Here is a 60975-nt window from a genome sequence, read left to right as displayed (position 1 = left end):
TCGCATGCTATCCAATTTATACAGTCAAAGGTCCGACCACAACAACGGGTAGTCCTATACATGCCATTTCGAAGTTCAACCAAAATTGTACCAAAAGGGGGCTTTGATAGTGTGGGCGACTTTGACATCAAGATCCCGAGTCGATAGCTGGAGAACCAAATCTATAAAACAGAGGAGCAATGAAACGGAGTAAGCAATTTATGCTTAGTAAGTTTTGAGCAAGGAATTCCAGCACAACAAAAGTATAGCATTCATATAGCTAAACGGATAATTTCATATGCACAAATTTACGATATCGTACTTGCTTCACATTATCAACCCTTATGTACATACACAAAAGATAACTCAGCCAAAGCCGGTAGCTCGTTTATCAACTGAGCTAATACTTATTTGTAAGGGCTCAACTAAATTCAAGCACATACGAAACATACCTCAATGTTGGATGTTTCGAGAGTATTAACTGGAATTTTACAGCAAGTTCATTCATTCCCAAATCACGTACCTTCGAATTTAACTGGATATAGCTCTCGTTCAAATGCCTTCGGGACATAGCCCGGTTATAGTAATTCGCACAAATGCCTTCGGGACTTAACCCGGATTTAGTAACTCGCACAAATGCCTTCGGGCTTAGCCCGGAATTAGTATCTCGCACAAATGCCTTCGGGCTTAGCCCGAAATTAGTATCTCGCACAATGCCTTCGGGCTTAGCCCGGAATTAGTATCTCGCACAAATGCCTTCGGATCTTAGTCCGGATATTGTCACTTAGCACAAGCCTTCGGGACTTAGCACGGACATCATTCAAATAACCATGCACATTTAACAATAAATCATGGCCCATTCGTATTTCATTTTCGTTAGCAAAACTCAAACACGAGAATTTATCATTCTTGCAATTCGGCTCAATAGCCACACAAAGAGCATGATTTTAATTTGCTCAAAACATGATCTAATCACATCATAATTTAAGCTCTTTTACTCAAGAACTTACCTCGGGTGTTGTCGAACGATTCCGATAGCTATTCGACCACTTTTTCCTTCCCTTTATCGGATTTAGTTCCCCTTTGCTCTTGAGCTTAATTAAACAAATAAATTGATTTAATCATTTGAGCATCGAAAAGAGGAACACAAGGCACTTAGCCCATATTTATACATTAGACATTAAAGTCACATATGTACGGAATCATGAATCAAACTCAACATTTTAGCTAATTTTTCCCCCTTGGCCGAATATGCATGTATATTTTGGGGCCGATTTCAACACTTAATACATTCTACAAGTATGGTCACTTGTATTGACTAAACACCCTTTTGTTTCAAGTTCAAAACTTGGCTAATACACACATATACACACTAGTAAAGCATCCTCTCCCTTTCCATCAATTTAACACATGCATTGCTCATTAACATGCAAAAGTTATATTCGGCCTTAGCACACAACTTGCTAGCCGATTCTTCTCCATTTAGCAACCAATGCACATACGTGCTCACTCAAAATGCTAAAAAGGAGGTTCAAGAATCATCAAGCCACCATCACATGCATCATTAACAAGCTTCATATTTAGCATGCAATGGCATTAACACAAACTCCACCTAGGCCGAATCTTAACTCATCCTCATGCCTCATCACCACAACATCAAACATCAACCAAGAATGATGCATCCATGGCCGAGTGTCATTTCCATCACATAGCAAGATTTAGACCATGGGCTAGGTAGAACTCAAGCTAACAACTAAAACATGCATGCATCTCATGGAACATCATCAAACATACCTTAGCCTAGCTACATGCATGGCCGAACCTCTTCAACCTTTCTTCTTCCTTCCTCCTTAAATTTTTGGCCAAGGATGAACCAAAGGATGAGCATTTTTTTCTTTGTTTTTTTTTCTAGTTTCGGCTAAATGAAGATGAGAAAGGATGAACAAAATTTTCTCCTTTCTTTTCTTTAGCTCACGGCAATGGGGGGGGAAACAACTACACACATTTTTTTTTGTATTCATCATACTCCTTTTCATTATTTTATGCCCATGCCCCTTATTTTATTTTTTTCCTACATACCTCACTAGGCCAACATGTTCCCAACATGTTTCCACCCATAGCATGGCCAACCACTAGCTCAAATTTTGGGTAATTTGACATGCAAACCCATCATTTTCACAACATGCATTAATAGACCATTTTAATTAGCCTATCATATTTTCACCATGTCTCATATCAATCCCTATTTAATAATTTCTCATGCAATTAGCAAAATTGGAGAATGAAACTTCCACATACTCATGTACACACATAATAAGCATAGAATATAGAAATCAATTATTTTTATGACTCGGTTTTGTGGTCCCGAAACCACTTCCCGACTAGGGTCAATTTTGGGCTGTCACAACTCTCCCCCACTTAAGAAATTTTCGTCCCCGAAAATCTTACCGGTAAATAGGTTTGGGTATCGTTCTTTCATCGAGCTCTCGGTTTCCCAAGTAGCTTCCTCGATCCCGTGTTTGAGCCATAACACCTTCACTAACGGAACCCTTTTGTTTCGCAACTCCTTCACTTCACGAGCTAGGATACGCATCGGCTCTTCTTCATAACTCATATCGGCTTGAATTTCAACCTCTGATGGGCTAATTATGTGCGATGGATCAGATCGATAGCGTCGAAGCATCGAAACATGAAAGACGTCGTGAATCTTTTCAAGCTCAGGGGGCAAATCAATCTATACGCAACCGGACCAACTCGTTCGGAGATTTCGTACGGCCCAATGAATCTCGGGCTCAACTTGCCCTTACGGCCAAACCTGAGTACCTTTTTCCAAGGCGAAACTTTAAGGAACACTTTATCTCCCACCTGATATTCAATGTCCTTTCGTTTCAAATTCGCATACGATTTTTGACGATCTGTGGCTGCTTTCAGACTTTCACGGATTACCTTTACTTTTTGTTCGACATCTTTAATCAAATCAACTCTGAAATTTTACTTTCACCGAGCTCGGTCCAAAACAATGGTGTACGGCATTTACGACCGTACAAAGCCTCGTAAGGTGCCATCTTAATACTTGATTGAAAACTATTATTGTAAGCGAATTCAATCAAAGGTAATACCGTTCCCATGAACCACTGAACTCGAGGATGCAACATCTCAACATATCCTCAAGTATCTGAATTATCCGCTCAGATTGACCATCGGTTTGGGGATGAAAAGCAGTGCTAAAATGCAGCTTGGTACCCAAAGCTTCTTGCAATTTCCTCCAAAATCGCGAGGTGAATCTCGGATCTCTATCCGACACGATAGAAATAGGTACCCCGTGTAATCTCACAATCTGAGAAACGTACAATTCAACTAGTCTATCCAATGAAAAATCCATACACACGGGGATAAAGTGAGCCGACTTAGTCAGTCTATCGACAACAACCCAAATCGCATCCTTCTTACTTGTTGACAATGGCAGTCCGGACACAAAGTCCATTGTGACTCGATCCCATTCCCACTCGGGTATCATGATCGGCTGAAGTAATCCTGAAGGCACTTGATGTTCCGCTTTCACTTGTTGACATATTAAACATCTCGAAACAAGGTCGGAGATGTCTCGTTTCATACCATGCCACCAAAACCAACGTTTCAAATCGTTGTACATTTTCGTACTCCCTGGGTGACTTGACATTCGGCTACAATGGGCTTCGTTCAGAATCATCGAAATGAGTTCCGAACTCCTTGGAACACACAAACGACTCCTGAACCTCAAACAATCATCATCAACTTTCTGGGCTTCACGAATTTGATGAATCAATAATGGTTTGGCTTTTAATTCAGCAACTAACACATTGTCAGGTAGAACAGACAAATGCACAGTCATTGCTCGTAAAGCAACCAATGACTTCCGGCTTAAGGCGTCCGCAACCACATTAGCCTTTCCCGGGTGGTAATCAATGACAAGCTCGTAATCTTTCAACAACTCAAGCCAACGTCTTTGTCGCGGATTTAAGTCTCTTTGAGTCATCAAATATTTGAGACTTTTGTGATCCGAAAATACATGGCACTTTTCACCAAATAAGTAATGTCGCCATATTTTTAAAGCAAATACGATGGCAGCTAGTTCAAGATCATGGGTCGGATAATTTTTCTCATGTGGCTTTAATTGTCTCGACGCATAGGCCACAACTCGACCTTCTTGCATCAATACGCAACCCAACCCAAGTAAGGATGCGTCACTATAAATGACAAACTCTTTGCCTGATTCGGGTTGCACTAAAATTGGAGCTTCAGTCAAATAAGTTTTTAGTTGATCAAAACTTTTCTGACATTTCTCCGTCCATTCGAACTTAACATCCTTTTGAAGTAGCTTCGTCATTGGTGTGGCTATCATCGAGAAACCTTTGACAAATCGTCGGTAATAACCGGCGAGTCCCAGGAAGCTCCGAACTTCGGTAATATTTCTTGGAGGCTTCCAGTTAAGTATGGCTGAAATTTTGCTCGGGTCAGCTCGAATACCCGATGCGGATACCACATGACCCAAGAAGCTAACCTCTCTTAACCAGAACTCACACTTACTAAACTTAGCATATAACTGCTTATCCCGCAAAATTTGCAACACTAGCCTCAGATGCTCAGCATGTTCGGTCTCATCTCTTGAATAGACCAAGATGTCATCAATGAACACAACTACGAACCGATCCAAATATGGTCTGAAGATCCGATTCATCAAATCCATAAATACCGCAGGGGCATTTGTGAGCCCAAACAGCATCACTAAGAACTCGTAGTGACCATATCTCGTCCTGAAGGCAGTTTTGGGTATGTCTGATTCTCGAATTCGCAACTGATAATAGCCCGATCTCAAATCTATTTTTGAGAACACTGTGGCTCCCTTCAGTTGGTCGAACAAATCATCGATGCGCGGCAACGGATATTTGTTCTTTATCGTCACTTTATTCAGTTGACGATAGTCAATGCACAACCTCATGGTTCCGTCCTTCTTTTTCACGAACAATACTGGTGCACCCCAAGGTGAGAAACTTGGTCGAGCAAAACCTCTATTCGTCAATTCTTGCAACTGAGCTTTCAACTCTTTTAACTCGGTTGGTGCCATACGATACGGAGCTATCGAAATCGGCGTAGTCCCAGGTACAAGCTCAATACCAAACTCTACCTCCCGAACAGGTGGTAAACCCAGTAATTCTTCAGGAAAAACATCCGGGTATTCACAAACCACCGGCACAGATTCGGGTTTCTTTTCTAATTCTTTGTCATCAAGTACATACGCAAGGTATGCTTTGCACCCTTTTCTTACATATTTCTGGGCCAACATTGCTGATATTACAGCTGGCATCCCCTCTAAGTCCGTAGACTCAACTCAGATTACTTCGTTATTTGCGCACCTCAAATCAATAGTCTTGCTTTTGCAATTCACAATCGCATCATGCGCGGTCAACCAATCCAAACCAAGAATAACATCAAATTCATCAAACGGCAAAAGCATCAAGTCTGCCGGGAAACAGGAACCTCGAATTTCTAGGGGACATTTCTTACACACTTTGTCGACAAGCACGTAACGACCCAAGGGGTTTGACACCCGAATTACGAACTCAGTAGACTCAATAGGTAAAGTCTTACTGGATGCTAAGGTTTCACATATGTAAGAATGAGTAGAACCGGGGTCAATCAAAGCAATTACATTAGTATCAAAGAGTGTAAAAGTACCGGTTATAACATCAGGCGAAGAAGCATCCTCGCGGGCACGTATAGCATAAGCTCTAGCAGGCGCACGAGCCTCGGATCTGGTCGTAGCATCTCTAGATCCTCTCTGACCACCACCAGCATTGCCCGTATTTCCAAATGGTCTACCTCGAGCAGTGGTAGCACCCGATTTCCCACTCTGATTTACATTCTGTTCAGACAACCTCGGGCAATCTTTAATGAAGTGGTCAACTGATCCGCACTTGTAACAGGAGTGGTCAGGGAATCTACAACTCCCCGAATGCCATTTACCGCAATATCGACATTTCGTTCTGTCTCGACGTTCATTCCCAACACTGGCGACCGAAGTGCCTCGTGTACCCACAGGGGGTCGATCACGATCTCGTCTAAAAAGGCCCGAAGTGCCTCTAAACTGGCCCGCATCATCTCGAAATTTCTTCGATGCCTGTTGAATAGACTTTCCCGAAGATCTTTTACGAAACTCTCCAGTTCCCACATCAACTTTTTGTTTTTCTTTTCTAAGCTCTTCGGCTTTACAAGCTCGCTCGACCAGTACTACGAACTCTCGTATTTCAAGAACGCCAACGAACATTTTTATATCTTCATTCAGCCCATCCTCGAAGCGTTTACACATGATAGCCTCGGACGAAACACATTCCCGAGCGTATCTACTAAGTCTAACAAATTTTCGCTCGTAATCAGTAACTGACATGGAACCTTGCTTAAGCTCAAGAAATTCCTTCCGTTTTTTATCAACAAATCTCTGACTGATATACTTTTTCCGAAACTCAGTTTGGAAAAACTCCCAAGTTACTTGCTCTCGGGGCACAACAGAAGTCAGAGTACTCCACCAATAGTAGGCAGAATCGCGTAGCAAGGAGATAGTACACTTTAGGCATTCATCGAGTGTACAAGATAGCTCATCGAGTACCCGGATAGTGTTGTCCAACCAAAATTCAGCTTGCTCGGCATCGTCGCTATCCGTAGCCTTAAATTCAGTAGCCCTATGTTTTCGGATTCTGTCAACTGGGGGCTTATTTGACCTTATTTGGTCAGTTACCAGAGGTATTGTAGGTGCGGGGGTGGTATTAGTTGGGAATGGAGGTTGTGGGACAGCCGTATTAGTTCAAATGTATTGGTTGAACCAATCATTCATCACGCTATAGAAAGCTTGTCTAGCTTCATCATTCGGGTTACTAGCATTAGGTTGAGAGTCCGCCGGCGCTGTCCCTTGTGCGGGAGCAGGCGCTACACTCACAAGATCATCAGCTACCTCTCGGTCGGGATCGGGATCCATTACTATAAATAAACACATTTACAATTGTCAGAAATCACCACACTATCAAGTAATCACATAAAATGGCATGTATAGCTAGACCCAACGCATTACGGTAGTCCTAGAATCGACTAAACCGTAGCTCTGATACAAATCAAATCTAACACTCCGAACCCGAGACCGACACCGGAGTCGAACACGAGGTGTTAACAGACTTTAAACCCCTTATAAAAAATTTCCCAGACACTGCCAATCTGCGTACTAGTTGCTTTAAAAATCATATCTTGAGTTTCACGACTCGAAAATCAGTTTCGTGATTTTTCCCTGAAACTAGACTCATATGCCCATCTACATATTTTTTATAGAATTTTTGGTCGGGCCAATTAGTACAGTTTATTAGTAAAAGTCTCCTATGTTACAGGGATCAACTACACTGACCTTTGCGCATTACGACCTGGATATCTCCCTTCACAGAGCTTCAATACTGATTCCGTTTGTTTCTATAGAAACTAGACTCAGAGAGGAATCTATACATATATGGTATGACTCCTAATTATCTCTGGTTAATTTATAATGAATTTCCAAAGTCGGAACAGGGAATCCAGAAACCGTTCTGGCCCTGTCTCACGAGAACCTGAATATCTCTTAACATACTTTCTGTATGATTATTTCGTTACCTTCCTATGAAAGTAGATTCATCAAGGTTTGTTTACATAATTTATTCACTATTTAATTCCATTCCTACTATTTTTAGTGATTTTCCAAATCTACATCACTGCTGTTGTTAGCATCTGCCTTTAAGGTAGACTTTACCTATTTCATGGTTTCCATGATTCAACTAGCCCTTTTTGCATAAATAGCACAATTTATGAAAGTGATTAACCATCCCCGTGGCCAATCCTTGTCAAGCATATCCACACCAAATGATTATAACATTATACTCAAACACATATAAGCCATTTTCGCATGGCTATCCAAAATTTATACAAGTCCAAAGGGTCCACGACCCACAACAAACGGGTAGTCCTATACATGCCATTTCGAAGTTCAACCAAAATTGTACCAAAAGGGGGCTTTGATAGTGTGGGCGACTTTGACCTCAAGATCCCGAGTCCGATAGCTGGAGAACCAAATCTATAAAACAGAGGAGCAATGAAACGGAGTAAGCAATTTATGCTTAGTAAGTTTTGAGCAAGGAATTCCAGCACAACAAAAGTATAGCATTCATATAGCTAAACGGATAATTTCATATGCACAAATTTACGATATCGTACTTGCTTCACATTATCAACCCTTATGTACATACACAAAAGATCAACTCAGCCAAAGGCCGGTAGCTCGTTTATCAACTGAGCGAATACTTATTTGTAAGGGCTCAACTAAATTCAAGTACATATGAAACATACCTCAATGTTGGGATGTTTCGAGAGTATTAACTGGAATTTTACAGCAAGTTCATTCATTCCCAAATCACGTACCTTCGAAATTTAACTGGATATAGCTCCTCGTTCAAATGCCTTCGGGACATAGCCCGGTTATAGTAATTCGCACAAATGCCTTCGGGACTTAACCCGGGTTTAGTAACTCGCACAAATGCCTTCGGGCTTAGCCCGAAATTAGTATCTCGCACAAATGCCTTCGGGCTTAGCCCGAAATTAGTTTCTCGCACAAATGCCTTCGGGCTTAGCCTGGAATTAGTATCTCGTACAAATGCCTTCGGATCTTAGTCTGGATATTGTCACTTAGCACAAGCCTTCGGGACTTAGCCCGGACATCATTCAAATAACCATGCACATTTAACAATAAATCATGGCCCATTCGTATTTCATTTTCGTTAGCAAAACTCAAACACAAGACATTTATCATTCTTGCAAATTCGGCTCAATAGCCACACAAAGAGCATGATTTTAATTTGCTCAAAACATGATCTAATCACATCATAATTTAAGCTCTTTTACTCAAGAACTTACCTCGGGTGTTGTCGAACGATTCCGATAGCTATTCGACCACTTTTTCCTTCCCTTTATCGGATTTAGTTCCCCTTTGCTCTTGAGCTTAATTAAACAAATAAATTGATTTAATCATTTGAGCATCGAAAAGAGGAACACAAGGCACTTAGCCCATATTTATACATTAGACATTAAAGTCACATATGTACGGAATCATGAATCAAACTCAACATTTTAGCTAATTTTTCCCCCTTGGCCGAATATGCATGTCTATTTTGGGGCCGATTTCAACACTTAATACATTCTACAAGTATGGTCACTTGTATTGACTAAACACCCTTTTGTTTCAAGTTCAAAACTTGGCTAATACACACATATACACACTAGTAAAGCATTCTCTCCCTTTCCATCAATTTAACACATGCATTGCTCATTAACATGCAAAAGTTATATTCGGCCTTTCCATCAAGCCACCATCACATGCATCATTAACAAGCTTCATATTTAGCATGCAATGGCATTAACACAAACTCCACCTAGGCCGAATCTTAACTCATCCTCATGCCTCATCACCACAACATCAAACATCAACCAAGAATGATGCATCCATGGCCGAGTGTCATTTCCATCACATAGCAAGATTTAGACCATGGGCTAGGTAGAACTCAAGCTAACAACTAAAACATGCATGCATCTCATGGAACATCATCAAACATACCTTAGCCTAGCTACATGCATGGCCGAACCTCTTCAACCTTTCTTCTTCCTTCCTCCTTAAAATTTTTGGCCAAGGATGAACCAAAGGATGAGCATTTTTTTTTCTTTGTTTTTTTTTTCTAGTTTCGGCTAAATGAAGATGAGAAAGGATGAACAAAAATTTTCTCCTTTCTTTTCTTTAGCTCACGGCAATGGGGGGGGAAACAACTACACACATTTTTTTTTGTATTCATCATACTCCTTTTCATTATTTTATGCCCATGCCCCTTGTTTTATTTTTTTCCTACATACCTCACTAGGCCAACATGTTCCCAACATGTTTCCACCCATAGCATGGCCAACCACTAGCTCAAATTTTGGGTAATTTGACATGCAAACCCATCATTTTCACAACATGCATTAATAGACCATTTTAAATTAGCCTATCATATTTTCACCATGTCTCATATCAATCCCTATTTAATAATTTCTCATGCAATTGGCAAAATTGGAGAATGAAACTTCCACATACTCATGTACACACATAATAAGCATAGAATATGGAAATCAATTATTTTTATGACTCGGTTTTGTGGTCCCGAAACCACTTCCCGACTAGGGTCAATTTTGGGCTGTCACAGAGAGGAGGAGGAGAAAAAATAAATATATTGATATAATGAAATAAATGATATGTGTTTATAAGAAAACAGAAAGAGAATGTTATGTATCATGACATGTATATATATATGACTAGTCTTAATGTAATGCTTGTTGGGTATGGAATTGAATTGAAATGTTTCAGGCAAACATGTTATTCTGCGCATCTGAATTGTCGTATTTTACAAAGATATGATCTAGCTTTAAATATGAATGCTTGATGATTAAGCTGAAGATATTTGATAAGATGGTATAAATGTATAAGTGGTACTATAATAAACAAGGTAAAATGAGTATGAGAGACACATGTATGATGACATACAAATGCTATGTTTGTGGTTTAATTGAGGATGTTTAATCATTAAATGAATACCATGTCTCTGTGCGTGTGCTCAATTCTGGGCATACTATTACTAAAAATTAAAGTGTAGGGGACACAAGGCCGGAACACATGCCCATGGGATAGGCCGTGTGTCACACACGGTCTAGACACACACCTGTATGTCTACCCGTGTGGACAAAATAGAGGCTATTTACCAAGCCATTTGCCACCCTCATTTACACTTACACTTACACAAATTCAATGGCACAATTCATGGCATACTTAGCAACCAAAACATTCACAATTATAGCTAAAACATGTTAATTCGATACCATCATCTACAATATACATGACATTTATTATGCCAAATCAAACATACCAATTTCACATTCAAAGGCATCCACACACACTCTTTCATCATATATAATTCTACTTAGATTTTTCTAACATACTAATGAGTCATACTTAACCATTCATCAACAACCTATTCAGCCACACTTAACCATTTTCCAAGCATTAATAAACTACATCACCAACAAGGCATTGACACATGCATGCATATATATAATATATAAGCTTACAACCAATTCAACCAAAATGAGCCAAGTTACATGGCTAAAGGCCACATTAAACCTTTGACAATTACAAGCCAATACATTTGGCCAAATTCATAATGACACATATAACAAAATGACCAAGTCCCTATCCATGCCATATACTCAAAATGCTAAATTTTATCAATACCCAAAATGATAGTTTTGATAGTGTGAGGCGAATCCCCACGATCCCCAATCCAAGCTAGCTTGGCGATACTATAAAATATGGAAAAAAAATGGAGTAAACTATATAGCTTAGTAAGCCCGTATGCAAGAAATAAGCAAGCCATACCATACAATCAACATTCTAGGAATAAAATATAAGATGATATAATTTACCATAAGTTTCACAATCATAATTCATTCCTTCACAACCTTACCTTGAATTCATCATTTCTTGAGATTCAATAAACATAAGCTTCATGTACATACTTGTACCATCTCGAAATGAACTTACACGTATTCTCATCTTTGACATACCCATGAACCACTCGGAATAATAATGTCAGATACTCAGGAATTTTGCACACTAAGTGCCACATATGTAGCCAATGCTACCTAAGTCTCATATCTCATAATTGCTCGTTCTCGAGCTATCGACGGGCCTACTCACACAAGCTGTCTGTCCAGACATAGCTATACGGTGCTGCTCACACAAGCTGTTGAGTAACCGCAACATATGCCAGTATACTCAGCCACCAGTAGGACATACAGGACCAGCACCCGGATCACATAATCACATAACACATGGTAACCCTAGTGACATGTCACTTGTATCCTAATCTATTCCTAAGGTTCAAACAGGATTTCTTTCTTGTCAAATTGTCATCGAACTCGTTTGTAGAATTAAAATCTTCCACATAGTCAATCATATAGTTCATGCAATATTAAAGCATTTAAATAAAATATATTAAGGCTTATTTAACATACGAACTTACCTCGATTACAAAAACGACTATCAGTTCGATTTAGTCCACAACATTATTCTTTCCCCAGTCTAAACTCAAACTTCATTTTTCTTAATCTATAATATCAATTTTAACTTATTTAATCATCACATTATTCAATTAGCCCAAAAACACACTATGGAAAAAATACATTTTTGCCCCTAAACTTTTGACATTTTACATTTTAACCCCTAGGCTCGTAAAATGGTTTTCATCCAATTTCTTTGTTACCCAAGCCTAACCGAACCTTTTTCAAGCTCATGACAGCCCACATTTTCCATTTATTCACATTGTACCACACATTTTACAACCTTTTACAATTAGGTCCCTTTTTGAATTTTCATAAAAAATCACTTTGTAAATGTTGTTTAACTAACAACAAACATGCATTTTCTAACATTAAACATCAAAATACTAGCTTATTCAACATGGGTAAAATTCTAGACTTTGATTTTCTTTCAAATTAGTCCTTAGAATAGCTAGATTAGGTTGAGACAACTTTAAAAACATAAAAATCATGATCGAGCTTGAAAGTGGCCAAAACCCTAGCTATGGACTCCTTTGAAATTTCGGCATAGGAGGATGAAGATGAATAAAACTTTTGACTTATTCTTAGCTTATTAAATCATTTAATTACTAGTTTTCCAAAATGCCCTTAATGCAAAACTTTGGAATTTTATCTAACCATGTCCATTTTTGTTCATTATGAAGTATAATGGTATAATTACCATTTAAGGACCTCTAATTTGGAATTTCGTAATAATTAGAAACCTTTAACTTATAGAATTCAAGTTTTGCACCTATTGCAATTTAATCTTTCTAGACAAATTGAGCACTCAATCGATAAAATTTCTTAATGAAATTTTCACACAATTATTCTATCATGTTGTAGACCTTAAAGAAATAATAGAATAAATATTTATACTTTAGATTTGTGGTCTCAAAACCACTGTTCTGATTTGACCTAAAAAAGAAGGGCTATTACAGATTTCTACATATAAATAGGCTTAAGTTACTCTAGGTGTTACACAACAAAAAATTATTTAGATTGAGAGAATTTTGTTCATTTTTCAAAAGGTTTTTCTTGTGGGGCATTGAGTTTTTCTTTTAATTCTCTCCATATTTTTTCTCCCCCTTATTATAGTTAAATCTCCTTTGGCCCGTAAAATTTACGTGTTCGATCTTTTTTATTCTCATTTTAATTACTTTGTTTGTTGCTTAAGCGGGTTTATCCCCTATAAACTGGTATACAGGCTAGTTTAGTTTTCGTAATCAACCCGTTCAAACACTACAGCAAAATAGACTTTTAACAGCATTTTTTAGGTCTATAGCGGCGTTTATAAGCGCCGTTAAAACAATATGCAGGGCTTTATAAGTGTCACAAAAAACGTCGTTAAAATTTGTGGCGTTTATGTGAAAAAACGCCGCTATAGAACATGGCCTTTAGCAACGCTTTTCCCACAAAGGCTGCTAAAGAACATGACCTTTAGTGGCGCTTTTCCCACAAAGGCCGTTAAAGAACATGACCTTTAGCGGCGCTTTTACCACAAACGCCCCTAAAGAACATGACCTTTAACGGCGCTTTTTCCATAAACGCTGCTAAAATTAAAAAAATTATTTTAATTAAATAAATATTTATTTCTATGATAAATATTATATTATGTTTTATTTTTGAAATTTGAACTTCAAACTATATATTTTTAAGGATAAATAAAAAAATACTATTTAAATTAAATTTTCTATGAAAATTTTAACTTTAAAACTAAATATAAAAATTGATGAATTTAAATTTAGAATTTAAAATAATAAATTAATAACACAACTAAAATCCAAAAGTTAGAACTCAAGCTATCTTAAATATTAAAATAAAAATAAAAATATAGAATCAAAACTAAAGTAAATAATAAAAATTAGATTAAATATAAAGATATAAATAAAATATAGCAAGTCCTTTACTAACAACAAGTCCAAATACAGCATCTTGTTTGCGAACCTAAACAACATTGAAAATTGGAAATTTGGTCTTTTATAAAAGACAAATTGCTATGTTTTGAACTAGGAATTCTAATACCTCGGAGGACAATGCAAAGTTTAAAGCTTCATAAACTACACTCTCATCAGGACAAGATGCCAATGAACCTACAAACACGAGGGAAAAATATTATAGATTTGAATAGTCTGCAAGTGTCTAAAAGATTTTTGTACACTACTCCAGTCTGTTAATGTAGAAGTCATTGAAAAGGCTATGCATAATATGTACCTACAACATACAAAATAATGTAACGTGAAACCCAAATCTGTTAACTACAAAATTGCAAGAAAAGAGAGAACAACTTAATATTTCGGTTAATTTGGTTCATTTTCGGTAACGAAACAAAATAAACCTTCAACATTTTTTCAATGGATAATTCTACATATCCAACCAAAATATCAAAACAAATCAAAATCTAGAAGCACAATACAATGAAGATATTAATCACCATCAGATGTTAAATTAACACATACTAAAAGTTCAAAACAAATAAAATGAAGGTATAAAAACTTAACAGGACTAATCGTAACTAATAACCAAAATAACATTCAAATATCAATTTTTCTTAAAATCTCTTCTGTTTACCAAATTCAATTTTTTATGGTTAACCAACAAACTGAATTTGGTCAATTAATTCAGCAAATTCAGCTAAAAATAAAAGAATATTAGCAACAAATTATGTAGCGACAAATTATAAATTGAATTTCAGGACCATGTCAAATTTTCCTAGAAAACTTCTAGTTAATAAAAATTTTGAGAAAGCAGTCCAAAAACTCCAACACTCAAATAAACTACATATGAAAACTACATACCAAATTGTTTAAGATAAGGATTAATGTATCAGTATCTTAACCTCAGTTTTCTTCAAGTAACCAAGTTACATACACTCAACATCTCAAACAGATTATGAAGGTATAACCTTGTAATGACTTACCTTGATTGCAGCACCAAAACATGACTTAGCAGTTGTACTACTCTGAAACATTGTTGGGATGTTTTCAAGCAATGTATCTAAATGCTGGCGGCACTGAATCCTCGGAGCAAAAAAAACCAAGTCAGTACAAAATACTCGAGAGCCTTTAAATATGAAATCATAGTAAATTAATAATTAAGAAACTCCAACTGGTATAAGAAAAAAATTCCCATATATTAATTAATATATTTAAAATAATTACAGCAACATAATTAGAGAGCAGAAACAGAGAAGAAGGATGTAACAGACTGGTATGAATATTTAAAGTTAAAATTTAGGTATAATACTTTGAGATGGCTAATCCTTTGAGTGTTAATGTTCGCCCCAGATATAAATTAAGCCTATCACACCAGTCTGTACTGAAATTCTTTACAAATTAATTAATAGTAGCGAATTGGGAGGGAGGATCTCAATCAATCTATACAAGACATCACTAAAGAGGTTAGAACTAAGAGTCAGACTATATGTTTGCTTTGTACATATAGGTCATTTCCATAATAAAATTAATTTAGAAAAAAAGACAGCATTCACAGTCATCTTCATTATTGACTGAAACTCTCAACAAATATGTTTATATCAAATTAAATACTTATATTTAAATTAATACTTACATTTAAATTAATATTTCATATATCATACTATTAACCATTTTGAATATCATTTAAATTATCTTACTTTTTAAAAACAAAATTAACTTGCTTTTACTTTATACCATCATGTATAAAATAAATATTTTAAATTTTCAGAACATTTTTTAATAACAATACTAAAATCATCAAATTTATAAATAATACTTTTTAAAAGCCTTAATCTTTTAACCCCTAAAATCAAAGTCAAAACTTGCCGCTGCTCCCATATCTGAAGTAAATTAACAAAAATCAGCAATAAATTATAGAACTCAATAATTTCTCTTAAGTGAGAAATTGTTGCACTATTCATAAAGAATTCTTAACGTTATCAATCATTAGTGCCATTAAACAGTAGCTTCAATTTTTTTTCCTTAATTTCCTTTTCAAAATATCACTTTCGCCCATACTTGAAAAAGAAAATCTAAGTTCTTTCAAGAAAAAAAAAAGAAGAATAAATTTTAAGATTTGAATAGAAAAAGAAAATTAATATTTTAAAAAATAACCCCCTTGCTTTTCTATATTTTCCCCCCAAACTTCAACGATACAATTAAAACTATAAAAATGATGGAGAGCTGCTTTCCCTTTTCTGTACAAGTGTCTAAGGAAAGAAGCTGTAAATTAGGTAGCGGTAATTAATCAGTAATCATCTTTTGCTATTCATGGGATTACTTTCCAACAGACAACTTGTGGATAAGCAGCCTAAGTTTCGTTAAAAGAAGCACATTTCTTAACTAATACTATGGGCCCCTCTGCTGATAATCCAAATAATGTTCCAACTTTTTAGGAAAGAAGATGAACATAGAATTCGACATTTTTATTCCCCTTCTTCACACGATGGTGAAGGAGATGCCTTTCTTATTTTTTTATCCAAAAGGAAATAAGAAAATTACAATTTCTGGCTACAAAATCTATAATTTAAGTATCACTAATCCTTATAATTGCAACAGACTGGTATGAATATAAGAATAAGTTAAAATACACAAGATACTGCAAAATATACGAGATGAGGACATAAAACTGATTAATACTGACCACATAAATTGTAGATAAACTTCCTTTCCTGATCAATGAACTTCATGAAAGGATTTATGTAACCTTTGCAATGGGAACATCGAACAGGACCACTTTCATCAAAATCCACAACCTCTAGTAAGAAATATTCAAAATATGATAAGCAGATCAAATTACAAAATCCATTTAAGAACCCAATAGATTACTGGTGTTGAAACTGCAGTGTAAACTTAATGAAAGCATATAAAAAAGTACCAAAAAAAACCATAATTATCTATATAGCTTGTTATGACCTGATTGGTGGTGCATCTCATATAACGAGGAGTGGAATTCCCAATGTCTCTGACAATGTAATCGCTAGTAGTAGGCTTCAAAAGATTACAAGTGATCAAGAGAAGAAACAAAATTCAAAATTCAGTTATATGTCAAAGCTATGATTGCATTATGTATACATATAATGACAACATAGCAAAGAGAGTTTAAATTTTATTATATTTACTACTAATATATAATAAAAGAGTTTTAAATGAATAGTTTGGATCAACAGAAAAGAAAAGCTATGATAATTTTGAGGACTTTCATGCCTAGATAAATTAAGTTGAGAAAATATAATTTCAAGGCAAAGTATTTCAAAGATTACTATAAAGCATATCCTGCAACAACAAATGCTTCATCCAAAACAGTAAATCAAAAGAATAAAACACCAAACTTATATACTGCCCACCATTATAAGTCACTAAAAGCAAGAAAAACAAAATGACTTAATTCATGGAATTCACGAATATTAAAATTAGACATGAGTTTAAAACTTTGCCTTCGGAAGGATTTTCAAAACCAGAATCCACAATAGATCGAAGCAGCCCTGGTTTCAGTAGAAAGTCTCTAAATCTTGAACTGTGAATTCTAACATACACCCTACACCACATAAAAAAGAAATGAAGCAAATTAAAATCAAATTACTTTACACTAAAACTAGTAGATTATATTAGAACATCGTTTTCCTTAAAAATATGTATAAATTAAAATGACTAACTTCTTAGCAGAATCAGCAGCCTTAGTGGAGGCAGAGTCAGGGGTTTCTTATCTTCTTCTTCATAGTCAAAAAGCTCTTCCTCGTAGGCGTCGTTGTCCTTTATCTCCCCCATTCTAATCAACCAATAAAATGAAACACAAAAAGAATCAAGATTTATTTCAAAAACTAAAATAATAACGAATTCATAGTTGGGTTTTTGAAATATTGTAGGAGAAAGAAACATAAATGTAGAAAAATCCGTACCTCTGAGATTCAAGAAAAAATGAGATTTTCTTTTTTTGCACTTGTGATTTTGATAAGTCGAAAAACACTAAAACATGGCAAAAAATGAAAATTTTGAAAAGAGAAGGGGGAAAATAGAGAGGGAGAAGATAAAATAAAACCCCAAATCTAGGGTTTGAAGAGGAAATAATTTGTTGAAGGACGAAATCGGGGGAGAGAAATAGAAGAACATGATGAGAATGGCTGAGAAAGAAAAGAAAATCAAGAAAGAAGAGGAAATTGGAGGGGGCGAGGAGAGAAATAAAACGGTGTCGTCTCAATCAAAACTAAAAATTAGCAGCGTTTATACCAAAGCGGTGCCGTTTACTTTAAAATAAATTGATTTTTGTGTCGTTTTTATCATAAACGCAGCTAATGATTGACTTTTTTAAATTTTTATATTGAATTATTATATTTTTCATATCAATTTTAAATAAATATTTTTTAAAAATTTAAGTAATACTTAAAAGAATTAGATAAATTTTGAAATTTTTATATAATTTTTTATTTAAGAAAACAAAAACAAACAAAAAATTTCAAAATATGAAAAAAAGAAGAAGATTTTTTAAAAAAATTCTCTTTTGTAATTATATATTCTTTCAATATTTTAGGAAATTTAAATAACTTTTTCAATTTATTAATTAATTTTGTATCTCTGAAGATGCATGGGTTAGCAATTTTTTAAATTTTAATATATATAAAATTTATCTATTATCTCTTAAATAATTTAATCTATATTGATAATTTTAATATATTAAAATTAATATTATCTCTTTTACAATTATATAAGAAATTATTTAATATGTAAAATTCAAAACAATCAGTCATATACCCAAAAAAAAACTTTAAAATTATTTTAAATAATACCTCAATTTCCCCTTCAGGAGTTTTGGGTTTTCTTTATGTTTGTATTCTTTATTATTCTGAGATGTTTTCTTATTTAGTTATGAACTAAATCCCCTAAATACCTAAAGGGAATGAAACCTAAGACGAATCTTGTTATTATTTTTTGAATTGTATGATAAATATTTAACTTGTTCTTAATTATGTGTTCTTAATTCTTGTTTTGATATCCCAGGAAACTGATTCAAGATAAGCTCTTATTTAGAGGAGGAATAGACCCTGTCTAAGAGTACTTTTTTCATAATTAAGCGGAGTTGTTTGCGCACCTAAACATATGGTGACAAAATTTTGCCGGATTAGGGTGAAACCTAATAACAGGATCCATAGATCGAGTTAATGCAACCCTAGGGTGTTAATTAGAGAAAGGTATCAATTATTCAATCTAGGGATTAGACGTCATTAGTCTTCAATAGGGATAATAACATAACTTAGGGATCTCTACGAAACAAGTTGAATGAATAAATCGTCCGATTCGGAGCCAGAATAACAAGTAATGTCTAAGTGGATTTTTCTTTTAGGTATTGTCTTAATTCAATCAATTTTCCCAAAAGCAATTCCCAAATTCTATTCTCTGTGAGTTCTTAGTTTAGATAATTAGTTAGTCAAAACAAAACCTCTTTTTTCTTAGGCTAGATAATAAAAAGACAGTCATTACTAGTACTTTTAGTTCCTTTGGGTTTGACAATCTGATCTTGCTAAAACTATACTACTGTTCGATAGGTAAACTTGCCTACATCACGATAATAGTTAGTTTCAAAAACGATTAATTATAAATATTTAAAACTTACGAAATAACGCGATCAAGTTTTTGGCGCCGTTGCCGCGGAATTAAGATATTAGGAACGCTCAATTTTTATTACTTTAGCATTTATTTTTCTTGCAATTTAATTTAATTATTATTATTATTTATTAATTTAATTTTTCTTTCTCTTGGCAAGTTTTTATAGTTTATGACTAGAAGGAACCCGTCAGGACCACTACTTTTTGACGAAGAAATCGATCGCACAATTCGCAGAAACCAAAGAGAAATAAGGTGAAGCTTAAGATACACAGAGAACGAGCAAGAAGAAGATACTCAACCCCCAACCGAAGAGATGGCTAAAAACCAAGACAATCAGCTACCTCCTTTAATTGCGGTTAATCAAAATCCTCTCCACACACTATGTATGATTATGCTAAACCTTCTTTAACAAGAACTAAATCAAGCATAGTTAGACCTGCTGTAGCTGCAAATACTTTTGAACTGAAACCTAACACAATTCAAATGATACAACAGTTTGTTCAGTTTGATGGTTTGCAGGATGAAGATCCTAATGCTCACTTAGCAAACTTTTTGGAACTATGCGATACATTTAAAATCAATGGCGTTTTTGATGATGCCATACGTCTTCGGTTGTTTCCCTTTTCACTGAGGAACGAAGCTAAATAATGGTTGAACTTGTTTCCATGAGGGTCAATCACTACTTGGGAACAAATGACCGAAAAATTTCTATTAAAATATTTCTCGTTGGCTAAAATGGCCAAATTAAGTAATGATATCTCTTCTTTTGTGCAGATAGACTTAGAAACTCTTTACGATGCATGGGAGAGACACAAGGACTTACTGAGAAGGTGCCCTCACCATGGGTTACTGCTTTGGCTACAGGCTCAAACATTCCATAATGGCCTGAATCCTTTGACTCGGTAAATGGTTGACGCAGCTGCTAGCGGAACCATTAATAATAAAACACCTGAAGATACTTATGAGTTTATAGAGGAGATGTCACTGAATAACTATCAATGGCAAGTCATAAAGACTAAGCCAACTAAAACAGTAGGCGTTTATAACGTCGATTCGGTTACTATGCTGTCAAACCAAGTAGAACTTTTAAATAAAAAGATTGATGGTTTACTTGGTTCTACCCAGGTACATCCAGTAATGAGGTGCAAGATGAATGGAGGAGGAGCATGTACAGAGTATCAACCCTTCAACCCTATCATCGAGGAAGAATAAGTCCAATATATGGGTAACAATAACTCTCGATCCCAAAATAAACCATATAGTAACGCTTATAATACAGGTTGGAGGAACCTTCCCAATTTCTCGTGGGGAGGTCAAGGACATCAAAGACCACAACATCCTTTGGGTTTTCAACAACCATCCTATCAACAGGAAAAGAAGCCGAACCTTGAAGAGATGCTCACAAAGTTTATGTCGATGTCAGAAACCCGTTTCCAGAACACCGAGACAACACTTGAAAATCAACAAGTGTCAATTCAAGGGCTCAAAATTCAAATAGACCAGCTTTCTAAAATAATCTCCGAATGACCAAAAGGTAGCTTGCCAAGTAATACTAAACCCAACCCAAGGGAACAGCTCAATGCAATTAATATTCAAAATGACGAAAGAGTCATTGAGCCTAAACCAGAGCCGAGGCAAGAAACTGTGCTAAGCAGAGGTCAAGGTGAGGTAGGTTACAATAAAAACAAATTAGTGAATGTCGAATATAAACCTCTGTGCCATACCCAACGCGACAAGGAAAGACCGCTTAGATGAAAAATTTGGTAAATTCCTTAAACTCTTAAAAGAATTACACATTAACTTACCGTTTATTAAAGCTCTATCGTAGATGCCAAAAGCAATGAAATTTTTAAAGGAGCTTTTAGCAAATAAGTGGAAGTTGGACGAGGCATCGCATGTGGAGCTAAATACAGTTTGCTCAGCTATTCTCCAGAATAAACTACCCAACAAACTTAAAGATCCAGGGAGTTTTACAATTCCTTACTTAATTGGTAGTTTAGATGTTAATAATGCATTAGCTGATTTAAGGGCTAGTATCAACGTCATGCCTTAAAAAATGTTTAAGCAACTAGGTATCGGGAAACCCAAATAGACTAGGATGAGCATTCAATTAGTAGAAAAAACTATAAGCTTTTCTAGGGGTATTATTGAAGACGTGTTAGTTAAAATTGATAAATTTATATTTCCCGTTTACTTTATTGTTCTAGACATAGAGGAGGATAGCAACACTCCTTTAATTCTAGGAAGGCTCTTTTTAGCAACTGCTAAAACAATTATTGATGTTGGCACAGGTAAACTCACACTCCGTGTGGGAGACGAAACAATCACCCTTCAAGCTCTCAATTCTGGCAACACATCGAAAATTGAAAGGTGATCGTTTAACCCATTCTACTAAATCTAACAATATGGTACAACCTACTTTGCAGGAAATGAGTCTGAAGGAAGCACATGAGTAATTCTCAAGCAATAGTAGAGGACCTGCTCATGAAGAACAAAGGCTGCAAATAGAGGAGCTAGATGAATGGCGAACACATAAACTGAGAACACATGATAAACCAAAACTATGCTAGAACAAGCTCGGTACCTCTCCAAATCAACTTAAGGTTGGAGATGAAGTCTTACTAGATGCCGCAGATCCTCACATTGTTACTTCCAGACCAAATGAAGAAATCCCTCTTACGGTACTTAGTATTTTTCCATTCGGTACAGTTGAGGTAAGTCACCCCAAGTTCGGCACTTTTAAGGTAAACAACACCCGTTTAAAACTTTATTTTGATGAGATTGACAGCAGGAATGATGAGTATAAACTCCTCGAACCACCATGACCATTCAACGAGGAGGTAAGTCGAGCTTAGACTATAAATAAGTGCTTCTCGGGAGGCAACCTGAGCACTAACTGTATTAACTTCTTTAAAATTTAGTCTTCAACACCTAACTTACTAATGGAGCTCTTGAATATAGGTCTTCCACACAGACACGGCCAAGAGCATGGGCATGCTTAGGGCCGTGTGAAAATAGGGCAATGATTTTCACAACACAGGTTACGATAAAACGACATGGCTGTGCGACATGGCCGTGGTCGAGCCTGCCAAACAACACAGGCGTGCGACATGCCCATGTGGAAGAATCGTGGGTGAACCTGTTAAAACAGCACGAGTGTGTGACACGCCCGTGTCTATCACCCGTGGTCGAACTTTTTAGATTGACACGGGCGTGGGTCTACCTACACGGGCGTGGGAGATGCGAACGACGCCAGAAACAGCCGTGTACACCCACATGCCCAAGGAACACAGGCGTGTACTAAATGTTAGACACGCCCAAATTCAAAATTCACGAATCACACGGGCTGAAATTGGGGAACACGAGCGTGTTACTAGGTCGTGTGCCCCAAAATCTATAAATACCCTGCACTATTCATTGTCTTCCCCACTCAAAAACCCTAACCCTAGCTGCTGCAAGTCCACACGGCTTCCTTGCCATGCCCGTGCGCCGCCTCCAACTCCATTTTTTACGCCTATTATCCTCTTTCTAGCATTTGTTCACTCTTTTCTCGTTTATTCTTACTAATTTCTAGGGCTATTTATCATAATAATATGAAAATTTTCATGTTCCTTTCTTATTTTTATCATACAAATGTTATATCTAGAATAGTTATTATCTTTCTCATGTTAAAATTCTTACTCATTACATGATTGCTCTACTCCATTTGACTAGTTTACGTAAATATTCATGATTTCTCATGCCTTTTGTGTTGACATTTTTGTTCTTCTATACATTATTCTTTGCAATTTTTTTTAGTTATTCATGCTACTATTATGTAATGCTACAAAAGTATGGATTAGTTTAATTAAAATTGTTAAGTGCTGATAGTTGTGGCTGAAATTATGATTTTTATTTAAAATTTTTATTCGTTTTACTTTGACCACTCATCAAGACGACTTGATGATTATATTTACAGGTACCATGTCATCTTCACGTGGTAAAAAGGCCGCTGTCCTTGCTTCAAAGAAAAGGAAGGGAGAGTCATCTTCCTCGAGTCCTATCGCGAAAGTTCGTCACCATTTCTTGAGGTTTCCCATCGGGCCCCAAGAAGAACTATTCCAAATACTCTGGACCCGACCTTAATTACGGGCCACTGCATCGACTGGGCTGCAGTACAACAAGTTCAATTGGCTGAAGTGATTCGGGCCCTCCTAACCACTGACCCTTAGGAGCTTTTCTTTGGGATCAACGAGCTGACGTATATCTAGCTTATGATGGAATTATGCTCCACATTTCATCTTCAGACTGTGATGACGAACTACGATTATCTCAGCACGGTTCAATTTCGTCTAGGTGGATTAGTCCGCCAACTCAGCGTCTTAGAATTCAGTACGACACTAGGTTTATATACAGAGGAATTCAAGGAGGAGAATGACTTATATGCTCTCAACCACCACATCCATCGTTCTCCTTCATGGTGCTGGGACGCACTAGTACCAGGTGGGGCCACCTATAATCCTATCTGCTCCAAGGCATCGGCTCTCCCTCCATCTCTGAGGTACCTACACGCCATTTTGGCTCACAGATTACAGGATGGTGAGAGAGGACCGGTGTCGTCAACACTCACGACGCCTACTTTTTATGGTGTATGTCACACGGGCACGTCATCGACCTTGCCTATTTCATTGCCCTCGCGATTTAGCACCAGACGGAGTGGCATAGGAAAGGGGTCATCTCCATTGGCCCCTATGTTACTCGGTTGGCTCAACACTTCAGGCTCCTCAGCACCGCAACCCAACCCTCATTGGCCAGATGTCTCCATAAGGCATCTCGAGCATACTTAGCATGAGGATGATCAAAAAGCGCCGAGGAACCTAGCCTCCTTAATATCGTCTTGCCCAATCTACCGAGGAGGAGGCCTACGAGGACATTCTTGTTGATGTCCCTCCACAGCATGAGGACCCACCGACTCAGCCACCACCACCCTCTCGTCCATCTCATACGGCGACTTCATATGCTGACATCTTTGAGCGCCTCACTCGATTCGAGCAGTAGTGTTTTCAATGATTTGACAACATTGATGCTACTCTACAGTAGATTTGTCAGTAGCTCCATATCTCATCGCCAGTCCCACCTCGCGAACCATCCAGCGATGAAGATGTTTAAAAAACATTTATTTATTATTTTATGTTTTTAATTTTATTAAAACTACTTTTTATTTTTATTTGATTTTATAATTTTATTTTTAATTATCAATTTCAGTTATTTCTTTATGAGTAATTATTCTTCCTAATATCCCCTAAAAAGTTCTTGATTTTATCACAGTTATACAGAGCTCTTAAGCTTATCATCGCATAGGAACTACAAACTCCATCGGGAAAGGTTCTCCATGACTGCCATGTCTTGATCAACCACGACCATAGCTACCACTAGATATAATATTCTTTTGGCGCAGGACTTATGGCCTAATGAACCTCTACCACCGCCGGAGTATCCTCCTCCACTCTCGCACCGATTACTCTCCAAAACTCCAGTTCGAGGAATTCATCATACAGGAAGTTTCACTTCTCTCCCTTTCTTATTTTTATATTCTAATATCTATCTTTGTACATTGAGGGTAATGTACATCTTAAGTGTGGGGGGTATTTATTTCATTATCAGAAAAATCCCTGAATGACTATCTTGTTCTCTTGAAAAGCTCTCATATCGTATTTAGGATAAATTTTGATTGATTTATGACGTTGATTGATATATCTTGAATTAAAACATAGGCATTTATGCATTGATTGTTTAAACTTCAAGACATTAGAGAATCAAGCATGATAAGTTGATTTTTAAGAATTTAAAATTTTAGATTGTTTCCCCAAAGTTTAGGTATTACTTTGAGTTAGAATTCACAAGTTTTAAACATCAAAAAGCCATAATTTTTGTGAGATTCCTGAGCCTTTTGAGCATCTATTAATTCTTTCATGCTCACTTTTATTATTGCTTTGAGTGCGTTAGTATTGAACTGTTATTCTAGAACTTGCTTGATTATGCATGTCAAGACCACACCATTTGATTTGATATGTCAAAATGAGAAAGGCACTTAGGATTAACCCACTCATGCCATCAAAAGCCTACCTCCACGATTAACCCTTAGTAAACCCCATTGAGCTAACAAGCCATTTCTTGTATTACCCTTAATATTAACCCTTAACCATTATTGTTGAAATCCCCAAAATTATTTGATCCCTATTTTTGTCTAGATTTGAGTTGAATAAATTGCTTAGCTATGTCTTGCTCTTCATAGTTAGTCTATGTTATTTAACTCATTCATAAAAAAAACAAAAAAAAACATGTATACATATTAGTTGTAACACCCTTCGCTTGTATCCCTCGCCAGAACAGGGTTCGAGGTGCTACCAGATTTAAACTCAACCATTTATATAAAACCAGGCCCTAAAAATTTTTGATCAATTTTAAACTTTTCATACACGCGTATATTATCCCTTAATCGGGCTTACAAGACCTTAAAAAATTCATGAGGCATTATTAAATATTTACCAATATCTTAGTCTTGTATCATTTACTTACTCAACAATGAATCACAATTCAAATTCTAAATATACATGCTATAAACCACATCACAGTAGATAATAACATACATGCATATGAATAATCAAACTACCTTAATAACAAGCCAAAGTCTTTGGCTTAATCATAATATTACATACTCAACTTTACAACCCTATACATGCCATAGACTCGAAACACTAAGATTTACTTACGCCGATAGCGTAGGCTCGACAATGTGATAATATCTCTGACGGCCTCCAACCCGAGCTAACCTGGCAACCCTAGGGAATATGGGAAAGAAAAGGGGAGTAAGCTTTACGCTTAGTAATTTTATAAGAAAACAATAAGCAACTTATTAACAAGTTTTATCAATGTTTACAACATAATCACAAATTCACTACAAGTTGTCTTCCTGAGCAAAAATTACTAAATTATTTATAACTGGAGCTACTAAACTCCAAATAAATTTCCAATATTTTTACCTGAAAATAGACTCATATATCTTCTATCCATAAAATTTTCAGAATTTTTAGTTTGGCCAATCAATACCAGATTTTTCTTAAAGTTTCCCCTGATTCACTGTTGGCCTAATCTGACCACTCTTCACTACGAATCAAATTTCTCATTATACAGAATTCAAAATATGTTCTCGTTGATTTCATTTGAAACTATACTCATTACGAGTCTAAGCATATAAATTTTATCTTATAACCATTTTTGTACAAATTATAATGATTTTCTAAAAACAGAACAGGGGACCCCGAAGTCATTTGACTCTGTCTCACGCCACTTCAAATATCTCATTATCAGAAATTCTTTTGCTTACATGGTTTCTTTTATAAGAAACTAGACTCATTAAGCTTTAATTACATAATTTATTCAGCTTCTAACTCAACTCAAACAATTTATGGTGATTTTCCAAAATCACGTTACTGCTGCTGTCCCAAGCAGATTTATTACAAATTTACATTATTGTTGCTGTCCCAAGCAGATTTATTACAAATTTACTCTTTCACACATTCTTTGCATTCATATTATTTAAACATGTATATCACCAATCAATTTCATCAAATATCTATAATTTTACTTAAGCATAATCTCAATACAATACATCATGCTCAATGATTCACACACAACCGTTCAAATTAGCAATTATATGATGGTTCCGCACATAGCCCACCCTTATCGATAATTTACGATGGTTTTACCATTACTCACATATATGACATAGGCATTTAAATACTTTAGTGTCAACTTTAATTCAACCAAATTTAACCATTGTACCATTTCATAACCACGGTTACTTTCGTCATTCATATCTAAATGGTATTTCACATAATTCATATAACCTTTCACCATGACCGAATACACACATACATATATGACATCTTCACCTATGCTTCTCATTTCACATTCATGATTCAATTCCAATCGATCTAACATGTATAAGTATATATCACATACCTGGCCAACTTAATGCATTGAACAAATTCAATTGCCGATTTAACACAAGGTCTCATAGTCTTAGACTTTTATCAAATCACCGGCATTTAGCCTGCTAGGTTTTAATCCCGAATTCATCACCGGCACGTAGCCTGCTAGGCTTTAAGTCTGAACTCATTCACCGGCATTTCACCTGCTAGGCTTGAAGCCCGATATCATTTCACTGGCATTATAGCCTGCTAGGCCCGAAGCCCGATATTATCTCACCGGCATTATAGCCTGCTAGGCCCGAAGCTCGATAATATTATTCACCAGCTTAAAGCTTGCTAGGCCGAGGCCCGAATATCGCATTTCGATAAACAAGTCACCTGTTCTTTCATACTTTCATAACTTATACTTCAATTACGTATAACTGAAACACATATCTATGAACAAAGATTTTCATCCTTTCAACCACATAGGGTTTAATTTCCACATTGGAACACATATCTTAGTACATCATTTAATAGTATCAAAGTCGACTAGATATGCTAGTCACATACGGCTCCTAACTTTAATTTAATATTCATTCAACACAAAGAACATATGTATATATATACAATCAAACATATTCTTAATTCTGATTATTCAACTCTTAAGCATATAACATGATCAAACACAAACACTTAAGAACTTACCTTGGATTTTATCGAATAACTACGGATTGACTAATCGGCTAGTTTCGCTTTCCCTTTATCCAAAATTGGCTCCTTATGCTCTTGATCTTGATTAACAAATTCAACTTATCACATCTCTATTATTTAAAACCACATTCGGAAATTTATAAAATACTATAATTATCACATCTCATTCATCCAAAATCACATTCGGCACATAAAAAAAACATTGATAAGTCTCAAAACACAAACCACACTTATCAAAGTCATGTAATTTACACACTTCACATGGCACTACTACATTCATTAACCTTACTTTCATACAACCACTCTTAGACCTTAATATAAAATCAAGTGCACATGCTGTTCATATAGTCGAATATCACTTAACTAATTAATTAAAAAATCTTTTAATACTTAATTCCACAAGTCCATTTGGCATTAGCTCATCCAACTCATATTTTTCATTGACAACCTTTATAACTACAATTTATTCACATCCTTATTCATGCTACATTCGACCGTTATAAATAAATAAAAATATATAAATAATTACACAATGATCACTTTAGTCGATTATAAATTCTCAATTAAATCACATATATCATTTACAAGCTCAAACTCATCCTTCACCTCATTTTTCTCTTTAATTCATATTCGACAATCTTTCTAACTGCTTAAACGATTATAGCACAATGACATTTTCAATTCAATCAAATATGTTCTCACATTTATAATTTACAAATGGTAAATTCATTCTATTTACCTCAATTTACTAACAAACCCAACCTTGCATGGATTTAAGCACATTCGGCCATTATTTAACAACAATTCATTCACATCATAATTCATGTTCATATTCGGTCATCTATACCCATACTAACCATATAACTATTAAATTCCAAATTTAAACACAAGTATAACATTTTAACACAATGGTTAAACACTTCATGAAGTTACCAAGACTCATCATTTGCTATTTCACACACACACACTCACATCCAATCCTTTTTATTAAATGCTTAAAATCAACCATCTTCATGCCTCATCACAAAAACATCAAAACACCAACCAAGAAATACAACATCCATGGCCGAATATCATCTCCATCAAATAGCAAAATTTGAACCATGGGCTAGGTAGAATTCAAACTAACAACTTAAAATATACATGAATTTCAAAGAATAATATCAAACATACCTCAATCTAGTTACAAGCATGGTCGAACTTCTTAGAAACTTTTCCTTTTCTCTTTTACTTGGTTTTTCGGCTGAGGAAGAACAAAGATGAACAAACTTTGTTCTTTTTCACCCCTTTTTGTTTTATTAATTCTTATTTCATATTATAAAACATTTAATAATTATATTTCTTATATATATAAAATGCATATATTACAAATCATAATTATCATGGCCGGCCGCTAACTTTAAATTGGACAATTTGACATGCAAGTCCTCCCTTTTAATAAGCCATGCATTATTCGGTCACCTCATTTCTTCCTAACACATTCTTCAAGTTTATCACATAAGTCCTTTTTCATAATTTCACACTCAAATGACAAAATTTAGACATGATACTTTCACACATGATACTTCACATATTATAAACATAGAAAAGAGCATTTAAATAATTTTGTGACTCAGTTTTGTGGTCCTAAAACCACTTCCCGACTAGGGTCAAATTAGAGCTGTCACATTAGTAGTGATCTTTTGTTTGTAAGCTTCAGTATTTAAATTCCATAGTCAGCGAAGGAGTTATGTTGTACGTAAGTGATGATTAAATATTTTTCTAGTTAAGTAATTTTTCAACTCAATCTCGATTCTAACCCTTTCTTTTAGCTTCTGACCACACCCCCTAACTAAGCCTCATTACAACCCTTTAAAGACCTTTTGATTTATGTATCATCTCAATTTATAGTGGTGGAGATTTGATTTTCATGTAAGCCTATGGTAATGACTTTTCATTATTGACTATTGAGTGCTTCATTTATTGTCCTTAAACACCTAGAGTGATTTGAGTGAATCTTTAGTGAGGATGTAAAACTCTATGACATTTTGAATACAAGGTAATTACCTAGACGAGGGAAGACACCATGTTTTCAGAATAAAATGCTCAACTTGGAGTGTTTGAAACTTTGATGTTCTTTGACTTGAATTCTCAATGTATGATTACCTGTGGATTATTTTGAGATATTATCGATAGAAATTATAAGTTGAGAAGAATTTATTTTGATTATGAGCTAAGAATTTTGCTTGAGGACAAGCAAATGCTTAAGTGATGGGGTATTTGGTAAATCGTAATTTATACATATTTTTACCCCATGTTTAATGCATTTTATGGATGATTTCCCATTAGGATTGGTGAATTCGATGCTCCTAATGCTTTAATTTCATGTTTTATACTTAGGAGAGCATAGAAGAGCGAAAGGAACGAGAAACGGGCCAAAAATAGAGAAAAATGTGCCAAAGTACCAATTCAACATGACCTGGACCTCCTCACACGGGCAAACCACACGGCTGTGTCAATTTGGCAGGCTCGAGCACGATCTGAAGTAATTGCACATGGGCGTGTCACATGGGCATGTCCCTGCCGAGCCCAAGTTGAGTCCAATTTGGAAAAGGCTAATTTTGAAGGCTCTTAGGCATTCCAAAGCCTATAAATACACCCTAGAGGAGGAAGAAAAGGGGACACACAGGGAGGAAGGAAGGAATTACTCGAAGGAAGCCGATTGATCCATCTCAGAAGCCGGATTCATCATCAAGACTGAAGTTCTCTCCTCAATTTCCCCTTCAAGAGTTTTGGGCTTTCTTTATCTTTTGTATTCTTTATTATTCTGAGATGTTTTCTTATTTAGTTATGAACTGAATCCCTTAGACACCAAAGGGGAATGAAACCTAAGATGAATCTTGTTATTATTTTTTGAATTGTATGATATATATTTAACTTGTTCTTAGTTATGTGTTCTTAATTCTTATTTTGATATCCCAGGATACTGATTCAAGATAAGCTCTTATTCAGAGGAGGAATAGGCCCTGTCTAAGAGTACACTTGTCATAATTAAGTGGAGTTGTTTGCGTGCCTAAACATAGGGTGACAAGATTTTGCCGGATTAGGGTGAAACTAATAAGGGGATCCATAGATCGAGTTAATGCAACCTTAAGGTGTTAATTAGAGAAAGGTTTCAATTATTCAATCTAGGGATTAGATGTTATTAGTCTTGAATAGGGATAATAACATAACTTAGGGATCTCTATGGAACAAGTTGAATGAATAAATCGTCCCATTCGGAGCCAGATTAACAAGTAAAGTCTAGGTGGATTTTTCCTTAGGTATTGTCTTAAGTCAATCGATTTTCCCAAAAGCAATTCCCCAATTCTATTCTCTGTGAGTTCTTAGTTTAGATAATTAGTTAGTCAAAACAAAACCTCATTATTCTTAGGCTAGATAATAAAAAAACAGTTATTACTAGTACTTTTAGTTCCTTTGGGTTCGACAATCTGGTCTTGCTAAAATTATACTACTGTTCGATAAGTATACTTGCCTACATAGCGATAATAGTTAGTTTTAAGAATGATTAATTATAAATATTTAAAACCTATCACGAAATAACGCTATCAATTACAATTAAATTAGTAAAGGGGTATATCAGTCATTTTACCTCTGCGGGTATAACAGTCATCTCATCAATATGGGGTCAAAGTGTACTTACCAACCCATCAGTAGGCTCATAGTTGTCTTAGGCAACCCGTGCGACCTTAACAGTCAAAAAGTGGAAATGAGCCCAAAAGCCCATAATACGGCCCATGTGGGCTCACACGCTCGTGTGGCCCAATAAGCCCAAATAATGGCCTTGGCAGTGTAAACTACTCTACCGACCCAATTATCTCGACGAAATAGTGTGGTTTACATGTGTAGGGTTCACAAGCCCATGGGGCCCACACGGCCCATTTCGGCCAAACATGGCCCAAAACGACCTAAACCTACGAAATCGCTCGTGGTGGTCTCTACAGTCACATGCTCGCATTTATGCATATAGATGACTACACAAGCGCGTGTACGCCCGTGTTGCATCGATGGTACCAATTTTTTAGCTTTTTCCGTTTCACAATTGAAGCAGTGTGATTACACACCTATTGCAAAACGTGCGCCTAGTCGAAGAGTTTTCCTCAAACCTATATTCAGTCATGATAATCCATTAGTCAATTTATACTAGGGTTAATCACCCTTCTAATTCCCAACTTAACATAACACCTAGGACTTGCCTTAATCAAATGGGTGATTAGCCCTACCAGAACCGTTGACGAAGGCTGGTTTACTCTCCCAACCGAATAACTGCATGGAGAACAACCCATTATCGATGACCAAAACACATAACATGAGACTGAAAATACAGCTTATTGAAAACACAACCCAAAGATAAGAGAAGTAAACAATCGACTAACACCTTCCTAAGTAAGTCACGTTCCCAAAGAGCCCCATTATCGTAAGTAGACTTACCTTGATTCAGTAAAGAGGAAAAGGTTTAACTGCTCAATAAACACTGGCAATTCCTTCACTCTCCAAGCACCTCCAAAACATGAAAGAATCACCACACCTAGGAGAAAAGGGGTAAGAATCAACAACAAGGGAAGAGAAGAGTATTCGGCTTCTAGCAGTGCAAAAATACTTACCGACTTGTCAATGCACAACACCTAATCGCAACCAAAGGGATGGAGTAATCGGTCTCAAAAACCAGATGGACAGAAATAAACTTTGAAGAACTCGAGAATCCAAAGAGAAAAGATGCTATATTCTGTGAAGGGAGAAGAAGAGAAAAAAGATGAAGAAAGAAGATGTATACAATCAAAAGGGGTAACGTTGGGGTGAGGGAGAGGAATAAAAGTGGTTGTTCAGCTAAAGAATTGTTACTAGAGTGAAGAGAACCCAAGGAAAACGATGACCGAAACGCCACAAGAGACAAATTCTGAAAGAGACCAAAAATGACGAAAACGAATAACCGAAACCAAAAAGTTGTGAATAGAGAAATGAGCTGAAACAATGACCAACCTCCTCATTTTTCTCAAAAGCCAAAAATGCCAAAAAATGAGAGACCACAATCGGCACAACCACACTCCTCATCTAACTCCTTAAATCACTCCACTAAACACTATCCAAACCCTTCAAAACTTCTAACTTTTCTCCCCACAACACTCCTAGGATTCGGCTACATACTCCTAACTCCCCTCAATATTCTCAACCGCCCTAGAACATCAAAATCCTACTAACGAAGAACCTCCTAAACTTGACAAAATCCCTATTTATCAAACAGAAAATTAAGCAGTGTAAAAAGTCTTGGCCTAAGCCCTTTTCAATAGCAATATCAGTGTGGGCCTCAGCCCATGACGGTAACAGTATTAGTGTGGGCCTTAGCCTAATACAGTACAATATTAGAGATGCAAGCAGTGATCTTACCCATCCATCCTCTACACTCCACTCCGCCTAACCCTACACTCCATGTGCAGATAAAATCAACCCACCCATCCCAACACTCCAGAATATAGCACTGGTTATGGCACTAAATAGTATATGCAGCAGAGCTACTAGTACAATACACTTCCTCCAAATATAGCAAACCCACCCCCATGCAACATGTCATGTCATAATATATACGTGCATGCAATATGTCATGCTCGATTACAGTCAAATATAGCAAAGGGGTATTTCAGTCATTTTACCTCTGTGGGTATAACAGTCATCTCATCAATATGGGGTCTAAGTGTACTTACCGACCCATTAGTAGGCCCACAGTTGTCTTAGGCAACCCGTGCGACCTTAACAGTCAAACAGTGGAAATGGGCCCAAAAGCCCATAATACGTCCCATGTGGGCTCACACGCTCGTGTGGCCCAATAAGCCCACATAATGACCTTGGCCGTGTAAACTACTCTACTGACCCAATTATCTCCACACAATAGAGTGGTTTACATGTGTAGGGCTCACGAGCCCATGGGGCCCACACGGCCCATTTCGGCCCAATGTGGCCCAAAACGACCTAAGCCTATGAAATCACTCGTAGTGGCCTCTACAGTCACATGCTTGCGCTTATGTGTATAGATGACTACACGAGCGAGGGTACGCCCGTGTGGCATCAATGGTACCAATTTTTTGGCTTTTGCCGTTTCACAATTGAAGAAGTGTGATTACACACCTATTGCAAAAGTGCACCTAGTCAAAGAGTTTTCCTCAAACCTAAATTCAGTCATGATAATCCATTAGTCGATTTATACTAGGGTTAATCACCCTTCTAATTCCCAACTTAACATAACACCTAGGACTTGCCTTAATCAAATGGGTGACTAGCCCTACCAGAACCGTTGACGAAGGCTAGTTTACTCTCCCAACTGAAAAACTGCATTGAGAACAACCCATTATCGATGACCAAAACACATAACATGAGACTGAAAACACAGCCTATTGAAAACACAACCCAAAGATAAGAGAAGTAAACAATCGGTAACACCTTCCAAAGTAAGTCACGTTCCCAAAGAGCCCTATTATCGTAAGTAGACTTACCTTGATTCAGTAAAGAGGAAAAGGTTCAACTGCTCAATAAACACTGGCAATTCCTTCACTCTCCAAGCACCTCCGAAACCTGAAAGAATCACCACACCTAGGAGAAAAGGGGGAAGAATCAACAATAAGGGAAGAGAAGAGTATTTGGCTTCTAGCAGTGCAAAAATACTTACCGACTTGTCAATGCACAACACCTAATCGCAACCAAAGGGATGGAGTAATCGGTCTCAAAAACCAGATGGACAGAAATAAACTTTGAAGAACTCGAGAATCCAAAGAGAAAAGATGCTATATTCTGTGAAGGGAGAAGAAGAGAAAAAAGGTGAAGAAAGAAGATGTATACAATCAAAAGGGGTAACGTTGGGGTGAGGGAGAGGAATAAAAGTGGCTGTTCAGCTAAAGAATTGTTACTAGAGTGAAGAGAACCCAAGGAAAACGATGACCGAAATGCCACAAGAGACCAGTTCTGAAAGAGACCAAAAATGACCAAAACGAATAACCAAAACCAAAAAGTTGTGAATAGAGAAATGAGCCGAAACAATGACCAACCTCCTCATTTTTCTCAAAAGCCAAAAATGCCAAAAAATGAGAGACCACAATTGACACAACCATACTCCTCATCTAACTCCTCAAATCACTCCACTAAACACTATCCAGATCCCTTCAGAACTCCTAACTTTTCTTCCCACAACACTCCTAGGATTTGGCTACATACTCCTCACTCCCCTCAATATTCTTATCTGCCCTAGAATATCAAAATCCTACTAACGAACAACCTCTTAAATGTCACAACAACAAAAAGACACCCCCTTGCATGTAGAGAGACTTGAACTCGAGACCCTTGCCATCAGTGACACGCCACTATCCTTTGGATCAACCAGCTTTCTTTGACATAACCTCCCCTCAATTAACTAAGAAGCCATCATTAAGTAGCAAAGGTTTAATTCAGTAAAACCCTAAAAATTTTGCTAAAGCCTAGGTTTGAACCCAGGACTTCTCACACCTTCTAAAACCCTTAACCATTAAGCCAACAAGCCAAACATGCAACATAAAACAATTTAATCACTAAAAATTTAGGGCATTACAACTCTACCCCTCTAAAAGAAAATTTCATCCTCGAAATTTACCTAGTCAAAACAGATAAGGGTATTGTTGTCACATCGCCTCCTCAGGTTCCCACGTGGCTTCCTCAGAACTGTGATTATGCAAAAGTACCTTAACCAGTCGAACAAATTTCCTCCTCAGAACCTTCACATCACGGTCAAAGGTCTAAACTGGCTCCTCCTTAAAATTCAGATCAGGCCTAAGCTCAATCTCCTTTATTGAGACGATGTGTGCAGGATCATAGCAATTTCGCCTCAACATAGAGACGTGGAACACATCATGAATTCGATCCAACTCTGGAGGTAACTCAAGTTGATAGGCAACCAGTCCCACGCGCTTCACTATACGGTAAGGCCCAACGAACCTAGGGCTTAGCTTGCCCTTCCGACCAAACCTCAGTACCTTCTTTCATGGCGAGACCTTAAGAAACACTAAGTCCCCCCCAGAATACTCAATTTCTTTACGCTTCAGATCTGCATATGACTTCTGCCTATCAGATGCCGCCTTCAGCCGATCCCGAATCAATCTAACTTTATCTTTTGTATCAGAAATCAAGTCAGGACCTAGAACACTCTGCTCGCTCAACTCAGTCCAACACGTAGGAGTACGGCACTTACGACCATACAATGCCTCGTAAAGTGCCATCTGTATGCTGGACTGGTAACTATTATTGTATGCAAACTCTGCCAAAGATAAATAATCCTCCCAATTGCCCCAGAAGTCAATCACACAACTCCTTAACATATCCTCCAATATCTAAATCACCCTCTCTGACTGACCGTCTATCTGAGGATGAAACGCAGTACTGAAGAGTAACCTTGTACCCAATGCTTCATTTAACTTCTTCTAGAATCTAGACGTGAAGCAAGGATCTCTATCAGATATTATAGAAATCGGTACCCCATGCAGTCACACTATCTTAGACACATACAGCTTAGCCAGTTTCTGCAACGAGTAATCAGCATGAACCGATATGAAATGGGCAGATTTCGTCAGTCGATCTATGACAACCCATACTGAATATTTCTTAGTAGGCGTTAAGGGCAGCCCACTAACAAAGTCCATAATCACTCTCTACCACTTCCACAACTGAATCTTAACTGGCTGAAGCAACCCCAACGGCAACTAATGCTCTGCCTTAACCTGCTAACAAGTCAGGCATTTACTCACAAAATCGGTAACTTCTCACTTATGACCTAGCCACCAATATAATTCTCGAAGGTCTCAGTACATCTTATTCCAGCCAAGATGCATAGCGTAAAGGCTACTATACACCTCTTGCAGTATAGACTGTCTCAAATCAGTATCTTTTGCTACAAAAATTCTCTCATGGAAACAAAGTACCCATTCAATATTCAGTCCAAAATCTGAAGTTTCCCTATTCTCTATCTACCGGAAACGAGAACCCAGTGACTCATCCTCCAACTACTTACCTTTAATTTGTTCAATCCACCTTGGTTTAACCTGAAGTTTGGCTAACAGACTGCCATTGTAGTATAAATAACGACAAGCAAACATCGCCCTCAGGTTAGTAACAACCCTACGACTCAGTGCATCGGCTACCACATTAGACTTACTAATCGCAGTGTTTGTAACAAGTAATAAATTTTTATAATGAAGATCAAACCTAGACTAACTATTACCACAATGAAAAGGAAAGCGCACCTATAGAACAATAGTATAGTAACGGCAAGACCGGGATATCGTACCCAAGGGAACCAAAAGTACTAGTAATAACTATCTTTTTATTATCTAGCCTAAGAATAAAAGGGGTTTGTTTTAATTAACTAATTATTTAAACTAAGAACGCATAGAGAAAAGAATTGGGGAATTGCTTTTGGGAAAATCAATTGACTTGAGACAATACTTAAGGAAAAATCCACCTAGACTTTACTTGTTATTCTGGCTCCAAATCAGACGATTTATTCATTCAACTTGTACCGTAGAGATCCCTAAGTTATATTATTATCCCTATTCAAGACTAATAACGTCTAATCCCTAGATTGAATAACTGAGACTTTTCTCTAATTAACACTCTAGGATTGCATTAACTCGATCTATGGATCCCCTTATTAAGTTTCACCCTAATCCGGTAAAATCTTATCACCCTATTTTTAGGTGTGCAATCAAATCCGCTTAATTATGGCAAATTTACTCTTAGAGAGGGTCTATTCCTCCTCTAAATAAGAGCGTGTCTTGAATTAGTATCCTGGGATATCAAAACAAGAATTAAGAACACATAATTAAGAACAAGTTAAATATTTATCATATGATTCAGAAAATAATAACAAGATTCGTCTTAGGTTTCATTCCCTTTAGGTATTTAGGGGATTTAGTTCATAACTAAATAAGAAAACATCTCAGAAGAATAAAGAATACAAAACATAAAGAAAACCCAAAACTCCTGAAGGGAAATTAAGGAGAGATCTTCAGTCTTAATGATGAACCCAGCTTCTGAGATGGAGTAATCGGCTTTCTTAGGGTAATTCCTTACCCCTCTTCTCTGTCTCCCTTTTTCTCCTCCTCTAGTGCATATTTATAGGCCTTGGAATGCCTAGAAACCCTCCAAAGTTTCCTTTTCCAAATTGGACTTAACTTGGGCTTAGTAGGGACATGCCCGTGTGACGTTATTGCTAGGCCGTGTTCGATCCGTTAAATTGCACACGGCCGTGTGTGTCAATGGCCAGGCCGTGTGAATCGTGAAAGCCTTAGTCGACACCCTCGAAAGACACGAGCATGTGAGTTGCCCGTATGGTAAGGCTTAGGCCGTGTCATCTTCTCGATTTGGTCCGCTTTGTCCCTTTTTGGCTCATTTTTGGCTCTTTTTGACTCTTGGTGCTCTCTTGAGTACAAAACATGAAATTAAAGCATTAGGAGCATCGAATTCACCAATTCTAATGAGAAATCATCTATAAAATACATTAAATATGGGGAAAAATATGTATAATTTATGGTTTATCAAATACCCCCACACTTAAGCATTTGCTTGTCCTCAAGCAAAATTCTCAACTCATAATCAAGATAAATTCTTCTCAACTTATAATTCTTATCGATAATATCTCAAAATAATCCATAGGTAATCATACATTGAGAATTCAACTAAAAGAACATAAAAGTTTCAAACATTCCAAGTTGAGTATTTTATTCATGCAAACATGGGTGTCTCCCCTCATCTAAGTAATTACCTTTGATTCAGAATATCACAGAGTTTCACATCCTCACTACAGATTCACTCAAATCACTCGAGGTGTTTAAGGATAATAAATGAAGCACTCAATAGTCAATAATGAAAAGTCATTACCATAGGCTTGCATGAAAATCAAATCTCTACCACTATAATTTAAGATGATACATCAATCAAAAGGCCTTTAGATGGTTGTAATAAGGTTTGCTTAGGGGGTGTTGTCACAAGCTGAAAGAAAGGGTTAGAATCGAGATTGAATTGAAAAATTACCTAACTAGAAAAAAGAGTTAACCTTCACTTGCGTACAATAAAGCTTCTCTCAGAATATGAAATTACAGACATGCATACATAGTTGTGTTTTTTTATTAAGAACAAGTTAAATAATATAGACTAAATATCAAGAACAAAACATAGCTAGACAATCCATTCAACTTAAATCTCGACAAAAATAGGGATTAATTTAGGGGATTTCATAATGGGTTAAAGGTTAATATTAAGGGTAATACAAGAATTGGTTTGTTGGGCTCAAGGGGGTTTACTAGGGGTTAATCGTAGAGGTAGGCTTTTCATGGCATGAGTAGGTTAATCCTAAGTGCCTTAATCATTTTGATATATCAAATCAAATGGCGTGGTCTTGATATGCATAATCAAGCAAGTTCTAGAATAATAGTTCAATACTGACGCACTCAAAGCAATAATAAAAGTGAGCATGAAAGGATGAATAAATGATCAAAAAGCTCAAAAATCTCACAAAAATTATGGCTTTTTTGATGTTTAGACTCGTGAATTCCAATTCAAAGTAATACCTAGACTTGGGGAAACAACCTAAGATTTTGAATTCTTAAAAATCATCTCATCATGCTTGATTCTCTATTGTCTTAAAGTTTAAACAATCGATTCATAAATGCCTATGTTTTAATTCAAGATATATCAAGCAAAATCATAAATCAATTAAAATTTATCCTAAATATGATGTGAGAGTTTTTCAAGAGAACAAGATTACTACTCAAGGAATTTTCTGGTAATGAAATAAATACCCCCCCACACTTAAGATGTACATTGCCCTCAATGTACAAAGAGTATAAAAATAAGATAGGGAGAGCAGTGAAACTTCCTATATTAAGAACGGATGATATCCTTGGATTGGAGAGATCGAGTATTGGAGATACTTTGGATGGCAAGCTGGATTCTAAAGGTAAGCCATTGTTTTTTTTTTGAAAAGGAAAACAAATGAATCTTAAAAACGTAATAAAGGAAAATAAAATAAGATAATTATTCCTATTTTTCAAGTGGCACGGTTGGAGCACACGCCCGTGTGTTAGGATACAATGCCCGTGTATTGTTGTCCACGGCTTAACGACATGGGCGTGTCTCACGTCCCTGTCGAAGAAACAGAATCGGGCCTTGCCCCTGGCACACCCGTGTTGTTTTATTCCCACGCCCGTGTTCACCTATCAAGTTCGCCCACGGCCCTGTCGCACGACCGTGGGGATTTATCGCATCCCGTGTTTTGGGGAAATCATGCCCTGCTTCCACACGGCCGTATCGTACGGCTGTGTCTCTTCCCATGCTTGGCCATGGCCTTAGGCATGCCTGTGTTCCTGGCCGTGTGTGCTGAAAAACTTTTTAATTCAAAGATAAAGTTAGTAGATTAAAGTGTTAGGAATTAAAAATATAGAAATCAAAATTTGTTAGTGCTCGGGTTGCCTCCCGAGAAGCACTTATTTATAGTCTAAGCTCGACTTACCTCTCTAGTGCATGGTCAGAGTGGTTCAAGGAATTTATATTCCTTATTCCTTGTAACAGCCCAAAATTGACCCTAGTCGGGAAGTGGTTTCGGGACCGCTAAATCGAGTCACCGAAATGTTTGAATGTGATAATTATTGTCTAGAATATGTAATTATGAATGTGTGAAAATTTCAAGCTTCGATTTAGTCGATTGCATGTGAATTTAGTCAATAGGACTTATGCGAGAAAATTTTAAAATGTGATAGGTCAATGCGTAAGGACCTATTAGTGCATGTGGAAAAAGGGGGGACTTGCATGTCAAATTCCCCCCCCCTTTAGTAGTGGCCGGCCATGACAAATAAGGTGGACAAGGTGTGATGGGCAAAACATGTCATAGACATGTTTTGTTGGTGCATCATGGGATGAATAACAAAATAAAAAGTTAATAATAAAGAAATGGAAAAAAAAAGAATGATGAAAGGAAAAAAAAGGGATCATCATTCATGTTCTTGCTAGCCGAATCTAAAGAAGAAAGAAAAATTGTTCATCTTTTATCATCCTTGGCCGAAAATGCTAAGAAGAAGGGGGAAGGGGAAGTAAGACATTCGGCCACTCCTTCTAGTCTTGAATAAGGTATGTAATGCATGGTAGCTTTTGGAAATTGTTGAATGTATTAAGCTAGTTACTAAGTCCCTTACTTAGCCCATGTTCAAATCTTGAATATTGTTGGTAACATGAGCAATCGGTCATCTTAAGTCACTATTAAGGTAAGGAAGTTTGTACTAGCTTTTGAAATTTTAGTTAATATTGAGTGAGTTATTGTAAACCATGTTGAAATTTCGATTTTGGGGGTAAGTATGGTTTTCGGCTATAAGAGATTAATAAGGGTGATGATTGTGTTACATGCTAAACTTAGATGAAATTGTGTGATTAGATAAATTAAAAGTAATAGTATAGTTGATGAATATATATAGATATACATATTCGGCCATCACTTAGGAGCTTATGTGATGTTGAGTTTAAGCTTTGCATATTCGGCTATATGTATATATACATATATATGTAAGCCCATTCGTGATATTACCTTAGGACTATGTATATATAACCGACAAAAAAAATGGGGAAAACTAGCAAAGGTGAAGGCCGAATGAGCTATAGGAGGTGTGGATGACTTTTATGCATGTGGGTGTGTGTGTATGCCATTTAGTTGGTGACATTCGGCATTTCTTAATTAACATTAGAGATGAGTGAATGAAATCGGCATGTGTGTTTGTGAAAATGCCGAATGTGAATTTGGATAATATTGAGTAATGTATGTGCTTTAAAATGATGGAATGGAGTGGATGCTTTAAATGTGTTATGAACAATTATAAGTTAAATTAAGGTTTGCTAAATTACCATTGTCATTGCCGAATATACAAACATACACATGCATGTGTAATTGAAGTATGAATGTTTAGCAAGATGGTTAAACTAGTTAATTTATCGATTTAGCTCAAGAAGCTAAAGGTGGAGAGGCAAGCAAGGGCAAAGAAAAGATCATCGAGTAACCGAGTTGGAACCGTCTTACCCAACACAAAGTAAGTCATCAAGCATATATTTTGTATTGATCTAAATAGACATAATGTCTATGTAATCATGCTGAATGGAATGATAAATTTATATACATGTATGTATGTGGTGATGAAAGTGTTGAATGAAGAGAAAAGAGGTGAGATGTATTGAGTTGTTGACCTCGGCACTAAGAGTGCAGGTATAAACATTTATGATCAAGAGATTGGCGCTAAGTGTGCGGGTTTAAATTGTACAGCACTAAGTGTGCGAGTTTGATTATGTAGCACTAAGTGTGCGAATTTGATTATGTAGCACTAAGTGTGCGAGTTTGATTATGTAGCACTAAGTGTGCGAGTTTGATTATATAGCACTAAGTGTGCGAGTTGATTATATAGCACTGAGTGTGCGGACTTAATATATACGTTTGAATCATTATGGACACTAAGTGTGCGACATTATTAAGTCAATTACGGACAGCGGATCGGGTAAGTACCTTGAGTTCATGGCCAATAGGCGCTATGTTTATAATTGGAGTTGAGCTTGGTAAGTTGAAACCTATGTGACAATTATAATTGAAGTCACGTACATAAGATTTATTGTGGAATAGGTGAAAGGCCGTTTAGTTGTATGATTGTAACGAAAATAAAATGATGTATGAAAATGCCTCAAATATCCTATTGATGAGTATATGGAATGTGAATGCATGATTTGGTATGAGATTGAACCGATGGGTCTGAGGAACTATGGCATGGTTCGGTATGGATGGAGTAACTAGCCTCGTTCCATTTTGTTTCCTATTGTGATAATGTTATTAATGGATGGTAGTGCATTGCTTATGACTTACTGAGTTATATACTCACTCGGTGTTTCCTTGTCACCTATTTTAGGTTTCTTGGACTCGACTCTTTTTGCGTGATCGGGCCGTCATTGGAGTCATCACACCGGCTAGCAAGTTTTGGTACTTTCTTCTTAGTCGGCTTAGGAGAACATTTCGGCATGTATAGGCTATTATGTTGTGTTTGAACTTTGGTATGTAAACTTTTAGCCATGCGAAAATGGCATGAATGTTCGGTTGGGTTTGGTTTCATAACATTAGGTCGTAAATTTTGATAATTCGACCTTTTTATGCCATATGTCATGGTTGATTATTTTGGTGTTAAAATTCATGATATGGCAATAGTGTAGTAGGGGGATGTTTGACAATGATTAGCCTTTGGCATGGCTAGTCATGATCATAATTTGTGATATGTATGAAGAATTACTAGTTAGATTAAGGAGAAATCACGAAATGGGCATAGTTGCTTTCGTAACAGATGCTGGCAGCAGCAGTGACGTGAGATGGAAAAATCACTAAAAATAGTAGGAGTAGAATTAATTGATGATTAAATTATGTATTCTAAGCTCAATGAGTCTATTTTCATATAGAAGCAACGAAAAGATCATATGGACAGTATGTTAAGAGATATTCAGGTTCTCGTGAGACAGGGCCAGAACGGTTTCTGGATTCCCTGTTCCGACTTTGGAAATTCATTATAAATTAACCAGAAATAATTAGGAGTCATACCATATATGGATAGATTCCTCTCTGAGTCTAGTTTCTATAGAAACAAACGGAATCAGTATTGAAGCTCTGTCCAGGGAGATATCCAGGTCGTAATGCGCAAAGGTCAGTGTAGTCGATCCCTGTAACATGGGAGACTTTGACTAATAAACTGTACTAATTGGCCTGACCAAAAATTCTAGAAAAAAATATGTAGATGGGCATATGAGTCTAGTTTCAGGGAAAAATCACGAAACTGATTTTCGAGTTGTGAAACTCAAGATATGATTTTTAAAGCGACTAGTACGCAGATTGGCAGTGTCTGAGAAATATTTTTATAAAGGGTTTAAAGTCTGTTAACACCTCGTGTTCGACTCCGGTGTCGGTCTCGGGTTCGGGGTGTTACATTTGATTGGTATCAGAGCTATGGTTTAGTCGGTTCTAGGACTACCATAGCACGTATGAGTCTAGCTATACATGCCGAATGTTAATGTTTAACTGTGTGATGACTTCTGACGGTTAAAATTTATGTTTTGATTAGTAAATGGATCCCGGTGTAGAGAGAACCTTGGCGGATGACATTGAAAGTGTAGCGGCTGCTCCTGCACAAGGGACACCGCCTGTTGAACCTCAGTCATCTGCGAATAATCAAGGTGAGGGGGCTAAACAAGCCTTCTTTACCATGATGAATGAGTGGGTCGCGCAGTATGCCCGAACCAATCCGGCTGTCCAACAATTCCCGAATTTGAATAATCCACCCCCGGAGCCAGTAATGCCATCAGTTACTGATCCTGTGAGGCTGAGTAAGCCACCTGTAGACTTGATTAGGAAGCGCGGGGCTGAGGAGTTCAGGGCCATAGTTACTGATGATGCTGAAAGAGCCGGATTCTGGCTTGATAACACCATTCGGGTGTTTGATGAACTGTCATGCACACCCGATGAATGTCTAAAGTGTGCTATATCCTTGTTGCGGGACTCAGCCTACTATTGGCGGAGGACCCTGATTTCCATAGTCCCAAACGAACGAGTAACTTGGGACTTCTTTCAGACGGAATTTCGAAAGAAATATATTAGTCAACGGTTCATTGATCAAAAGCGTAAGGAATTCTTGGAACTCAAGCAAGGCCGTATGACAGTATCTGAATACGAACATGAATTCGTAAGACTCAGTAGGTATGCCCGGGAGTGTGTAGCTGATAAGGTTGCTATGTGCAAAAGATTCGAAGAAGGATTGAATGAAGATTTAAAGCTACTAATGGGTATTTTGGAAATAAAAGAATTCGTAACACTAGTCGAACGAGCCTGCAAGGCGGAAGAACTTGGAAAGGAGAAGAAGAAGGCTGAATTTGAAGCTAGAGACTATCGTAAAAGATCGACGGGTAAAGCTCCGTTCTCAGCCGTAAAGAAGTTCAGGGAGGACACTAATAAGTCGAGGACGACTGCGGGAATTTCCATCAGAGGAAGACCATCGACGGACTCCCGAGCTACTTTGGTAGCTGGTGTGGGCAATAATCGTCTAGAGAAACCTGAATGTCCCCAATGTGGAAGACGACACATAGGTGAATGTTGGGGTAAGTCTATTAACAGGGCCTGTTACGGATGCGGTTCGAAGGACCACTTCATTAGAGATTGCACGGAGCTTGATGAGAAGAATAAGATTCAAGGTGCAAGACCTAGTGGAGTGACAACTAGAGGTAGACCACCGAGAATTTTAGGAGGTAGGGGTGGTAGTCAGAGAGGGACCTCTGATACGGCTGTTCGAGCCGAGAACCGTACTCCTGCTAGAGCATATGCCATTCGCGCACGAGAGGAGGCATCCTCCCCTGACGTCATCACTGGTACCTTCACTCTCTTTGATACTAATGTGATTGCATTGATTGACCCTGGCTCTACTCATTCATATGTATGCGAAACCTTAGCATCCAGTAAAACTCTACCTGTTGAGTCTACTGAGTTCGTAATTCGAGTGTCAAACCCTTTGGGTCAATGCGTACTTGTTGATAAAGTGTGTAAGAGATGCCGTCTAAAAATTCGAGAATCCTGTCTTCCGGCCGATTTGATGATTTTGTCGTTTGACGAATTTGACGTTATTCTTGGTTTGGATTGGTTGACCGCGCATGATGCGGTTGTGAATTGCAAAAGCAAGACTATTGATTTGAGGTGCGCAAATAACGAGATAATTCGAATTGAGTCTACGGACTTAAGAGGGTTGCCAGCTGTAATATCAGCAACGTTGGCCCAGAAATATGTAAGAAAAGGGTGCGAAGCATACCTTGCGTATGTACTTGATGACAAAGAGTTAGAAAAGAAACCCGAATTTGTGCCGGTGGTTTGTGAATACCCGGATGTTTTTCCTGAAGAGTTACCGGGTTTGCCACCTGTTAGGGAGATAGAGTTTGGTATTGAGCTTGTACCGGGAACTACGCCGATTTCGATAGCTCCGTATCGTATGGCACCAACCGAGTTAAAAGAGTTGAAAGCTCAGTTGCAAGAATTGACGGATAGAGGTTTTGCTCGACCAAGTTTCTCACCTTGGGGTGCACCAGTATTGTTCGTGAAAAAGAAGGACGGAACCATGAGGTTGTACATTGACTATCGTCAACTGAATAAAGTGACGATAAAGAATAAATATCCGTTACCACGTACTGATGATTTGTTTGATCAATTAAAGGGAGCATCAGTGTTTTCAAAGATAGGTTTGAGATCGGGTTATTATCAGTTGCGGATTCGAGATTCGGACGTACCCAAAACTGCTTTCAGAACGAGGTACGGTCACTACGAGTTCTTAGTGATGCCGTTTGGGCTCACAAATGCCCCTGCGGTATTTATGGATTTGATGAATCGGATCTTCAGACCATATTTGGATCGGTTCGTAGTTGTGTTCATTGATGACATCTTGGTCTATTCAAGAGATGAGACCGAACATGCTGAGCATCTGAGGCTAGTGTTGCAAATTTTGCGGGATAAGCAGTTATATGCTAAGTTCAGTAAGTGTGAGTTCTGGTTAAGAGAGGTTAGCTTCTTGGGTCATGTGGTATCCGCAACGGGTATTCGAGTTGACCCGAGCAAAATTTCAGCCATACTTAATTGGAAGCCTCCAAGAAATATTACCGAAGTTCGGAGCTTCCTGGGGCTTGCCGGTTATTACCGACGATTTGTAAAAGGTTTCTCGATGATAACCACACCAATGACGAAGCTACTTCAAAAGGATGTTAAGTTTGAATGGACGGAGAAATGTCAGAAAAGTTTTGATCAACTAAAAACTTATTTGACTGAAGCTCCAATTTTAGTGCAACCCGAATCAGGCAAAGAGTTTGTCATTTATAGTGACGCATCCCTACTCGGGTTGGGTTGCGTATTGATGCAAGAAGGCCGAGTTGTGGCCTATGCGTCGAGACAATTGAAGCCACACGAGAGAAATTATCCAACCCATGATCTCGAACTAGCCGCCATCGTATTCGCTTTGAAAATATGGCGACATTACTTGTTTGGCGAAAAGTGCCATGTATTTTCGGATCACAAAAGTCTCAAATATTTGATGACTCAAAGAGACTTAAATCTGCGAGAAAGACGTTGGCTTGAGTTGTTGAAAGATTACGAGCTTGTCATTGATTACCACTCGGGAAAGGCTAATGTGGTTGCGGACGCCTTAAGCCGGAAATCGCTGTTTGCTTTACGAGCGATGAATGTGCACTTGTCTGTTCTACCCGACAATGTGTTAGTAGCTGAATTAAAGGCCAAACCATCATTGATTCATCAAATTCATGAAGCTCAGAAAGTCGACGATGAATCGGTTGCAAAATGGGCTGAATGTATTCCGAATATGGAATCCGAATTTCAAATTGATGATGACGATTGTTTGAGGTTCAGAAGTCGGTTGTGTGTTCCAAGAAATTCAGAACTCATTTCGATGATTCTGAATGAAGCTCATTGTAGCCGAATGTCAATTCACCCGGGGAGTACGAAAATGTACAACGATTTGAAACGACGATTTTGGTGGCATGGTATGAAACGGGACATCTCCGACTTAGTTTCGAGATGTTTAATATGTCAACAAGTGAAAGCGGAACATCAAGTGCCTTCAGGATTACTTCAGCCGATCATGATACCCGAGTGGAAATGGGATCGAGTCACAATGGACTTTGTGTCCGGACTACCATTGTCAACAAGTAAGAAGGAGGCGATTTGGGTTGTTGTTGATAGATTGACTAAGTCGGCTCACTTTATCCCCGTGCGTACGGATTTTTCATTGGATAAACTAGCCGAATCGTATGTTTCTCAGATTGTGAGATTACATGGAGTACCTATTTCTATCGTGTCGGATAGAGATCCGAGATTCACCTCGCGATTTTGGAAGAAATTGCAAGAAGCGTTGGGTACCAAGCTGCATTTTAGCACCGCTTTTCATCCACAAACCGATGGTCAATCCGAGCGGATAATTCAGATACTTGAGGATATGTTGAGATGTTGCATCCTCGAGTTTAGTGGTTCATGGGAACGGTATTTACCTTTGATTGAATTCGCTTACAACAATAGTTTTCAATCAAGTATTAAGATGGCACCTTACGAGGCTTTGTACGGTCGTAAATGCCGTACACCATTGTTTTGGACCGAGCTCGGTGAAAGTAAAATTTTCGGAGTTGATTTGATTAAAGATGCCGAACGGAAAGTAAAAGTAATCCGTGAAAGTCTGAAGGCAGCCACAGATCGTCAGAAATCGTATGCGGACTTGAAACGAAAGGACATTGAATATCAGGTGGGAGATAAAGTGTTCCTTAAAGTTTCTCCTTGGAAAAAGGTACTCAGGTTTGGCCGTAAGGGCAAGTTGAGCCCGAGATTCATTGGGCAGTACGAAATCTCCGAACGAGTTGGTCCGGTTGCGTATAGATTGATTTTGCCCCCTGAGCTTGAAAAGATTCACGACGTCTTTCATGTTTCGATGCTTCGACGCTATCGATCTGATCCATCGCACATAATTAGCCCATCAGAGGTTGAAATTCAAGCCGATATGAGTTATGAAGAAGAACCGATACGTATCCTAGCTCGTGAAGTGAAGGAGTTGCGAAACAAAAGGGTTCCGTTAGTGAAGGTGTTATGGCTCAAACACGGGATCGAGGAAGCTACTTGGGAAACCGAGAGCTCAATGAAAGAACGATACTCAAACCTATTTACCGGTAAGATTTTCGGGGACGAAAATTTCTTAAGTGGGGGAGAGTTGTAACAGCGCAAAATTGACCCTAGTCGGGAAGTGGTTTTGGGACCGCTAAACTGAGTCACCGAAATGTTTGAATGTGATAATTATTGTCTAGAATATGTAATTATGAATGTGTGAAAATTTCAAGCTTCGATTTAGTCGATTGCATGTGAATTTAGTCAATAGGACTTATGCGAGAAAATTTTAAAATGTGATAGGTCAATGCGTAAGGACCTATTAGTGCATGTGGAAAAAGGGGGGACTTGCATGTCAAATTCCCCCCTTTAGTAGTGGTCGGCCATGACAAATAAGGTGGACAAGGTGTGATGGGCAAAACATGTCATAGACATGTTTTGTTGGTGCATCATGGGATGAATAACAAAATAAAAAGTTAATAATAAAGAAATGGAAAAAAAAAGAATGATGAAAGGAAAAAAAAGGGATCATCATTCATGTTCTTGCTAGCCGAATCTAAAGAAGAAAGAAAAATTGTTCATCTTTTATCATCCTTGGCCGAAAATGCTAAGAAGAAGGGGGAAGGGGAAGTAAGACATTCGGCCACTCCTTCTAGTCTTGAATAAGGTATGTAATGCATGGTAGCTTTTGGAAATTGTTGAATGTATTAAGCTAGTTACTAAGTCCCTTACTTAGCCCATGTTCAAATCTTGAATATTGTTGGTAACATGAGCAATCGGTCATCTTAAGTCACTATTAAGGTAAGGAAGTTTGTACTATCTTTTGAAATTTTAGTTAATATTGAGTGAGTTATTGTAAACCATGTTGAAATTTTGATTTTGGGGGTAAGTATGGTTTTCGGCTATAAGAGATTAATAAGGGTGATGATTGTGTTACATGCTAAACTTAGATGAAATTGTGTGATTAGATAAATTAAAAGTAATAGTATAGTTGATGAATATATATAGATATACATATTCGGCCATCACTTAGGAGCTTATGTGATGTTGAGTTTAAGCTTTGCATATTCGGCTATATGTATATATACATATATATGTAAGCCCATTCGTGATATTACCTTAGGACTATGTATATATAACCGACAAAAAAAATGGGGAAAACTAGCAAAGGTGAAGGCCGAATGAGCTATAGGAGGTGTGGATGACTTTTATGCATGTGGGTGTGTGTGTATGCCATTTAGTTGGTGACATTCGGCATTTCTTAATTAACATTAGAGATGAGTGAATGAAATCGGCATGTGTGTTTGTGAAAATGCCGAATGTGAATTTGGATAATATTGAGTAATGTATGTGCTTTAAAATGATGGAATGGAGTGGATGCTTTAAATGTGTTATGAACAATTATAAGTTAAATTAAGGTTTGCTAAATTACCATTGTCATTGCCGAATATACAAACATACACATGCATGTGTAATTGAAGTATGAATGTTTAGCAAGATGGTTAAACTAGTTAATTTATCGATTTAGCTCAAGAAGCTAAAGGTGGAGAGGCAAGCAAGGGCAAAGAAAAGATCATCGAGTAACCGAGTTGGAACCGTCTTACCCAACACAAAGTAAGTCATCAAGCATATATTTTGTATTGATCTAAATAGACATAATGTCTATGTAATCATGCTGAATGGAATGATAAATTTATATACATGTATGTATGTGGTGATGAAAGTGTTGAATGAAGAGAAAAGAGGTGAGATGTATTGAGTTGTTGACCTCGGCACTAAGAGTGCAGGTATAAACATTTATGATCAAGAGATTGGCGCTAAGTGTGCGGGTTTAAATTGTACAGCACTAAGTGTGCGAGTTTGATTATGTAGCACTAAGTGTGCGAATTTGATTATGTAGCACTAAGTGTGCGAGTTTGATTATGTAGCACTAAGTGTGCGAGTTTGATTATATAGCACTAAGTGTGCGAGTTGATTATATAGCACTGAGTGTGCGGACTTAATATATACGTTTGAATCATTATGGACACTAAGTGTGCGACATTATTAAGTCGATTACGGACAGCGGATCGGGTAAGTACCTTGAGTTCATGGCCAATAGGCGCTATGTTTATAATTGGAGTTGAGCTTGGTAAGTTGAAACCTATGTGACAATTATAATTGAAGTCACGTACATAAGATTTATTGTGGAATAGGTGAAAGGCCGTTTAGTTGTATGATTGTAACGAAAATAAAATGATGTATGAAAATGCCTCAAATATCCTATTGATGAGTATATGGAATGTGAATGCATGATTTGGTATGAGATTGAACCGATGGGTCTGAGGAACTATGGCATGGTTCGGTATGGATGGAGTAACTAGCCTCGTTCCATTTTGTTTCCTATTGTGATAATGTTATTAATGGATGGTAGTGCATTGCTTATGACTTACTGAGTTATATACTCACTCGGTGTTTCCTTGTCACCTATTTTAGGTTTCTTGGACTCGACTCTTTTTGCGTGATCGGGCCGTCATTGGAGTCATCACACCGGCTAGCAAGTTTTGGTACTTTCTTCTTAGTCGGCTTAGGAGAACATTTCGGCATGTATAGGCTATTATGTTGTGTTTGAACTTTGGTATGTAAACTTTTAGCCATGCGAAAATGGCATGAATGTTCGGTTGGGTTTGGTTTCATAACATTAGGTCGTAAATTTTGATAATTCGACCTTTTTATGCCATATGTCATGGTTGATTATTTTGGTGTTAAAATTCATGATATGGCAATAGTGTAGTAGGGGGATGTTTGACAATGATTAGCCTTTGGCATGGCTAGTCATGATCATAATTTGTGATATGTATGAAGAATTACTAGTTAGATTAAGGAGAAATCACGAAATGGGCATAGTTGCTTTCGTAACAGATGCTGGCAGCAGCAGTGATGTGAGATGGAAAAATCACTAAAAATAGTAGGAGTGGAATTAATTGATGAATAAATTATGTATTCGAAGCTCGATGAGTCTATTTTCATATAGAAGCAACGAAAAGATCATATGGACAGTATGTTAAGAGATATTCAGGTTCTCGTGAGACAGGGCCAGAACGGTTTCTGGATTCCCTGTTCCGACTTTGGAAATTCATTATAAATTAACCAGAGATAATTAGGAGTCATACCATATATGTATAGATTCCTCTCTGAGTCTAGTTTCTATAGAAACAAACGGCATCAGTATTGAAGCTCTGTCCAGGGAGATATCCAGGTCGTAATGCGCAAAGGTCAGTGTAGTCGATCCCTGTAATATGGGAGAATTTGACTAATAAACTGTACTAATTGGCCTGACCAAAAATTCTAGAAAAAAATATGTAGATGGGCATATGAGTCTAGTTTCAGGGAAAAATCATGAAACTTATTTTCGAGTTGTGAAACTTAAGATATTATTTTTAAAGCGACTAGTATGCAGATTGGCAGTGTCTGAGAAATATTTTTATAAAGGGTTTAAAGTCTGTTAACACCTCGTGTTCGACTCCGGTGTCGGTCTCGGGTTCGGGGTGTTACATTTGATTGGTATCAGAGCTATGGTTTAGTCGGTTCTAGGACTACCATAGCACGTATGAGTCTAGCTATACATGCCGAATGTTAATGTTTAACTGTGTGATGACTTCTGACGGTTAAAATTTATGTTTTGATTAGTAAATGGATCCCGGTGTAGAGAGAACCTTGGCGGATGACATTGAAAGTGTAGCGGCTGCTCCTGCACAAGGGACACCGCCTGTTGAACCTCAGTCATATGCGAATAATCAAGGTGAGGGGGCTAAACAAGCCTTCTTTACCATGATGAATGAGTGGGTCGCGCAGTATGCCCGAACCAATCCGGCTGTCCAACAATTCCCGAATTTGAATAATCCACCCCCGGAGCCAGTAATGCCATCAGTTACTGATCCTGTGAGGTTGAGTAAGCCACCTGTAGACTTGATTAGGAAGCGCGGGGCTGAGGAGTTCAGGGCCATAGTTACTGATGATGCTGGAAGAGCCGAATTCTGGCTTGATAACACCATTCGGGTGTTTGATGAACTGTCATGCACACCCGATGAATGTCTAAAGTGTGCTATATCCTTGTTGCGGGACTCAGCCTACTATTGGCGGAGGACCCTGATTTCCATAGTCCCAAACGAACGAGTAACTTGGGACTTCTTTCAGACGGAATTTCGAAAGAAATATATTAGTCAACGGTTCATTGATCAAAAGCGTAAGGAATTCTTGGAACTCAAGCAAGGCCGTATGACAGTATCTGAATACGAACATGAATTCGTAAGACTCAGTAGGTATGCCCGGGAGTGTGTAGCTGATGAGGTTGCTATGTGCAAAAGATTCGAAGAAGGATTGAATGAAGATTTAAAGCTACTAATGGGTATTGTGGAAATAAAAGAATTCGTAACACTAGTCGAACGAGCCTGCAAGGTGGAAGAACTTGGAAAGGAGAAGAAGAAGGCTGAATTTGAAGCTAGAGACTATCGTAAAAGATCGACGGGTAAAGCTCCGTTCTCAGCCGTAAAGAAGTTCAGGGAGGACACTAATAAGTCGAGGACGACTGCGGGAATTTCCATCAGAGGAAGACCATCGACGGACTCCCGAGCTACTTCGGTAGCTAGTGTGGGCAATAATCGTCTAGAGAAACCTGAATGTCCCCAATGTGGAAGACGACACATAGGTGAATGTTGGGGTAAGTCTATTAACAGGGCCTGTTACGGATGCGGTTCGAAGGACCACTTCATTAGAGATTGCACGGAGCTTGATGAGAAGAATAAGATTCAAGGTGCAAGACCTAGTGGAGTGACAACTAGAGGTAGACCACCGAGAATTTTAGGAGGTAGGGGTGGTAGTCAGAGAGGGACCTCTGATACGGCTGTTCGAGCCGAGAACCGTACTCCTGCTAGAGCATATGCCATTCGCGCATGAGAGGAGGCATCCTCCCCTGACGTCATCACTGGTATCTTCACTCTCTTTGATACTAATGTGATTGCATTGATTGACCCTGGCTCTACTCATTCATATGTATGCGAAACCTTAGCATACAGTAAGACTCTACCTGTTGAGTCTACTGAGTTCGTAATTCGAGTGTCAAACCCTTTGGGTCAATGCGTACTTGTTGATAAAGTGTGTAAGAGATGCCCTCTAAAAATTCGAGAATCCTGTCTTCCGGCCGATTTGATGCTTTTGCCGTTTGACGAATTTGACGTTATTCTTGGTTTGGATTGGTTGACCGCGCATGATGCGGTTGTGAATTGCAAAAGCAAGACTATTGATTTGAGGTGCGCAAATAACGAGATAATTCGAATTGAGTCTACGGACTTAAGGGGGTTGCCAGCTGTAATATCAGCAATGTTGGCCCAGAAATATGTAAGAAAAGGGTACGAAGCATACCTTGCGTATGTACTTGATGACAAAGAGTTAGAAAAGAAACCCGAATTTGTGCCGGTGGTTTGTGAATACCCGGATGTTTTTCCTGAAGAGTTACCGAGTTTGCCACCTGTTCGGGAGATAGAGTTTGGTATTGAGCTTGTACCGGGAACTACGCCGATTTCGATAGCTCCGTATCGTATGGCACCAACCGAGTTAAAAGAGTTGAAAGCTCAGTTGCAAGAATTGACGGATAGAGGTATTGCTCGACCAAGTTTCTCACCTTGGGGTGCACCAGTATTGTTCGTGAAAAAGAAGGACGGAACCATGAGGTTGTACATTGACTATCGTCAACTGAATAAAGTGACGATAAAGAATAAATATCCGTTACCACGTATTGATGATTTGTTTGATCAATTAAAGGGAGCATCAGTGTTTTCAAAGATAGGTTTGAGATCGGGTTATTATCAGTTGCGGATTCGAGATTCGGACGTACCCAAAACTGCTTTCAGAACGAGGTACGGTCACTACGAGTTCTTAGTGATGCCGTTTGGGCTCACAAATGCCCCTGCGGTATTTATGGATTTGATGAATCGAATCTTCAGACCATATTTGGATCGGTTCGTAGTTGTGTTCATTGATGACATCTTGGTCTATTCAAGAGATGAGACCGAACATGCTGAGCATCTGAGGCTAGTGTTGCAAATTTTGCGGGATAAGCAGTTATATGCTAAGTTCAGTAAGTGTGAGTTCTGGTTAAGAGAGGTTAGCTTCTTGGGTCATGTGGTATCCGCAACGGGTATTCGAGTTGACCCGAGCAAAATTTCAGCCATACTTAATTGGAAGCCTCCAAGAAATATTACCGAAGTTCGGAGCTTCCTGGGGCTCGCCGGTTATTATCGACGATTTGTAAAAGGTTTCTCGATGATAACCACACCAATGACGAAGCTACTTCAAAAGGATGTTAAGTTCGAATGGACGGAGAAATGTCAGAAAAGTTTTGATCAACTAAAAACTTATTTGACTGAAGCTCCAATTTTAGTGCAACCCGAATCAGGCAAAGAGTTTGTCATTTATAGTGACGCATCCCTACTCGGGTTGGGTTGCGTATTGATGCAAGAAGGCCGAGTTGTGGCCTATGCGTCGAGACAATTGAAGCCACACGAGAGAAATTATCCAACCCATGATCTCGAACTAGCCGCTAGATCAGCTAGAGCATTATTCACAGATAGACTACCAATTAAGCAAGGAATTGTAAAACTCCCTGGATCTTTCAATTTGTTAGGTAGCTCATTCTTTAAAATAGCTGAGCAGACTGCATTGAGTTCCACATGTGATGTAGCGTCTAATTTCCTTTTATTGCTCAGAAGTTCCTTTAAGAATTTTGCTGAGTTGGGCATCTGCGAAAGAACTTCAATAAAGGGTAAGTTAATATGTAATTTCTTTAAGAGTTTGACAAACTTACCAAATTGCTCTTCTGTTCTGTCTTTCGTCATCACTTTAGGATATGGCACACGAGGTTCATGATTTGTACTTACCTATTTGGGATCATTATTGTTTACCTCTTCTTGTCCTTTGTTCATCACGTTGTCTTACTGTATTTCTGGCTCAGGTGTAATGAATCCTTCCTTATCTTGAATGCTAATTGCATTGAGGTGTTCCCTCGGATTAGGTTCAGTATTACTTGGTAGGCTACCTTGTGGTTGTTCAGAGGTTAGTTTGGATAGCTGGCCTATTTGAGTTTCGAGTCATTGGATCGATGCTTGTTGATTCTTGAGTGCTGTCTCGGTATTTTGGAAACGAGTTTCGAACACCGAGATGAATTTAGAAAGCATCTCTTCAAGGTTTGCTTTTTTCTCTTGTTGATAAGGTGGCTATTGAAAACCCTGAGGATTTTGTGGCTTTTGATTCTCTTAACCTCCCTAGGAAAAATTGGGGTGGTTCCTCCAACCTGCATTATAAGTATTACTGTATGGGTTATTTTGAGATCTAAATTATTATTACCCATATAGTTGACTTGTTCCTCTTCGGGTGTGGGATTGAAGGATTGATATTCTGTATGCACACCTCCTCCACTTGAGTCACACCTCATTACTGGATGTACTTGCATAGAACCAAGAAAACTATCAATCTTTTTATTGAGAAGTTCTACTTGATTAGAGAGCATGGTGACTGAATTGATGTTATAGATGCCGGCTGTTTTCGTTGGCTTTGTCCTCATAACTTGCCACTGATAGTTGTTCAGTGACATCTCCTTTATGAATTCATAGGCATCTTCTGGTGTTTTATTGTTGATGGTTCCGCCAGTAGCTGCGTCAATCATTTGTCTTGTCGAAGGATTCACACCATTGTAAAACATTTGAACTTGCAGCCAAAGCGGTAACCCATGGTAAGGGCACCTTCTCAGTAAGTCCTTGTATCTCTCCCATGCATCGTAAAGTTTTTCTAAATCCATCTGCACAAAATAAAAGATATCATTACGTAATTTATCCATTTTAGCCGGCGAAAAATATTTTAGTAAAAATTTCTCGGTCATTTGTTCCCAAGTAGTGATAGACCCTCGTAGTAACGAGTTCAACCAATGTTTAGCTTGTTTCTCACTGAAAAGGGAAAAAACCAAAGACAAATGGCATCATCAGAAATGCCATTGATTTTGAATGTATCGCAAAATTCAAGAAAATTCACCAACTGCGTGTTGGGATCCTCATCCTGCAAACCATCAAATTGAACAAACTGCTGTATCATCTGAATTGTGTTAGGTTTTTGTTTGAAATTATTCGTAGCAATAGCAGGTCTAACTATACTAGACTCAGTTCCTATTAAAGAAGGTTTAGCATAATAAAACATAGTACGTAGAGCAGTATTTTGATTAGCTGCAATTGCAGGAGGCAGCTGGTCGCCTGGGTTTTCGGCGATCTCTTCGGTTGGGGTTTGAGTATCTTCTTCTCGCTCTACCTTTTTTCGTTTCAAATTGGCGTAGGACTTTTAACGGTCTAAGGCTGCTTTCAAACTGTCTCAAATTGTCACCTTTTCTTATGTTTCATGAATCAAGTCAACTCTGTATATCTTTTTCCCACTTAACTCTGTCCAATATAATGGAGTTCTACATTTCTGACCATATAGAACCTTATACAGTGCCATTTTAATACTGGATTGATAACTATTATTGTAAGCAAATTCAATCAAAGACATGTATTTTTCCCAGTTACCTCCAAATTCAAGTACATAACATCAAAACATATCTTCTAAAATCTATATCACATGTTCAGACTGTCCATCATTTTACGGATGGAACACAGTACTAAAACATAACTGAGTGCCCAGAGTTTCTTGTAATTTACCCCAAAATCGGGACGTAAACTGAGGACCTCTATCTAAAATAATGGATATTGGCACCCCATGTAGTCTTACAATCTCAAAAATATTTAATTCAGCAAATCTATACAATGAATAGTCCATACGTACTGGGATTAAGTATGCTGACTTCGTTAAGTTATCAACAATCACCCATACGGCATCTTTCTTTTTCAGCGACAAGGGTAGTCCCGATACGAAGTCCATAGTAATTCTTTCCCATTTTCACTCTGGGATTGTAATTGGCTACAAAATCCCAAGGTACTTGGTGTTCATCCTTTACTTACTGATAGATTAAACATTTAGATACAAATTCAGAAATGTCTCTTTTCATTCCTAGCCACCAATACATTTCCTTCAAGTCATTGTACATTTTGTTACTACCGGGATGTACCAACATTATACCATAGTGTGCTTTGTGTAGAACCTTTTGTACCAATTCTGAATTCTTCGGTACACATATTCTGTTTTAGAATAACAAACAACCATTTGAATTGATCTAAAACTCAAAAATAGGATCTAACCTGCTGTGTGCTCATTTAGCCTGTAACTTTTCATCCTCCTTCTAGGCTTCACAAATTTGTTGCCGAAATATTGGTCTAGCTTTTAACTCAGCTATGATTGAATCATCATGATAAATTGTAATTTATACATATTTTTATCCCATGCTTAGCACATTTATGGATGGTTTCTCCTTAGATTTGGTGAATTCGATACTCCTAATTCTTTAATTTCATGTTTTATACTTAGGTGAGCATAGGAGAGTAAAAAGAGCGAGAAACGAGCCGAAAACGGAGCAAATGGACCAACATGCGAAATCAACATGGCCTGGACTTCCTCACATGAGTAAGCCACACGGCCGTGTCCATTTTCCAAGATCGAAGCACGACTTACATCGGTAGACTACACGCTCATGCCTATTTAACAGCCTTGACCACGGTCTGGAGCAATCGCACACGGGAGTGTCACACGGGCGTGCCCCTGTCGAGCCCAAGTATAGTCCTATTCGGAAAAGGCCACTTTTGAAGGCTTTGAGGCATTCAAAAGCCTATTTAAACACCTGAGGAGGCACTTAGAATAGACACACAGAGGAAGAGGTAAGGAATTATTCAAGGGAAGCCGATTGATCCATCTCAGAAGCCGGATTCATCGTCAAGACTGAAAATCTCCTTTCAATTTCCATTCAGGGGTTTTGGGTTTTCTTTATGTTTTGTTATCTTTACTCTTTTGATATGTTTTCTTTCATAATTATGAACTAAACCCCCTAAATACCTAAGGGGAATGAAACCTACGATAGATCTTGTTATTATTATCTGAATTATCTGATAAATTTTGATTTATTCTTAATTATGTGTTCTTAATTCTTGTTTTAATATTCTAGGATATTGATTCAAGTTAATGCTCTTATTCAGAGGAGGAAATACCCTGTCTAAGAGTAAATTTGTCGTAATTAAGCGGAGTTGATTACACGCGTAGAGATAGGGCGATATGATTTTGCCGGATTAGGGTGAAACCTGATAAGAGGATCCATAGATCGAGTTAATGCAACACTAGGGCGTTAATTAGAAAGAGATTTCAATTAATCAACCAAGGGTTAGACGTTATTAGTCTCGAGAGAGTTAATAATATAACTTAGGGATTTCTACGGATCAAGTCAAATGAATAAATCGTCTGATTCAGAGTCAAATAACAAGTGAAGTCTAGGTGGATTTTTCCTTGGGTATTGTCTTAATCAATCGAGTTCTCCCAAAAGCTTTTCCCAATTTTCTCTCTATGCATCCTTAGTTTAGTTAATTAGTTTAGATAAACAAACCCCTTAATTTTTAGCCTAGATAATAAAAATGAAGTAATTCCTAGTACTCTTGGTTCTTTTGGGTTTGACAATCCGGTCTTGCTAAAACTATACTATTGTTCGATAGGTACACTTGCCTTCATTGTGATAATAGTTAGTTTCAAGAATGATTAATTATAAAATTTTAAAACCTATCACAAATATCACGTATCAAGTTTTTGGCACCGTTGCCGGGGAACTAAGATATTAAGAACACTCGGTTTTTATTACTTTAGCCATTTTACTTTATTTGCAATGTAAATTTTTATTTTCTTTTCAAAATTTTCTTTTATTCGCTCCTGATAGGTTTTTATAGTGTATGAATAGAAGAAACCCGTCGGGACCATTAATGTTTGATAGTGAGATCGATCGCACAGTTCGCAGAAACCGAAGAGAAATAAGGCGAAGCTTAAGATACATAGATAAAGAGCAAGAGGACGATACTTCAACCACAACCGAGGAGATGGCTAAAAACCAGGAAAATCCACTACCTCCTGCGATTGCCGCTGATCCAGTAAATCAAAATCCTGCTCCGTGTACTATGTATGATTATGCTAAACCTTCTTTAACAGGAACTGAATCGAGCATAGTTAGGCCTGCTGTTGCTGCGAATAATTTTGAACTGAAACCTAACACCATTCAAATGATCCAACAGTTTGTTCAATTTGATGATTTATAGGACGAGGACCCAAATGCTCATTTGGCAAATTTCTTAAAATTTTGAGACATGTTTAAAATTAATGGCGTTTCTGATGATACCATTCGCCTTCGGTTATTCCCTTTTTCATTGTGGAACAAAGCTAAATAGTGGTTGAACTCATTACCATGAGGGTCAATCACTACTTGGGAACAAATGACTGAAAAGTTTTTATTAAAATATTTTCCGCCGGCTAAAACGACTAAATTACGTAATGATATCTCTTCTTTTGTTGAAATGGATTTAGAAACACTCTACAATGCATGGGAGAGATACAATGACCTTTTATGGAGATGCCCTCACCATGGGTTACCACTCTGGCTACAGGTTCAAACATTTCACAATGGCCTGAATCCTTCGACTAGACAGATGACTGACACAACTGCTGGTGGAACTATCAATAGTAAGACACCTGAGGATGCTTATGAATTTATAAAAGAGATGTCAATGAATAATTATCAGTGGCAAGTCATGAGGACAAAGCCAACGAAAATAGCCGGCATTTTTAACGTCAATTCGGTCACCATGCTCTCTAATCAGGTAGAACTTTT

General features: G+C 37.6%; 1 long non-coding RNA gene and 2 other non-coding genes across 5 annotated transcripts; 1 reads left to right on the top strand and 2 right to left on the bottom strand.

Annotated features, from left to right (window-relative positions):
• Window positions 1-14064: 14064 nt before the first annotated feature.
• On the bottom strand, window positions 14065-18347 carry LOC107962822 (uncharacterized). Of its 3 annotated transcripts, none has more exons than XR_001701787.2 (6): window positions 18056-18347; window positions 17813-17925; window positions 17035-17694; window positions 16801-16912; window positions 15101-15193; window positions 14065-14273 (listed from the first exon to the last, which is right to left on the bottom strand). It is a non-coding gene; the product is annotated as an uncharacterized lncRNA (long non-coding RNA). The 3 variants fall into 3 exon arrangements; XR_001701786.2 differs by having other exon boundaries at window positions 16801-16914; window positions 17073-17694; XR_001701785.2 differs by having other exon boundaries at window positions 16801-17694.
• Window positions 18348-20498: 2151 nt separating this feature from the next.
• Window positions 20499-20605, bottom strand: LOC121231448 (small nucleolar RNA R71). The gene has a single exon (XR_005929507.1). It is a non-coding gene; the product is annotated as a small nucleolar RNA R71 (small nucleolar RNA).
• A 36318-nt stretch (window positions 20606-56923) lies between these two features.
• Window positions 56924-57030, top strand: LOC121231077 (small nucleolar RNA R71). The gene has a single exon (XR_005929146.1). It is a non-coding gene; the product is annotated as a small nucleolar RNA R71 (small nucleolar RNA).
• Window positions 57031-60975: the final 3945 nt, after the last annotated feature.

Source organism: Gossypium hirsutum, chromosome A06 (assembly GCF_007990345.1).
Source record: "Gossypium hirsutum isolate 1008001.06 chromosome A06, Gossypium_hirsutum_v2.1, whole genome shotgun sequence".
In the NCBI taxonomy this organism is placed as follows: Eukaryota; Viridiplantae; Streptophyta; class Magnoliopsida; order Malvales; family Malvaceae; genus Gossypium; species Gossypium hirsutum.
The sequence above is the reverse complement of the archived record's forward strand: the minus strand, read 5'-3'. Positions and strand labels throughout refer to the sequence as shown.